This window comes from Sorex araneus, chromosome 2 (assembly GCF_027595985.1).
Source record: "Sorex araneus isolate mSorAra2 chromosome 2, mSorAra2.pri, whole genome shotgun sequence".
Taxonomy (NCBI): Eukaryota; Metazoa; Chordata; class Mammalia; order Eulipotyphla; family Soricidae; genus Sorex; species Sorex araneus.
In genome coordinates, this window is record NC_073303.1 from 294426317 (window position 1) to 294498405 (window position 72089).

General features: G+C 44.1%; 1 protein-coding gene across 2 annotated transcripts; it reads right to left on the bottom strand.

The window, feature by feature from the left end:
• Positions 1-4556: 4556 nt before the first annotated feature.
• KLHL24 (kelch like family member 24) lies at positions 4557-43710 on the bottom strand. Of its 2 annotated transcripts, none has more exons than XM_004603071.2 (7): positions 43584-43710; positions 27757-28733; positions 17336-17520; positions 14981-15099; positions 12939-13127; positions 11595-11783; positions 4557-7504 (listed from the first exon to the last, which is right to left on the bottom strand). In XM_004603071.2, the coding sequence occupies exons 2-7, from the start codon at positions 28674-28676 to the stop codon at positions 7304-7306; spliced, it is 1803 nt and encodes a 600-aa protein (XP_004603128.1). In that variant the 5' UTR covers positions 28677-28733; positions 43584-43710; the 3' UTR covers positions 4557-7303. The 2 variants fall into 2 exon arrangements, with proteins under 2 accessions (XP_004603128.1, XP_054982105.1); XM_055126130.1 differs by having other exon boundaries at positions 43551-43693.
• Between the last annotated feature and the right edge of the window lie 28379 nt (positions 43711-72089).

Here is a 72089-nt window from a genome sequence, read left to right on the forward strand (position 1 = left end):
AAACAATCTACACGTTGATTATTTAAGGCTTACTCAAACTTATTAAGAAATGATAGAGCTAACTATCCAAACCACGCAGTCAACAACACTGAAATCATGAGACCCGAACTTTAACACCCAAACTTAATAAGGTGTCTGTCAAGAGGGCAGGCTGGGGGTGGGAGGGCAGGAGAGGGAACCGGGAAACACTGGTGGAGGGACGTTGGTTGACCCTGGTGGGATCAATGTTGAAACATTGTACGTCTAAAAGCCCAACTATGAATAATTTTGTAAGTCACAGTGCTTTAATTAAAAAGATTTTATTTACTTGTTGAACTGGGCTGGAGCGATAGTGCAGCGGTAGAGCATTCGCCTTGCATGCGGTCGACCCGGGTTCAATTCCTCCGAGCCTCTTGGAGAGCCCGGCAAGCTACTGAGAGTATCTCACCTGCACGGCAGAGCCTGGCAAGCTCCTCGTGGTGTATTTAATATGCCAAAAACAGTAACAAGTCTCATAATGGAGATGTTACTGGTGCCCGCTCGAGCAAATTGATGAGCAATGGGATGACAGTGATATACAGTGATATTTATTGGACTGGAGCGATAGTACAGCCAAGAGGGCATTTGCCTTGCACATGGCTGACCCAGGTTCGATTCCTCCGCCCCTTTTGGAGAGCCCAGCAAGCTACCGAGAGTATCTCATCTGTATGGCAGAGCCTGGCAAGCTACCCATGGTGTATTTGATATGCCAAAAAAAAAAAAATAAAGGTAACAACAAGTCTCACAATGGAGATGTTACTGGTGCCCGTTCAAGCAAATCGATGAACAACAGGACAATAGTGCTACAGTGCTATGTATTTGCTGTTTAGGGGTCACACCCAATTATGCTCAGGGCTTAACTCCTGGTTCTGTGCACTGAGATCACTCCTGGTAGAGCTTGGGGAAACCACAACTTCTGGTGCTGGGAATCTAACCAGGCTGGGCTGCATGCAAGGCAAATGCCTGCATGTCATTATTATCTCTCTGGTCCTTGATATTTAACAATACAGTGGGTAAGGTGTCTGCCTCACATGTGGCTGACCTGAGTTCAATCCCCGGCATCTCATTTCGACCTCTGAGATGTGCCAGGAGTAATTCCCGAGTGCAGAGCCAGGAGTAAGCCCTGAGATTGTCAGTGGGACCTAAACATAGAACCAAAAAAACCCTAAACAAACCAAAAAATGAAACAAAGATAAGCACTGCATGTACTTCTGTGACCTTTTTTCTGTCTTCTCAAAATTCGACCTTTTGCTTTCTAACATGTAGGAAAACATGAGGGAGACCATAACATCTAGGAGACCCACTAGACGCTGAAAACAAAGGGAAGAAAGGCACCATGCGGGCTAACAACAGGTGGACAGAAGCAGAGGGGGAGTCTGGGAGCCAAAATCCATGAGGAAATAGAAATTTTTGTTTGGAGATCACACCTGGCAGTGCTTGGGGGTCACTCCTGTAGGTGCCCAGCAGACCTGGGGCTCTTGCACCATGCAAGGTGTGTGCACGAGCCCTCTGAGCGGTCTCTCGGGTCCTAAAATTAAACTTTGTTTTTGTTTCGGGGCCATATCTGCCTGTGCTCAGGGCTTATTTCTGGCCTTGTCACTCCTGAAGGGTGTGGGGGAACCATTCGGGATGCTGGGGATCAACCCAGGTTGGCTGTATGCAAGGTAAACAGCTACCCTACCGAGCAATCTCTCCAGCCCCCTGGGATAAAACTTAAGCCATATACCCTAATGTTACTACTGAGGTACATTTTAGAACTAAGTCAAAAGACACTAGGATATAAGTGCTATGGATTATTGGATTATTTCCTAGTAATTACATTTTTTTGGGGAATAGTAACATAACCATGTAGTTCAGATTAAAAAATATGTTATTTTTATATGTAATTACACAACAGTGGGCTGGAGCGATAGCACAGTGGTAGGGCATTCGCCTTGCACGAGGCCGACCTGTGTTCGATTCCTCTGCGCCTCTCAGAGATCCCAGCAAGCTACCGAGAGTATCCTGCCCGCACGGCAGAGCCTGGCAAGCTACCCATGGCGTATTCGATATGTCAAAAACAGTAACAATAAGTCTCTTAATGAGAGATGTTACTGGTGCCTGCTTGAACTAATCGATGAGCAACAGGATGACAGTGACAGTGAATTATACAACAGCACATGTAAGTTACGCCTCTAATTTATATGTGAGTATGCAGGGAGATTTCTTTTATACTTGTTCCTCAACCAACAGGGCTTTCCCTATATACCCCGTTATCTTCCATTTCTTATTTATCCTTGTAGTTAATTTATGGACACATTAGCATTTAAAAACAATTTTGAGCCACTCCTGGTGGTGATGCTCTAGGGTCACTCCTGGCTCTGCACTTATAAAGGACTCCAGGCCATGTTAGAGGGACCATATGGGATGCCAGAGGTCAAACCTGAGTCGGCCACATGCAAGGAAATGCCTTACCTGCTGTGAACTATCTCTCCATCCCTATCCCAGTATTGATTAATATGTGTCTTCCCCATCTCTCCTCCACACACTCGAATATACTGAAATGAAACAGGACATCAATTTTTTTGGTAAACAAAATTTAATACAACCAGGTAGCCAAGTATTAGGGGTAGACGACATTTTATTAGATACTGCTTTTTTTTACAAAATCCAGCTATGCACAAGGTATACTTAAAACATGTCACAACTCATGTGCTACACAACTGAACTGGGAACAAAGAAACACAAAGTTTTTTTCCTTTCTCCCCTGCAGACTTGGAGTCTTTAATTGAAAGCAAATGACACTCGGCTGCCGCAGGTCTGCACAAGTTGTAAAGGATACTGTGCTTTCATCCAACTCTGTAATTGTGTTATCGGAGCCTCAGAAATTCTCAAAGAATTTTAAACACAGAAGCCATGGGAGGAGTGCGAGGGAAGGAAGGGTGAGAACTTTTCTCAAGAGGGTTAGATTTGAAAATGCCTGTAGAGGGAAAAGGGTCATACACTAGAATAGAATAAAAGTAGATTTACTTTCTTGATGTTAGGTGGAGATCCGGCAGGTGAGCATTACAAGAGTTTAATCAATGCAAGGTAAATGTTTTTCTGAATATCTTAAATAAAGCACCATGGTATCAAAGACGAAACAAACCAAAATATATTAACGAAACTCCAAACACCCAATGACCTCTCTCAATAGTCTCATTCTGCCAAACAACCAGAGGCCTGGTGCTCATTAAAAAGTTTTTTGAAAGGAACTTTATTTCATAGGGACTACATAGGCAATTTATCTCAGGTAAGTTTTAATGAAAAAAAAAAAAAGAGCCAAATGGGAAACAGCACTAGAGAACTTAAGGCACATAAACTAATTCAGAGGCTGTTATTTTGAAGATAGGAAAACAAATTCTCCTTTGGAACAATATAGAAAATAAGTTAGGACAACTGCTGTTTCAAAAATGATAATCATCTTTAGCACTAAACAAATTTATTATCTAAGGCAATCACACACGTAAGAACATTCATATAAAACACTAAAAATGTCTGAAGTACGTTGAAATGTCTCTGGAATTATCAGACTCCTGGCTCAAGTGGTTTTTCTAAAGCCTACTGTGGGATGGGACAGGGAGTCTAGCTAGCCAGTCCAATTTACTGCCTGAAGGTAACCAAATTAACCTGTTCTGGATACTTGGCATGGTGAATTTATTTAACTAAAAAAGAAACATGGGGTAAGGGAGTGTAAACCCGGTTTTCAGTACAATGTACAATGCACAGTCAATTCTAGTAAGGCCAAAATTCTGTTGAGGTTCACTGGTGTCTTGAGTGTAGTAAAACAAAGGCTATCCACAGGAAGCCTTTAAGAGACCATCTTATCACCTGGCACCACATTAATGCAATCTCTTGTCTTTTCCACAAATAAATCTCAAGACACAAAAAGGCACACACAATCAACCCTCTCTTTTCATGTATGAGTTCTCACAGTGATTCTTAAAAAAAAAAATCTATATCTATATCCATATCATATCCATATCATATCCAGACAACAGAAAAAAAAAACACAAGTTTGCATATTGACAGAAGTAGTGTAGCTGAACCATTGTCTTTCCTGAGAATCAAAAGGGTAGTTGATGTAGAGATACAAACAAGTCATATTCACTAACAGAAAATGAATCAGTCCACAGAACATTTTCACCATTTTCAATATCAAAGAATGAATGTTAACCACTGTCACGTGTGAAGCCCCTTGATCGAATTTAATTTACTCTAGAATCATAGACTGCAAGTTCAATCATGGCACCATGAACACCCCAAGTGGGCAAAATGAAAAGCGAAATACCCTCCCTGAGTATTTTCATCATCATTTTTTTTTTAAACCCGAGGGAAAAAACAACAACTTGCATTTCAGTCATCTAGGAACGCTAAGTCACTGAAGAACTCAGAGGCTCTCATTTCATAGTTGCACAGTCAAGTCGGTGGGGAGATTAGAGGAGAAAAGGAAAGTTTTTTTGTTGTAAAATCCAGACTACGTTACAGGCCACTCACACAGAGAAAACACTGGCAAAGGATTAAAGTCCATAAAAAGTAAAATTGTATTTTTTCTGTTGATCCACAAGACATACCCTTGAATTCCCTGTCCTACTGAGGTATCACAGCTGGGTTTGGCAAACTCATCTCTACCTCCAATTTGCTTTCGAATTTTGTAAAACCAAATGTATGATATAGATTCTGTCTACAAATCATCCTACTAATAATAGTCATTATGTACTCTCAAATATAAAAACACATTTTAGAAATGCACAAGTGAAAGGACTTCTGGAACTTTGAAAATGGCAACTAAGTTTTACTTCATGTGCCTTTTCCTGATAATCACAAACTGATCAAATTTGGGGAGTTTGTATATATGCATACATAACCATACTATCTATATCTACATATCTACATATACATATACATACATACTAACCTAAAGGCTTACATGAGTATTACTTATCACAGAAAATTCTCCAACTATGGGATGACTACCTGAATATCATCAAATACAAACTTCACTGATATTTCACTTTTGACAGACTTTTAAAAATTCTCCATCAATGTTAATATCAGTACTTATTAAAAACCAATAAAAGAAGATAGAGGAAATTAAAGTATCAGTTTTGGCTTCAAAAATAGTTACTTTAATTTCCTAGGACTCAAGCTAAGTTCTTGGTAGTCAATTTAATTGATGTAGTTTTAAATTATGTAGGGAAAAAAATTAAACAATATTGGTATGACTCTTATGTTTAAACAAATTCTATTTTATAGGATTTCATTTCAAATTATTACAATAAACACATGGATATTAAAAATAACTGTATAATAAAATACAAGTAAAGAGTTAATGCTTTTACAATAAACAAAAGTACTAGAATACAAGTTATCTTGAGAAAGTCTTGTGATGTATCTGGATGATCTTTGAAATATACTACACAACACATATCATTTATATAATATTACCTCAGCTCAGACTCATACTGTTCTCAAACTCACTTATTGCAAAGGTTTTCTCCCTTATTGCAGAGATTTTTCTGTACTAAATAGGTTTTATTATCTAAAAAAAGGTCTAAGAAAGTTGACATTTACTTGAAGAAAAAAGTAATTACTAAAGTACTACTATTCTGACAGTAACTATCTTCAACTAAAATTAGAAAAAAATTGTTTCCTAAATTGTTGACAATGATCACAAAAGGTACATTGTTCAAATTATAATCTGAAAAATAAAAATTGCTTTAAAATGTCTAGGCTTTTCTTTGGAATTCAGAGTTCAACTAAGTGTTCGAGCTAATAAGCATTAAAGTTGATGCTTGATATTTCATTTGAAATCTGGATCATTCTAAGATGAGAAAATACACAGGTAATTTATATCGACATTAAATTACCTTAATTTTAAGAGAAATCTGTGACACCATAACCTCATATTTGTAACTTCTCACTTATACAATTATACATATACAATTACTATTATATATGTATTGATAGGAGCCTGTCATTGTAATGTTAGACAACAGTGCCTGGGACACTGCTATACAACAGGCTACCTGAAACACCCTTAAAATACTGTGAATTATTTCTGCCTATTCAGGAATAATAACAACTAAACAGTAGCTCCTGCAATCCCAGGTGCCTTAAAAGTCTTAATATTCCTCTCTAAAAACTAGTTAGCCTTAAATTTGAAGTTGAAAAATCTAGACCAAGGCAATTTCCAGAGGGCAAGGATGCTATCTACATAAGGGATACAAATGAGTGATTCATCTTAGATGCCTCAATTCTAGCTGTCAGTCTTTTAAAGACGGCATATTTTATAAGCCAAATGGACCCACTGAGGTAGGTGGTCCCCATTTTATCCTAGACAGGCAATTCAGGAGTAAAGACTCCCAGGACTTTTAGCCATTCTGAATGGGATCACCAGGGAGAAGACCCTCACCCACTGGACTATGGGGGTTAAGCCCTACAGTGCCAGGGAGAAAGTCTGTCCCGGTTTTTACATGATAAAGTTACAAAATGGATTTTGGCAACTTGAATCAGCCTAGAATTTTAGTGTCCATATTAAGGACTTGTGTTTTTGTATTTCTTACTATTCTCTTACTACTCTCTCTCTCTCTCTCTTTAAAGATTAACCTCTCTTTAAAAATAAACCTCTTTCTCAAAACATGAGACAGAAATTTTAACAGCTTAGATGATTCAGTATTTTATGATCTGAAAACACTGTCATGACATTTTTATCAAGTACAGAAACAATCTTCAATAAAACGAATCAGTATGGGTTTGTTTTTTTTTTCTGGGGAAATGATTTTAAAAACTACTGCTTTTAGAATTCGTTATAAGCATTCCGATATTCAAACTAAATGAAGCCCTATGTCATGTAATTTTTCTATCACAAAATAAGGAATACACAGTCTTGAAGATAACCATACATAAATGAAGAAATCATTCATACAGTCCTAAAAGTTATGTAGGTTGACACTATTTCCTACCACATAAGTTTCTTACAAATACTTGCAAAGGGAAGCTCTGAAAGGCCAAGCACAACCACCATTACTTTCAAACAAACAAAAGGATTTTTTTTCCCCTTCAGTCACGGGAAATGTGTTATTACAGGTTGAAACATCAGTGTTCGGGGGAGAAAGGCACCACAATGATTATCTTTACCCCTTTCTTTCAAAATGGCACAAAGGAGGAGATAGGTCAGTTCCCACTCGAGTTTTTGAATTTTGTTTTTTCTCAAACCTCTCGTATCTTGAATTGCTGTGGCTTCTTGGGTGAGGTATCCTTGGCTTCAGAGCTTAAAGCATTTCTCATTGTATCTGTGAATAGTCACACAGCCGTGGTAGGACACTGGCCGGGGCATCGCGGCCACCCCTGTGATGATACTCGTGGCAGGATCATAACAGAGAATAGTGTCTGTGGCTTCTCCATTTTCCCGTCTTCCACCCAGGATGTATATTTTACCATTACACACAGACATTCCGCAGTTTTCCTGTGGAAAATACATTAAAAATACATTAATTTTTTTGTATTAAAAATGCATACAGAAAAAAAAGAAGTCAACCGTTGAAAGGAAGGGATTTGGTAGCAAATGGAAAAATAAGGTAAGACAATTTAACACACTCAAAAAGGAAAAGACCTGTGAAATAACCTCTCTTCTGCTCAACTCCTACTCTGAGTGTTAGATGATTTTATATAGGTGAAGGAAGTTAATTTTGTTTTGCTTCCCTCTGTGGTGAAGGGGACTGACCCTAGGTCATCACACATGTACAGCATGTATTCAACGACTGAGTTACATCTCTGATCCTGAAATAGTATGTGTGCATTTGCATGTGTGTGTGTGTTTGTGTGTGTGTTAGATTTTGGGGATATCCCCTGGCTCCACAATCAGCAACCATTCCTGGGGGTGACTGAGAGATCATAAAAAGTGCAGAGAACTGAACCTAGGTCAGCCTTGTGCAAGACAAGTGCCTTACTCACTATATTATCACTCCAGCCCCACTGAAGTGTGTTTTAACATATATGTTGTCAATGTAAAACACGACAACAAAAAAAATCTTAGTAAACTGAATCCAACAATATATCAAAAGATTTATACATCATTATCTAATGGAAATCACTCCAGAAATGCAAGGCTGATTCAATATACACAAATTAATAATGTAATTCAGCACATCAACAAAAAGACAAAAATCATGACTGTATCAATAGATGCAGAGAAAGATTTTGACAAAACTCAACATCCATTCATGATTAGAAGGAATGCGCCTTAAGGCAGTAGGACAAACCCATAGCCAATGTCATATCCATTTTTATTCCATTTTATAGTTTTGGAAGTTGTCTCCACAACAATCAGGGAAGGGAAAAAAAATCAAAGGCATGTGTATTGAGAAAGAAGTTAAATTGCCACTATCTGCATATAATATTATAATATATATATAAGATCCTTAGGAATCCACTAAGAAAACTCTCAGAAGTAATACACTAATGTGGCAAGGTAGCAGGCTATAAAATCAATACACAAAAATCTGTTGCATTTCTTTTTTTTTTTTGGCTTTGTGGGTCACACCCAGTGATGCACAGGGGTTACTCCTGGCTCATGCACTCAGGAATTAACTCCTGGTGATGCTTAGGGCACCATATGGGATGCTGGGAATTGAACTGGGGTTGGCTGCATGCAAGGCAAATGCCCTACCTGCTGTGCTATCACTCCAGCCCATCTGTTGCATTTCTATATACAACCAATGAACTAGAAGAAAAAGAAATTTTAAAAAAGTCCCTTCATTTAGAACAAAGTCTAAAAATCTGTAGAATAATGATGGAGGGATCTTGAAACACTGGTGGGATCACTATCTCCGCAAATGTAAAATATTAACTTCAACAATATTATAAACTATGATATCTCATAAAGAAAAGAATTTAAAAAGTGAAAAAGGAGCGATAGTACAGCAGACAGGACACCTGCCTTGCATGTGTCTGATCTAGCACCCTATATGGTTCCCTGAGAAAAGTCAGAAATGATCCCTGAGCACAGGGCCATGAGGAAGCCCTGAATACAGCTAAGTATGGCCCAAAGACAAAACAAAACAGACAAAAAAAGTCAAGAAATTAAAGAAAAAAAAAGAAGTATCCAAAGCATCAGATACTTAGGAATCAAAATAACAAAGGATGTGAAAGATTTAACCATCAAAAACTCAAGTCATTATTGAAAAAAACATAAGAGGACATAGGAATGAAAAAATATTCCTTGTTCATGGACCCTATCCAAAGCATTGTACAGATTCAATGCTTTTTTTTTTTTTCCATCAAAACTCTGGAGACATCCTTTAAGCACTTAGAGGAAACAAGACTAAAATTTGTATGGAATCATAAAACCCCTGAAGAGCTACAGCCATTTTGAGAAAAAAGAAGACAGAAGGTATTTCATTTCCTGACTATAATTATAATACAAATCTCAGTCAAAACTTGGTAGGGGCTGGAAAGACAGGACAGTGGATAGAGTGTTTGCCTTGAAAGTGGCCAACTCGGGTTTGATCCCTGGTACCCCTTGCGGTCTCTCGAATCCAGCCAGAGAGTAATCCCTGAGTGCAATGCTAGGAGAGTAAGCCCTAGAACAAAGCCAGCCTTAGCACATCCAGGTCTGTCACAAAAGCAAACCAAACCAAAACAAAAAACTTTGTGGTACTGAAATAAAGGCAGACCCAGACCCATGGAGTAAAATTGAGAACCCAGAGATGAACTTTCACATCAATCGACAGTTAATCTATGACAAAGGAGCTGGGTGCCTGAAGTGGAGTCAGCAAAACCTGCTCAACAAATGACGCTGGGAAAACTACATAGCCCAGGCCAAAAAAAAAAAAAAAAAAATCAAACTGGATTCGTAGCTCACACAATACACAAAAGTTAAAAGTGTATTAAAGGCATCAAGATTAGACAATAATCCATCAAATATATTGAGGAAACAGGCAGAACTCTCCAGGTGATGGGCCGAAAAGGGATCTTCAATATTTGACTCTACTGGCAAAAAGGCAAGAACAAAAATAAATGGGAGTATATCAGACTAAAAAATTTTTGCATGACAAAAGAAACTAAAAAAAGTTACTCTACTGAATAAGAGAAAATACTTGCACATTCTACATTAAAGAACTAATATACAAGCTACAAAAGTATCTACAAAGCTCAACAATGCCAACAACAAAATCAATAACCTCAATAATCAAAATGATCAAAAAATGCAGAGAAGAGATAAACATCAAACTTAAGGACAACCAGCAGGTACATGACAAAATGTTCATCACCATTTATTATTAGGAAATTGCAAATCAAAATGGCAGGGAGGTATCCCACACCAGTGAGAATGGCACATATCAAAAGGACAGAAATAGTCAGTGTTGGTGGGAATGTGGCGAAAAAGGAACCATCAGCTGTTGGCTGAAACACTGTCTCGTTCAGTCTGGATGGAAAACAGGATGGTGACTTCTCAAAGAAAAGAGCTTTTCTAATGACCCAGCAATATTTCACTGTTTGGTACCTCCTCCAAGGTAAAAAAACATGAATTAAAAAAAAGGTATATGTACGCCTTTGTTCAATGGAGTATTAAGTACGACAGCTAGGATACAGAAACAACTGAACTTTCCAATGACAGATAGCAGATAAAGGAACATACATAATGTTCTACTAAGCAGTTAATGAGAAAAAAATGGGAATCTTGCAGCTTGCTGCAACTTGGGTGGAATTAGATGGCATTATGTCAGAGGTAGAAGGGCAAATACCAGATGATGCAATGCATCTGTGGATACAGAGAGACATAACAAGGGAACAAACAGTATTAAATGGTGACAAACCCTTGGCCTTGGCTTATAAAACTAAGAATACCAAACAGCAGGGGGTGTGACGGGGTGAGGGGAAAGAAAGTAACAGGACAATTGTGAGGGTCCTAAGTACTCTGGTCGTGGTGAAGGTGCAGTGACCTTTAAAAGCAAATTTTACAATAGAATTCTCTGTGAGATAAGAAACAGAGTTATTTCCACAAAACAACTCCTTGGAAGGAGTTAAAAACAGGTATTATGAGGAGTTTAAAATTTTATTAAGTCATCAAGCATATGTGAAATATTTTCATGGTGAATACAGTATAATCCTTTTTGTTGTTGTTTTTGGACCACACCTGGCGATGCTCAGGGGTTACTCCTGGCTCTGCACTCAGGAACTACACCTGGCGGTGCTCAGGGAACAATAGGGGATGCTGAGAATGGAACCAGGGTCAGCAGAGTGCAAGGCAAACACCCTCCCTGCTGTGCTATCACTCTGGCCCCTGTTCTTTTTTTTTTTTTTTCTTTTTGGGTCATACCCGGCGATGCTCAGGGGTTACTCCTGGCTCTGTACTCAGGAATCACCCCTGGCGGTGCTCAGGGGACCATATGGGATGCTGGGAATCGAGCCCGGGTCGACCTCGTGCAAGGCAAACGCCCTACTTGCTGTGCTATTGCTCCAGCCCCACTCTGGTCCCTATTCTTAACAGTCATGTACTTGACTAGTTCGAGGCCCCTCCTAGATTGGTTTCTTCTGGATGTTTGTGGTACTACCTGCCGGCTGAATGTGTTCTGTACGTGCATCCAGTAATCTTCCACTGGGTCATAACAGTATATTGCCTTGGTCAGCCCACCAGCAACATAGATCAGGTTGTTTAAGGAGACAGCTGTTATACACCTCTTGGCAATGGGGATGGCTGCACGAAGGAGCCAAGAGTTGGTTTCTGGATCATAGGATTGAACCTAAGAAAGGAAACACCTAATGAAAATTTTTTTTAAAAACGCCATTTTACTTAATGCAGTCTATCACATGATTAAAAAAAAAAACAAGTACCATTAATTCACAGAATTAGGGTGAGTTCAATTGTGAAATGTTTGAATTATAAAATTCTCAAAAGGTATGCAAATTTATTACTGTCAAGTGTATCAGAGCAACAAACACAAAATGAATACCTACCAGGCCTCCTCTGCCCATTTCCATTAGAATTAAGTCTGGGTTGAGAAAGGAAGCCACGTCGTACAGATGGCTATGCCTCAATCAGAACACAATTTCTTTTTATAATTTTTAGCTCATCTTTCTTCAAAAGAACACATGTAAGCCTCAATTCAATATACTCTGAACTATCATCAATTCTGAAATCTTAATATTTTGTAACATTTGACATCATGTGAAAATTGAATTAAGAACGAGAATTAACTGCCAAAATCCAGTGAGCTATTTCTAAACCAGACAAGCATGGAATGCTTGCTTCCAGAAAAAACGTTTTCTTTTTTTTTCTATTTTTTGTTTTTGGGCCACCCCTGGTGGTAGTCAGGGTTTACTCCTGGCTCTGCTCTTTGATCACTTCCTGGAGGGGTCAAGGGACTGGGGATTGAACCCCTGTCGGCTGTGTGCAAGGCAAGTGCCCTACCCTATGCACTATGTCCCAGCTATTTTGTCCCTGGGGTTTCATGAGTGGGATCAATTTTAATCAATCACTTGCTTACAATGCAGGGGGTCCGTTACCTCTTCTTTATTCCAAAAGACACATTTACACTACCTCTTATACTTTGCTAAATTCATTTCCCAACTATGTTTTATGCGAAATCATTTTTTTCAGTCCTTAGATTACAGTGATAATTTTTTTTTCAAAAAATGACTAAGTTCAAGGTGTCAACATTGAGATTAATAAGACTGGCTCATGCTTTTTTTTATAGCAATCGTTAGATATATTACAATCTCACATTAATAACTTGAAATTTAATGCCTTTTCTTTAAAGTACAAAGTACCAGGCAAATTTTAAAAGCCACCCCCCCCCCAACATCCATTCAAAGGAATCTAATACCCTCTGCATATCTATCTTATGGTATTCGCTTGGATATATCATTAGTAAATTCTATAGGAAAATACGGCTTACCTTATCAGAGCAAGTATTATCATCAGGTCCTCCACCAATGACAAATAATTTGTTTACACAGCTCGTCACGGCAGGAGAACTCACGGCTTCCTTCAGGGGAGCGACTTCTGTCCATCGATTGGAAAAGGAGTCATAGCACTCCACACTACTGAGTCTGTTTTGCCCATCATAGCCTCCAACAACATACACCTGGATGGGAAACAATGGAAAAAAATCTTAACTTCAAATGTCTGGATTTTGAATAAGTGGGCTGAAGAATTAAAGGCTCTCCCTGCATGGAAAAGGCCTTGAGGGACCAGAGAGAAAGGACAGGAGGCGTGGCACTTGTCTTGTGTGGATTAGCTCCCAATTTGATACCTGGCACTGCATGTGGTCCTTCAAGCAATGAGCACAGAGCCAGGAGGAAGCCCTGAGCACCATCCGGTGTGGCCACGAAATGAAAGCCCTTGACCAGGGATGTAGCTCAGTGGTAGAGCACAAGCACTGCATGTAGTCTGGATTACACACACACACACACACACACACACACACACACACACACACACACACACACACACTCAGGCGCGCGCGAGCATGCACACACACACACACACACACACACACACACACACACACTCAGGCGCGCGTGAGCGTGCAGGGATGATTCCTGAGCAGAGCCAGGAACCTAGAGCAGCACCAGGTGTGGCCCGAAAAGGGAAAACAAAATTTCCCCTCACCATCATGAAGGAGCCTTTATAGGCTTTTCAAAATAGTCCTGCCACTGAAATTGTAATACCACAGACACACTTTTAAGGAGCTAATATCTGTGCTTTATACACAGAACAGTGGACTGTTCATTCTGCCATGAACCAATCATTGGCTCTGTAGGGAATGCTATTGCTTGACCCTAACTACAGACGTCACTGACTGACGATGCTCTAATTTAGGATTGCTCTACTTCCTGGTAGAGATGAAGCCACATGCATTCAATAGAAACTTTTCTACGAGAGGATTGCAAGCCGCTTCATGCATGGAGTGAGTGGGCCAGCTGTTGGGCCCTTCTCTGCTTCAGCCGGAACAGCGGTTTTCGCACTGATGGCTCTGAAATCCCTCCACACGTAAACCCGAGGGCAGGCATCTCTTTTTCAAAAGGAGTCAAAAATACATGTTCAGGGATCTTTGTTGGAACATTTAATACTGGGAACATCTGTATTATGAACAACCTGGTAGACTACGATGTTATATGAGGATATTGGGAAAATAATATATGTGCAAACAATAATTCTGCTTTTACTTAAAATTTTTTTTTTTTTAATGATTTGGGGTCGATTTATAGGAACTGACAGAGAAGGGACAGGGAGAGATGACAGAGTCCAAGTCAGGCTTCTATACCACTGTTTTTATCTACCTTATGGTAAAGGCCTTTGTATTAGATTTAACTTTTAAAAAAGGGTTCAGTTGGTTCTTTTATAAAAAGTTTTGAAGCCAGTCTGCAAGTGATTCTCAAGCTTCTAAGGAAAACAAATGGTTCAGAACCATATTACATGTTTTTATGTGCCTTATATATGTATATATGTATTCATGTATATATACAACTATAGATACATAAATTCTCAATCCATTTTCTTTAAAAGATATTATTGAGTTTACGTTAAGAGGACTGTCCCCAGTTTCACAAATCAAACGGAATAAAATAACGCTGATAAATGTATTTCTAAGTGCCAAAGTCAATAAAAGGAAAAGACCATGTGGATTAGACACTGGCCAATTTTTATGCCCATAGAACTGCTTTATTGCCCTAAATGTCGTAGGCGTTTAGACACTGGCGGTGCAAGAGAGGAGAAATGTGCTAAAATGCTCCAAACTCCAACTTGGGAGAACAAAATCCCCATTCAACAGTATAGTGTCAGATTGTTTATATTTTCAGTTTATTTAATGAGGTTAGGAATGGAAGGAAATACAACTTGAATCCAAAATACCCAAAGGGTAAGTAAAAGAAAGAATTCAACTGTGGTATTTATTTTGGAAATGTACCAGCGAGAGTAAAAAGCGGTTTCTCTTACTTTACCAAGGAGGACAGCCATTTTGTGACGCCATCTGCCTTTATTTAGGGAAGCAACTCTGATCCAAATATTTAACTGTGAGTTATAAATCCAGACATCGCGGCCATTGATTCTTCCACCTTTAAATGCAAAATAGGACACATACAGTCATATGTAATTGTTTATAATGCTGAGGATTTTCAGGCCACCAAGGCACAGCAGATGAAAGCACGGGTTTGTCTCCCCAGTCTTCGAGCCAGCAGTGAAACAAGAACCCCAGTGGAAATAATTCCACACAGCAAGTTCAAACTCACAAGTGCTATTTGGAGAAATGATAATTATAGGCCCAAATAATAAAAGGCGGAATGTGAACTTTGTACATACATGAATTGTTAATTTAGGAGTCAGACATTGAAAGCACTCCATCAATAGAATTACTCTAAAAGGAGCTTTTTTTTTTAATAATTTATTTTTAAGAAAGTATATCATAGGATAAATATGTGTTTTTCATGTTGGTCAAGAAAGTAATAATCTTTTTTTTTTTTTTGCTTTTTGGGTCACACCTGGCGATGCACAGGCGTTACTCCTGGCTCTGCACTCAGGAATTACCCCTGGCTGTGCTCAGGGGACCATAAGAAAGTAATAATCTTTAAAGCTAGGAAAATAACTGAATAAAAAGACTTCAGGGGGCCAGAGTGATAGTATAATGGGTAGGGCACTTGGCTGACCTGGGTTCTATCCTTAGTACCCCAAATGGTCCTCAAGACCCACCCAGAGTAAAAGTACACAGAGCCAAGAGTAAGCCCCAAGCCCTGGCAGTACGGCCCCAACACCAAAAGCGTAAGGAAAAAAAAAAAAAACTTCAGATCAAAGACACATCAGTTATACTTTATATACAAGTCTGTCTCTTTATTTTTGATACCTCGTATCACAAATGAAGTTCAAATTAAGAATTTTTTGGAGGAGGAGGAGAGGCATACCCAAGAGTGTTCAGGAGCTACTTGGTTCAGTGCCTGGAGACCACAAGATAGTAAAAATTGAACCCAGGCACATATGGTGCCCCAGCCCATGTGCTGCTTGTGCCCAAGTGGCCGAGCACATGAGGTGCCTGAGCACATGTGTCGCCCACATCTCCCCTCTTGAGATGTGTACTCTCATGCTTTCCTATCTAATGCTGGAATGTGTATAGGGCTCTCTCCGCCCTTGGAGAAGCCCGAATTCTCTCTTGAGTGCGTTACTCTCTCTCTGTCTTTCTCTCCCCCCCACATCTTTTCCCCTCCACATCTTTTCCTCTCCACACCTTCAAAACCTACAAATAAAATCAGTTTTATTTCAAAAAAAAAAAAAAAATTGAACCCAGGCCTCCTGCAGGCCAAAGACTGCAGCTCTGGGGCTGGAGCAATAGACAAAGGGTATTTGCCTTGCAGGTGGCTGATGTGGGTTCGGTCCCCAGCATCCCACATAATCCCCAGAGCACTTCCAGGAGTAATTCCTGAATGCAGAGCTAGGAGTAACCCCTGAGCACTGCTGGGTGTGTCCTCCCCCATCCCCCCCACAACCAAAAATAAATAAATAAATAAAAAGATTGCAATCCAATCCATGGAGCTATCTAACATAAGTTAAGAATAAAAGAAAAACTCTATTGTATAAAATTTGGAAAGACTTTCAGAAGACATGGATGGATTAGATTAGAGATGGTTAATTCTCAAAGTATGCCTGACTTTATATATATATATATATATATATATATTGCATTTGTTTTATTTTTTATTTATCTATTGAGCTTTTTGGGGTCACCTGGCGATGCTCAGGGGTTACTCCTGGCGGTGCTCAGGGGACCATCTGGGATGCCAAGGATTGTAGCTGGGTCGGATGTGTGCAGGCAAATGCCCTATCCACTGTACTATCGCTCCGGCCCCATGACTTTATACACTTTACTCCTTAAATAGGTAAAAGCTTAGAACACCATACTTTTTTTTTTTTTCAGAGAACATACAAAACATACAATTAAAGGCGTTTTGAGGCATCAAAATGCATCATCAAAATGTAAAAAGGCATCATCTATTAAGTCATTCTCACCACCTCAAGTTTGTTTTTAAGAGCAAAAAGTCATTCTGTATTATTTCCTATATAAACTCATCTGCCTAAAATAAGCACATCTGTTTTCACTATTTCCTTTTGAGACATTATCATTCAAAATAGCTGTGTTCAAATTAAAAGCTGGGGGCGGGAGGGGCTGGGAAATCGCTCAGGTGGTAGGGTACCTGCCTAGCATGTGTGAGGGCCCTTATGAGCCCCTGAACACCACTGTTTGTGGTCTGTGGCCTTTGCCCTGGCTCCTACAAGTCAAATGTAGGTACTGCAATAATCATTTACCTGAGACAAGAATGTCATTCCTGAGTGCACAGACTGCGTACTCTGACTTGGTAAATTCTGGAAGCTTCGCCAAAGACTTCCATTCTCCTGTCACGGGATCATAGCACTCAGTGTATGGGAGATTAAATCCCCCAACTCGTTCACAGCCTCCAACAACAACGATCACCTCAGAATAGCCGGTTGACCTAAAATGTTTATTATGAGAATGCAAAATAATAAATTAAAATCTACTTAATTGTTTTAAACCCTGAAAACATTCCATTATCAGAAATAAATCAGACACTAGTATGCAAGAAACAGCTTTTATTTCCTTTCTACGTACCAAATAATACGGTCAGCCAAGGACTTTGAGGACATGGATAAGGAATTTAGTGATACTACTTTTCATGGAAAATTCCTAGGGTTGTTTTTTTTTTTTCATTAAGTTTGCCTTAAAATTTATAAAGTACTATTAATGATCTTGTTGGGATGCTGGTAATGTTAAGGATAATTTGAATACAATTCTTTAGTAACTTAGATATATATACTTAGATATATATAGCCACAAAGTAACATACTTTTTCTAATCATTGTAAATGGCCTGTTTTCATTGGATTGTTAGTTTGATAGCACCAAATTCCAGATAAAATTTAATAACTATGTTAAAGGAGCACATCTGTATTTGCTCAGGTTCTATTTTTAATAATAAAAAAATTAAGGTAATCCAATACAAAACGTTGGGCACTCACTGAAAAATGTTAACAGAGTTTATAACAATGTTAAAAAAAAAAAAAACAGGGGCTGCAGTGATAGCAGAGTGGGTAGGGTGCCTTGCCTTGTACGTGGCTGACCTGGGTTTGATTTCTGGCATCCCATAAGGTGCCCTGAGCACCACCAGGAGTAATTTCTGAGTGTAGAGACAGGAGTAACCCCTGTACATCATTGGGTATTCACACCCCCACTCCCACCCCCAAAAAACCAAAGAGAAAAAGCAAAATAAAAAATTGTACCTAGGACTAGAGCAAACTCAATGGGCCAGGCACATGCTTTGTATGCAGCTGACCCAGGCTCAATCCCTGGCACCAACATGGTCCCTGAGCCCCACCAGAACTAATCTCTGAGTGCAGAGCCAGTAGTAAGCCCTGGGCAGTGCAGGTGTAGCCCCAAAACAAAACAAAACAGAAAAGAATAAAAAAAGAATAATGTCAATGCCTACCGAAACGTGTATTTATTGAAAGTGATTAGCAACTAGGAGTTTTGCCTACACTAAAAGTTAACAAAATGTCTACTAAATTAAGAATTCTAGTGCTCTCATTAGAATAGTTAGCCTGATAAAACATGCTTGTTATTCCTGGAGCTAAGAAAAATAGTCATATCAGATAGAGAGCTAATTGCTTTAAATACGTTACTCCAACCAATAATGGAAATTAGAACAAAAGGACTGTCAAGGTGATAGTATAGGATGAATAAAAATTCTAGCAATTTTTATCTAAGCCATCTGTATTCAGAGATAAAATTACTTTATTGACACCTTAAAGTAAATATTTTGATTTTCTGATTTTCTTAAGTATCTGCTGCTTTAGTGTTAGGTCTCACTATCTTCCTAGGAAAGTATGAGAAACAAATGCACCCTTTTCTATAGTAGAGCTTTTGGTAGTATCTGGGATTGAGCCCAGGACTCATGCATGTAAGGCCTGTGCTTTGCCACTGAGCTATATCCCCAGTCCCCATGACAGTACTTTTTCTTTGGGGGGAGAGGGTGTTTGGGTCACACCTGGAAGTGTTCAGTGGCTACTCCTGGCTCAGTGCTCAGGGGTCACTCTTGGCAGTTCTCCAGGGACCACGCTAGAGCTCAAACTGGGGTTGGCTGCATGAAAGAAAAGTGCCTTATCCCTTATCTCTCTCTCCAGCCCTATACTAGTACATTTTAAGGGACCCGAGGGATTGGCTCAAAAGGTCTGGAGCACATACTCTGCATGCAGGAACCCCGAGTTTAATCCTGGCATTGCCTGGTGCCCCAAACCCCATTGGAAGCACCCCCAGCATCAAGCTGGCAAACGGCCCTTGAGGACCACTGGGTATGGCCCAAAAGCTGGAAAAAAAACAACAACCAAAAACCTTTATCATTTTTTTTCCTCCATAAATTTGAGTAAACATGAATTCAAAAGATCCTGTTGGGCTGGGGATGTAGTTCAGCGATAAAAAATAAGACTCCACACGTGAGGTCTTGGGTTTAATCCTAAGCATTGTGAAAAAGCAAAACCAAACCAAACAAATAGTATTCTTTGATTTATTGGAGGATTAAATAATGATTAACCAGTAGAGTGTTTTGAACCAGGGGCCAGAGAGACAGTATGGTGAGTAAGGTGCTTGCCTTGGCCAGGTTCGATCCCCAGTATCCCACATACTTCCCTGAGCCTGCCAGGAGTGATTCCTGATTGCAGAGCTAGGAATAACCCCTCAGCACCACCATGGATAGCCTAAGGGGCCAAAAAAAAGAAGATGGAAAACCTATGAAGTCAAATCAACAAAATTATGTCAATAATTACCAGGAAGTTACAGTTACAGTTAAGAAAGTCAAATAAACAGGACTTATTGGCTTAACTAACAGAGCTGCTATTTCCCCCTATTCCTCTCCTAACTTTGTGTCTGTGTGTTCAAAGTCTTATACATGAGAAACACATGCTCTACCATGCATCTCCATCCCTGGCCCAGACATACTTATAATCAATGCTAAAGATGCCAGACAAGGGCGAACTGCCAAACCAAACTGGTCGAGGTCAACACAAAGAATTCAAAAGGCAACTCTGCTGAGTGGGAAGAAAAATTATTCCTTAGAAGGCTAATGAGGTAGTTCAAGGGTCAAGGCACTGACCTTGCACCTCACAGTGCTTTCCTGAAAGGGAGAAGTCGGGAGAGGTGCGAGTGATGGAAACTACCGACCGCCCTGAAGATGCAGGTACACCTGGACACCAAGTCCACAGAAAGAGGCTAAAATGAGACACACATATTTTTACGCCTGGGAGAGGCTATCTCTTTAGCCTGTAAGGTACGACAGGTAGTAATCGCAGTGTAATGATTCAAGGAGGGGCTAAGTCAGGGGAGGAAAGGGATCAGTTCTGGAGGCAGGAAGTGAACAGATAAGCAAAAGAGTAAATGGAAACAGAGGCAAACATCTCCCTGAGTGCAGAGCCAGGAACTGGCCCTGAGCACTGTTCGGGAGGATGTGGGCCCAAGCTCTCCAGCCCCATCTTTTCGTTTTTTGTTTAAAGTTTTGGGGGTCATACCCAGCGGTATGCAAGGGTCACTACTGTTTATTCCTAAGCTCCTGCTGTGTTTACACTAGCAATTGGGACCTACGGTGGGACCCAGGGTCCCTACACGCAAAGCCTCAGCACTCGCCCTGTGAATTCTCTCTCCGCCCCCCAGAAGAAGATGACCCCGGTGTGTTGCCGGGTGTGACCCAAAAAAGCAAATAAATAAATAAATAAATAAATTTTAAAAAAGCAGTATTATCTATCTTATCTCTCAGCACAGTTAAGGCTGTATAACTATACTCATAAAACAAACAAACAAACAAACAAACAAACATTGTTCCAGTGCTTCACTCTGACTGTGACTAGTCCACTCCCCCCACAGCCCTTCTTCGGATCCATCCACAGGTTTACAACTGGCCAAGGAGAATATCAAGGCTTTTGTGCTCTTCAACTTTCTTTTTCTAAGGAAACTGCCACAATGTTCTGCTTTGACTATAACACATCTTGGGGCTTTCCTCTGCCACTAATGTGGGTATGATCGCGTGCACTACCCAGAGAGCCTTGATGTCTGGGTGAACACTAAATCAACAGTGGCTGACGTGAGGGTCAAGTTACGAATGCCACACCCTGACCCAGGGTTCATCCTGACATCACTGACTCTGAGAAAACCAGAGCCGCTCTGTCTCCTTGTGTGCCTACCACCCACGATACATTCTAGCCAAAAAATGTCAGTTTCTCTCCAGCAAGGCAAAGGGTGGAGGCAACTTTCCGTTTCCAGGAAATGCTGCTAAATGCAGCTCAGTGGCACTGCAAGAGAACATTCGACTAATGCAGAGTGGAATGTTTTTCCAAAGAGCTTTGTCCATCAACACACTGGAACCATGAAAGACACTATCGGGAACGAAAGAGAATTCCTGGAAATAATCAGATGCAGTGAGTGGCCCAAGTCTAGATCAGGCTTCCAAAGAGCAGTTTGAAAATGATTGGGGAAGTTTTAAAATGAAGTGGGTAATCGTATAGAGTTTTAAGTGTCATGCTATGTTTTTATAGCATCCTCATATATGACACAATTTAAGAAATACATTTTAAGAAATACACCATATTTGCTATTTAAAAATATGCCATATTTTAAAAGATGCATCCTCAATTAAAAAATGAAATACATACATAATGTATGTAATTATAGTTATGTAATTTTACTATAAAAAATTGGGGGCTATACCTCTAGCTCTGTGCTCAAGGATCACTTCTGGAGCCCAGGGGACCATGGGTGGTGTCAGGGATCAAACCTGGGCTGGCCATGTGCAACAAGGCATGTGTCTTCCCTGTAGTACTATTTCTCTTGGCACAGGCGTATTTTTTACAGGTAGGTAATTTTAAGAAAGAAATGCTGAATGAATGAAAGAATGAGAAAAGTCTAAGTGGAGATACAGGTTTGACAGCCACAGCAGACATGATAATTAACACCATAACGGATGAGATCCTCTTATTCGCATGGGAAAGTATGCAAGACTTTCCCAAGACAAAGGGATATGAAGCAAGGGGACGATCAACATCTCAGAGACTAGATGTAGCGTCAGAGATAACACAGAGGTTAAAGCACTTCCTCGCACGCATCCGGCCCTTGTGCAATCCCGAACACTGTCAGGTGTGGCCCACACTGCACTCCCCACCTTCCCTTTGTCCCAAAGACGAGTTACAGAATCCTGACACGGGACACCAGCAGCCCCCCCGCCCCCCAAGAGAAACGAATGGTGAGAGGGATCAAATCAATGTGATGCTCACCAGGAAAAATGAAGTCATGCTAACACCCAAGAATAGTAGAAATAAGTACCAGGAGGTTGTCTCCATATCTTGGAGGCTGGTCTCTCATTCTGGACAACTCAGAGAAGGGACCACCAAGTAAAATGTGGTTGGAGATCATGTGGGGGAAAGATGATGCGGGCCGAATATAGACTAGAGACTGAACACAATGGCCACTCAACACCTTTATTGCAAACCACAACACCTAATCAGAGAGAGAGAACAAAAGGGAATACCCTGCCATAGTGTCAGTGTGGGGTGGGGGGAGACGAGACTGGGGAGGGTGGGAGGGATGTTGGGTTTACTGGTGGTGGAGAATGGGCACTGGTGAAGGGATGGGCTATCGAACTTTGTATGGGAGAAACATGAGCACAAAAATGTATAAATCTGTAACTGTAAAAAAAAAAAGTAAAGGTCGTGACAAGGTTTCCTTAAAAAAAAAAAAAGAAAAATGAAGTCATGAAATTTGCTTATAACTGGATGGCCATGGAGAGTATCATGCTGAGTGAACAAAGAATGATTGCACTCATTTGTTGGGATATGAAAAAACATAGTATGAGACTAATACCCAAAGACAGCAGAAATTGGTCATGGTTGGAAGTTTACCTCAAATGGTGGTGGGGGAGGGGAATTAGGATTGAGAAGGGACCACTACAATGATAGTTGGAAATGATCATTCTGGATAAGAAGTGTCTGCTGAAAGAAGGTAAGGAAACTAACATAACAACCTCTCAGCACCTGTAATGCAAACCATAATGTCCAAAAGGAAAGGGAGAGAGGAGAGAGAGACAGAGACAGAGACAGAGAGACAGAGAGTCTGCCATAGAGGCAGGCTATGTGGGGTGGGTGGTGGCAAGAGGAAAATGGGACACTGGTGGTGAAAAAAAAAAAGAAGTATGATATCAAATCCTCAAGAAGAGCAGCTAAAGATGGAAAGGGTGGCGGGAGGAGGGGGATGCAGCTCAGGGGTAGAGCACTTGCCTTGCATGTATGAGGCCCGGGGTTGGATCACTGGCACCACCAAAAGACAAAACAAAAGCAACTGAAAAGAGGCTCAGGCTCCTAGCAAACAGAAGGTGAGTGACAGGCTGAGAAGATTCGGTAGGGGGACTGGATCAGTCAGGGAGTGAAGAGCAGGTGAGGAAGCAGACAGCACTCTTCTATCAAAGAAGTCTGGAGTTTCTCAGAAGATGAGAACCTGCACAGATAATGCATAGGGTTCAGTGAAACACCTGGTCATCACTACAAGCCTGCAGCAACGGGGATGGGCAAGACAGCCTCTAAGGGACACGGGTATGGAATGACCAGTGAGTCAGCACGAGGATTCGATGGGCTGTACCACATGGACCCCTGAGCGCTGCTGGGAGCAACTTCTGAGCATAAGCCAGGAGTGAATGAACCAGAGTACCACCAGGCGTGGCTCAAATACCACCCTTGGGGGCAAAGGAAATGACAGAGTTGTAAAATAAAAGGTTCTTTCTTACAGTCCTCACATAGTCTCTCATAAAATAAGTACTTGCTGTTAAGTATATAATAGCCTATTGCCTACAAATGCAATAAAACTAATAGTTTTTTAAGGTTTCTTTTTCCTCCAAAGGAAGGTGGACATATGACTGTCTCCCTGTATAAACACAGTCACAAAGTTGTTCATGATTGGGTTTCAGCCATACAGTGTTTCAACACCTCTCCCTTCAAAATCAGGTTTCTCTCAAAAGAGTTGGGGGGTCAGGGTTGGAGAATTGACACATCAAGGTAAAGGTGCTTGCCTTGCACATGGCTGGCCTGGGTTGGATCCCTGGCATCCATATGGTTGGTTCCCTGAGCACCACTGTGAGTGATTCCTGAGTGCAGAGCCAGGAGCAAGCCCTGAGTATCACTGGGTGTGGCCCCAAAACCAATAAAATAAAACAAAATTTTAAAAAAAAAGGACCAGGGACAGGATGGACCTCTGGGGTGGAGCATCTGCCTTGTACATGTTAGTCCCTGGGTTTGATCAAACAAACAAAAACCAACTCAGACTATTTCAGGACCTTGTGTTCAATTCTTGATGCCACAATGGTCCCCAATCACTGCTGGGAGCACCCCTGAGCACTAATCTGAGAGTACTTCCCTGAGCATTGCTAGGTATGGCTCCGAAACAAACAAAAAGATCAAATAAAAGTCAGACCTAGAAGCCAGGGAGATAGCACAGGGGCCAGGTATAATCTTTGTGCCCTGTACCAAGATGGATGGAAAATACAGTGTTGCAAATTAATTGCGTGGATTAAGTGATCTATTAATGATCTAAGACTAATTACCTTTAGGCTGCAACTGATTTCACTGGGCTATACCTCTATAATATTACTAACAAAGGACTGATTTTGGTTCTACAACATATACCATTCAGTTCCTATTTTAATCCAAGGAGACATGTGGGAGAGGTAATTACTAGCCCTAATGGACCCCAGAGCACAAAGCCAGTTAGATGGAGACTCCAGGAAAAAGTGATTTTCCCTTTTAGGGGGGTTGGGGAGATACTGTACATCTAGAAAATGTGGGGCAGCTCCAAAGCAGTTTAGCTTATCTTCATTTTTACATTTAGGACCTCTAGGCTTTTAGTTTTTGTGGTGTGGGGGCAGGGAGAAAACCTTCCAAGCAGTGCTCAGGAGTCCAGGAGCCACACCCCCACAACACTGGACCCACCAGGTTCAATTCAAGGCCTGGGGCTTACTGAGCTGCTCAGGCCCTGTGACGTTAGGGGCCACCCGGGCCGCCCATCAGAGCCCAGGAGTCCAGGTGATGCTGGAGTCTGAACCAGGGGCTGGCACATGCCAGGACCACCACCTTTCTCCTCAGTTGTCTTTCCATAGTATTATTTTTTAATTTCGTTTTTGGGCCACACCCAGCAGTGCTCAGGGGTCACTCCCAGCAGTGCTCGGGTGTGATGCCCAGATTCAAACCCAGGCCTCCTACATGCAAGGCATGTGCCCCAGTCCATTGAGTATCTCTCCAGTCCTTCCACATTTGTAAGCCCAGTCCATGTCTCTTAAAGGAAAACAAAGTCTTAAAAAAGTTATCCATAAACTTTGTGTTTTTTTTTTTTTGCCTGGGGCACACCCAGCAATGCTCAGGGGTTACTCCTGGTTCTGCACTCAGGAATTATTCCTGCCGGTGCTTGGGGGACCATATAGGATGCTGGGGATCAAACCTGGGTTGGCCGTGTGCAAGGCAAATGCCCTATCCACTGTAATATCTCTCTGGCCCCTATCCATTAACTTATAAAATAAACTTAAATTCTGTCCTTTAAAAAATTAGGGCTAAAATACTTCTTCTTGGGCTGGAGCCATAACACAGCAGGTAGGACGTTTGCCTTGCACATGGCCAACACGGGTTTAATTTCCCAGTATCCCATATGGTCCCCCGAGCACCGCCAGGAGTAATTCCTGAGTGCATGAGCCAGGAGTAATCCTGGTGCATTGCCGGTGTGACCCAAAAAGCAAAAAAAAAAAAAAAAATTCTTATAAACAATTGAATCAGATCTTTAAAGAAAAACTTAAACCTCAATAAAACATTACATTTATATACAAATATTTATGTACATATATATGTATATATATATAATTTTTTGATTTTGGGTCCCATGTAGTGGTGCTACTCCAGAATTTGTGCTCAGGGTTTGCTTCTTGTGGTGCTTGGGGGACCCTAAGGGGTACTGGAGATAGAGCTGAAGTTGACTGTGTGCAAGGCAAGTGCTTTACCCCTGCACTATCTCTTCAGCTCTACATAAATATTTGTTTTGTTTTGTTTTGTTTACTTTTTGGGTCACACCTGGCGATACTCAGGGGTTACTCTTGGCTCTGCACTCAGGAATTACTCTCGGAGGTGCTGGGGGACCATATGGGATGCTGGGAATAGAACCCAGGTAGGCCACGTGCAAGGCAAATGCCCTACCCGCTTTGCTATTGCTCCAGCCCCAATATTTGTAATGAGTTACCCAATATTGGTTCTTATTACTAAAAAGTTCATACTGTAAGGAGTGGGTCAGATCTACATATATCATATAAATAAATGCTAAAATTTAAGCACTTTCTATGTATCACTTTCACTCAAAGTACCCTTAAGTATAATTGCATTCAGCTATTTCAAAGGCAAAATCCGGGAAATAAGCTCTATTATCATCATTCATTTTATATGAGGAAATGTTAAGTCCTGTTTCAAACTACTGTAAATTCTCCAGACATTAACTCTGAATTTTAATTACTTTCCAAGTCAAAACAAAAAATACCATTTGAGATATACTATTGTAAACTTATAGAAACATGGAGATGGTATGGGAAAATAAAAAGATACTAGTTTTACAACAATGTGAATATTCTCTGAACTACTGAAGAGTATACTAAAAAAAAATGGCTAAGATGCTACATTTAGGGGCAGGAGCACTAGTACAGTGGGAGGGCGCTTGCCTTGCACACAGTCGACCTGGGTTTGATCCCCTGCATTCCACATGGTCTCCTGAGCATCACCAGGAGTGATCCCTGAGCACAGAGCCGGGAGCAACCCCTGAGTACATCTGGGTATGGCCCAAAACAAAACTGAAAAAGACCACAGGTGGGGCTGGGGAGATGGATCAAAGGCTATAGTGCTCACATTATATGGAAGGGAGGTCTGAGTCAGTGCCCACCACATGGTCACTGCTGGGAGTAGCCTTCAAGCACTGTGACAGGAAAAGTCCCTGAGCTCCACCAAACAGGACCCCCAGACAAAAAGAAAATTAGCTTTGCTAAAAAAAAAATACTGCAAATATTCTCTAGGGGACCAGGGAGGTAGTACTTGGGGGACAATACGGGATGGCATGGATTGAACCTGGGTGGGTCTCATGTAAGGCAAATGCCCTATTGGTTGTGCTGTCTCTCCAGCCTCAACCAGAAGACATTTTAGGGTTGCGACTGACAAAACCTGAGGGCTGGACATTGCACCTGAGAATTCACTCAAGTATCCCAGCTTACTTCCTTCAGCCTTACTTCATCTTACCTGCTAGGAAAGGTTAGTCTGTGAATGTACAATTTAAAAAAAAAAAATAAGAAAAGGCAGGCTATAAAAGTAAAGGTCTACAAAAATCTTGGTTAGTGTATATCCAAAGACAAGAAAAGTGGAATATTCTGGAACCCTAAAAAAATCAAGAGAAATTTGTAGAAACACATTGGGTCATGCAAAGACTCTGCCACAGCTACCGCTGTAAGCTATTATTGAACTCAGTCTTCACTACAAGAGTCATTTTAAGAGATAACAATCCGATATAAATCTTAAATCGTACAAAATTGACTACACTATTATATTCAGTTTCTTTTTAAAAAAAAAAAAAAACTTCTGTGAATGACACTACAACCAATTTGTCAGTCTCACCTCCGAGGCCGCGTCCGTGGAGACATCATTTCATTCCCGAGGATGTGGTATCGCCGTGCCTCATGCAACAGCTGATAGCACTCGGGAGAATTCTGGATCAGTTGGTCCACCTCAACGGTCTGAACAAAGTAGTTGGGATGCAGCAGCGGGAGCCTGACGTGCGTCAGCAGCTCGTGCAACAGGGGCCGCCTCAGGTCCACGGAGCGGTAGACCCAGCGCATGACGGCCTCGAAGACCATCTCCTCTTTGCCAATCACCAGTTCGTCGCTGCAGATGTAATCGATGAGCTCGTCCTTGTCGAGCTCCAGGAACTCCTCATGCTGGGACACGTCCTCGAAAGTCTGCAAGGCGAACGTCTTGCACTTGGTGAAGAGGGTTTTGAGCGAATGGGTATCCGCAAAGCGCTGGATTCCTAAGCAATTGCACGGGTCAAGCTGCTCCTCCAAAAACTTGGCACAGGCGTCGCGGAGAACGCTGATCTGAAAGAGGCTCGACGTCTCGAAGAGATACTGGACATTTTCCGTCGTGATCTTCACCTTGCCCGTGTAGACGTACTGTAAGAAACACTCCATGGCTTCGGCCAAAATGCCGTTGATCTCCACCAACATCTCCCGGCTTTCCCGGTGGTCGTTGCAGAACATTGCCCTGAAGTAGCTGCTACAGGCCGAGAGAACGGCGCGGTGGCACGGGAATTCTTTCCCTTCCACACAAATGATAACATCTGTGAAGAGGCGGCTATCTCGGAATTCATTAAAGATCTGGAGGATATTTTCGGCATGGGATGATCCTGAGGAGAAGTCAAAAAACTCATGACCTGTCAGAGATTTCGGGTCCATTTCAAACACTTTTCGCTTCGTTGCTGGGGAATCACGCACCCCAAGATCCTCTCTGTTTAGTCTTCGTCCCAATATTAGTACCATTGTTACATCGGTTGGCTATATGATTGTTGAGAAATGACTGGGATCTTCTTTATGAGGCTAAAGTTAAAAAGAAATCAACAGGTGAAAAATTCAGTATGCAAAGTATAGGATTTAGCCATCCATGTAATGCTACAACGAAATAGAATGATACACTTTATGAAGGACAGAGAAGGTTCACTTTAATAAAAATGCAGAAGAATTTGCATAATTAGAATATCTGGGGAACTTTCCAATAGCCCTCCCTTCAGCTCCACCCCCAACTGCAAAACTCCTCTGTGCTCTGTGAATTACACAGAGCTCTGCACACCAGGATTTCCTCCACGGACACTGAAGACAGAACGCCGGGAGACAGTATCTAGACACCACGGATATGACGAAGCCATGAGGGAAGATGAACTCATGCAGTCTGCTGCAATCTGGAGAGAACTGGAGGGCGTCATACTAAGCAAAGTCAGTCAGATGGAGGAGGAAAAGTTACTGGGTGTTCTCACTTAGCTGTGGTATACAGAGTAACAAGACAAAGGAATCAGAAAGTATCAAATGGCAGCAAACTCTTGGCCCTGGGTTATAGAAATGAGATTGCCAAGGAAGGAGACATGTGGCGGTGAGGTGGTGACGGTGAGGAGGGGACTGGAAATAGCATGAAGATATTGGGCATGGAAATTCTCGTGGGACATTGGCCATGGAAATTCTAGTGGTGCAGCCATAAGGAAATACGTATATCAAAACTAAAGGAATCTAGAGTAAGTAGGTGCCCCAAACTATAACAAGTAAATTTACTCTGTGTGTGTGTGTGTGTGTGTGTGTGTGTGTGTGTGTGTGTGTGTGTGTTTGGGCCACACCTAGCAATGCTCAGGGGGTTACTCCTGGCTCTGCACTCAGGAATTATTCCTGGTGGTCAGGGAACCATATGGGTTTCTGGGGATTGAACCAACATCAGCTGCGTGCAAAGCAAGCGCCCTAACCACTGTACTATCCCTTCAGTGCCCACATAATAAGTAAATTTAAATAAAAAGGAGTTTGATGAGGAGGAGGCAGTTGACACTGGTGGTAGGTTTACAGTTAGAACACTGCCTGACTCGGGATAAGCTTCATTCATGAGTGAATCTGTTGAAAAACTCAGATATGTTGGTTTTGTGACTGAAATCTCCAGGCTCTCTTGGAGTTGGGAATGGCTGACCTTCCCCATCTCCCTGTTCTTCTGGGAGCCTGGCAGTCATGCCAATGAACTATTTCTGATGCCATATATAAGCTCATTAATGGCTATGATCCAAAAATTCACAAATAAATCTTAGAAGAGATCAACAAGCTGCAGAGATGCCTCTGGATCCCAAAGTCACCATCCAATTAAAAATTTAACTCCAGCTGTATCACCCTATTTAAAATTTTAGAATTCCTGGAGTAGCCATGCGACATTTCATAATCTACACCAGTGATGTACCATGAGTAGTACACCACATTGGATGGGGTGTATAGCAGAAGGAAACTGATCTCAATCAATACATATATGTATATAGATACACACACACATCATCATCATCATCATCATCATCATCATCATCATCATCATCATCATCCCGTTGATCGTCGAATTTCTCGAGTGGTCTCAGTAACACCTCCATTTGTCCAAGCCCTGAGATTTTAGAAGCCTCTCTCCACTCGTCCTTCCAACAATGCCGTACTGGAGGCTTGTTCAGGGTCAGAGGAATGAGACCCAGCTTGTTACTGTTTTTGGCATATGAATACACCATGAGGACCTTGCGAGGCTCTCCCATGTGGGCAGGAAACTCCCAGTAGTTTGCCAGGTTCTCTCAGAGGGAGAAGTAGGCTATAAGATATAGCCAGCTTCCGGGAGCTGGCTTTTAAGTCTCTGGACTTTAAATATACACACATATATACATAGTACATTTATATACATATATACACACATATACACACACACACACACATATAGAGAGCCCAGCAAGCTATCAAGAGTATCCTGCCCACATGTCAGAGCCTGGCAAGCTACCTGTGGCATATTCGATATGCCAAAAACAGTAACAAGTCTCACAATGGAGACGTTACTGGTGCCCATTCAAGCAAATCAATGAGCAACTGTTGGATGACAGTGATACAGTGATATAGTAGCACAGAATGCTCAACATGTGACAACATGCTAGTAATCTCTTATACAAGGGTTTAATGGCTCCAGGGTAAGGATACAACAATCTTCACACACTTTCTTCTAAGGAAACATTTTTTGACCATTTTTAGCGAATTATTCATAACAAGCAATACAAAATAAATTATTTAGGGCCTGCTATTGGGGTAGGCATGATTGGTGGTTGGAAAAAGTTGAAATAATGGTGGTGGGAAGGTGTAATGGTGGTGGGGTTGGTGTTGGAATATTGAATGTAATAAATTATTATGAACAACTAATAAAAATTAAATTGAAAAAGAAAAAAAAAACACGACCTTAAACTCTGTAATCAATGGCATTGTAAACCAAGGTGCCCAAGTTAAAATAAAAAAAGTTGTAAGACAAAGAATTTAACTACATTTAAAATTCTTATAGAAGTGGTTACTACCTTAAGATGATGTTTCTAGAGAGAAATTCAGCTCTATCAATAGTCCTTAAAGATGTTTATTGTTTTAAAGATGTTTGGAGTCCCTGTCTGCAACCTACCCTAAGGACATAACACAGATAAGGGGAGAAGATGTATCTACAGAGACGCTCAATGCTGTAAACAGAAAACAGTTCCAAGTGTGCAGCCCCCACAGCTGGCAACTGCAGGGAGGGAAAAATAAAAAACAAAACTTTTTAACATTAGGTAGACAATTTAATGTGACACAGGCATATGAACCAGATAGTAAGTGAAAAATCAGATCACGAAAAACAAATACTTTAGGCATTTTGTTTATTCATTTATGTGTGTGTGTGTGTGTGTGTGTGTGTGTTTGCCATACCCAGCAGAACTTGGAGACTACTCCTGGTTCAGTGCTCAGGGCTGCTATTGTGTGTGCTCGGGAAACTGTGTTGCCAGGGACTGAGCCAGGGTAAGCTATGTGCAAGGCAAGCAACTAACCCTGCACTCTCTCTCCAATTGGAATAGAGTTCAAACACCTTTAACTTGTGGTTCAGGTAACATGATTGCAACAGAGTTAAAGGTTTATGGTACTGATGTGCAAAGTTAGTGCACCAAAGTGACCATGACACTCCATCACTGTCCTTTTATCACCTCCGGTCAGATCGTCATCTCCCTGCCTTCCATGTCTACATCTGGTAATTGGTTTTGTAATCTGAGAACCAGCGTTAGTCACTGTCCAATTCCGTCTATTGCCTTGTCTTGGAGAATAGATATTTTACATGTGAGACCTTCTATAGGCAGAAAAAAGGGAAGTGTGTATGTCAGGGTTTTTCTCTATTTGCCTCCAAATTTTCCACTGTAAGTATGTCATAATTTGCTTTTATAGCTTTTAAACACATATTATCTAAGTCCTGCTTCCTTCTGCCAGTAAGAAAAGTTCTCAAACATTCCTCGGAAATATTCCTACAAATAAGGAATAGACAGAAACACCTGTCGATAGACAACTTTGAAATTGAGTTTTTAAGGGGATTCCTTGGCTCCTACTCTCAGTTCATATTTACCTAATTTGATGTGATCCAAAATGTATTTGCAATTGGTGCTGGAGAACTCGGAGAAACACACCCTTAAAATCTTACACATAATCCTTTTCTCATGTCCTCAGCTTCTCCTTAGAATATTTCCACAGTCAGACATTTCAGCCTAACTCCAGCAACAAAAGAAAGCTTAAGAGGGGGGCAGAGCAATAGTTCAGCGAGTAGAGAGTTTGCCTTGCACAAGGTGGACCCAGGTTCCATCCTGGCATTCTGTATGGTCAGGAGTAACCCCTGAGCATTGCTGGAAATGGCCCCCAAGGAAAAAAATAGAGAGAAGGCTTAAGAACACCAGAAACAAAAACAAAAGCAAGACAACGCAGTATGCCATTCTATTCACCAGCCAAAAATGAAACTAAGATTTGAGAGTTAGCCCTCTTAATTTAAGATTCTATTTCGTATATCCTATTACATATGAATCACCCTGTTTTATTTTATTTTTTGTTTTTTTGGAGGGGACCACACCTGGTCATGCTCACGGCTTACTGCTTGCCCTGCACTCAGGGATTAGTCATGGTGGGCTTAGGGGGACCATATAGGGTGCTGGGGATTGAACCCAAGTTGGCCACATGCAAGGCAAGCATCCTACTCGCTGTACTGTATATCTGATTCCAAATCACCCTATTTTAAAATGTTTTTATTTTGTGTGTGTCTCTCTGTGTGTGATATAATTAGCAAAAACGAAAACAAAATACTCAATCATTCTATGTTCAAATATTCACTAGGTACTTCCACCTAGGGTCAGCTTCCCCAATGAACTCACTGAGCTATCTCACCCCCTCACTCTCAGCAGCAGCAGACAGTCAATGCTAGCTCACCACCGTCTGGATAGTCACCAAGCCTGTATTTCACAGAGATGTAAGACATTGCTGCTGAGATATTTTTGTTTTGTTTTTTGAATATAGTTAGGAAAGTCGTTTGTGGGCTGGAAAGATAGTACATGGTGTAAGTTGTTTGCCTTAACATGGCCAAACCTGGGTCCACTGCCCAGTATCCCATATGGGCCCCCAGCCCCTCAAGGAGTGATCCCTGAGCACAGAGCCAGGAGTAAGCTGAGCTCAGCTGAGTGTGGCCCCGCAAACAAAGGAACAATAAAGCTATTCACTTACAACGCGTCGCTTCCAAATTCTAACTCTGATACATGGATAGTAGCCATATATCAAATATACTTTTAATTAGAAATTGTCTCAATAATAGCTCAACACACAGCAACCCATTCATTCTCCCAAGAAGAGAGATTACTACTGTTGACTTTTTCTTGTTGAAACAGCAAAAAGTTCAAAGGATACAATGTTACAAATAACATTCAACTTTTTTTTTCTTTTTGGGTCACACCCAGCGAAGCTCAGGGGTTACTCCTGGCTTTGCACTCAGGAATCACTCCTGGCGGTGCGTGGGGGACCATATGGCATGCTGGGAATCGAACCCGGGTTGGCAGCGTGCAAGGCAAATGCCCTACCTGCTGTGCTATTGCTCCAGCCCTAACATTCAACTTTAAGAACTGTTTTTGTTATAAAGATAACTAGTGCTATGGAGTATATAACTCCGTTTAATCTTAATCTTTTACTAGTCTAAATTTAAATTCTGGTTGAAATTGCCACAAGTCAACTTTTTTTTTTTTCATTTCACAAGTCAACTTCTTAAATCAAGAAGTTATTTTCCTAATCAGCTTGATTTAAATCCTTATTGCATTTCAGGTTCAACAAATTCAAGAGAGTGTGACTGGTGATAAAATTACTGGCATCAGCAGTAGAAATCATGAGTCTTCTGATGCCACACATTTTAAATTTTCTCAATGTTTAAATAAAAACGTGTTCAGAAGACAAAATGAAATAGCATACTGAAGAGCTAAGATTTTCACTTTCAATTGAAATGGGCAGATAGGAAAGCTTAAATTAAAAGATACTCTTGCATTCGGGGCTGGAGCAATAGCACAGCGGGTAGGGCGTTTGCCTTGCACGCAGTCAACCCGGGTTCGATTCCCAGCATATCCCATATGGTCCCCTGAGCACCTCGAAGAATAATTCCTGAGTGCAGAGCCAGAAGTAACCCCTGTGCATCGCCAGGTGTGACCCAAAAAGAAAAAAAAAAAAAAGATACTCTTGCTTTCTTTAATGAACTGTACTGCTGTTACAGAAATTTGTATAGAGCATATTGAGTGAACTCAGATAAAACTTCACATGAGTTTGGAGTCTGTCTTTTTTGGGTCTCCCCTCCAATCCCTTATTCTCATAACTGGTTACCTGATAGCTGACTAAAGAGACCTCCACTGCTCTACCCCACATCAAATCGAAAATCCTGGACTAGAACAAGTACAGAATTACTGAGTATGAAGGATGCAATAACAATAGGTTACTTGCTCACTGCCCCATGTCCCACTGTCCCACTGATCTAGGCTATATCCTTTCCAACAGTGTCTATCTGACTTTTAGGCTGCCCCCCCCCCCCCCCGTCTTCTCTGGACTGTCTAAGAACTCTCCCATGAGCCAGTCCTCACAACAGCACCAACAGATATTCTTCCTCCTGGTGACGGGGTCAATGATTAGCACAGGAGGGTTCTGGAAGAGAAATGCATTGCATTTCAAATTATTATTATTATTATTATTTTCCTTTTGGGGTCATACCTGGCAATGCAAAGGGGTTATTCCTGGCTCATACACTCATGAATTATTCCTGGCGGAGTTTGGGGGACCATATGGGATGCGGGGAATCAAACCTAGGTCGGCCACATGCAAGGCAAAAAGCCCTACCTGCTGTGCTATTGCTCCAGCCCCAAAGTGTTATCTTTTGACCTTTGATGTCATTTATGAGCCTTTTACTTTCCAGTGTTACACAAAGTATTTCGATTCATTTTTAACTAGCCATGGTTAAAAATGTAAAGAAAAGCTGAATCACATCTCCTACGTAATGTCTAATATATAGGTTCATGACTGATCTCACATAAACCCACATGCAAATGAAACATAAAATTACAGGTTGAACTGTTCTAAAAATTGGCAGGATATCTAAGAATGTTGTTCCTAGCCTGAGAGTGGGTGGGGTGGTAAATAAGTAGGTATTTCTGGCTAAAATAAGGGGGAATTGCTTGTGCCAAAAAAATACACTGACTGAACATTCTATATAGGTGAGTGGAAGCAAGTTATCAGACGGCCATGTCAAGACTAGCTGCTGTCACATGATCTGACTCGAAAAGCTAGGGTCCCCCACTTCTACCTCTCCACCATTACTTTGGGTGACTTACTCTAACAGCTGCACTTTCACCTGAAAAGCTGTTCTTAACCAAGACTTTTTGGTTAAGGTTAATCTAGGGCTTATTTCTAGCTTGCTAAATTTGTAATTGTGCAGACAACTACCTACTAAGCAGATTAAAATGTTTTGAGGGCCAGGGATGTGGCTAGCCTTGCACATGTTACGCCCTGGGTTTGATTCCTGACACGGTCAAGAATAAAATAAAATGGCATGTTTGAGGTATACCTCACAGAAAGGAGTAAATATTTCTAATGGAAATGATGGAGACGATGCCTTCCTTTATGACCATGAGAACACATCTGTTCTCCTTCAGACTTGCTTAAGAGAAAACTGATTAAATGAAAATGAAAAAAATTAAAAAGAAGATTACAACAAATTAATAAAGGAAGGAAAACGGCTTAGGTAATCGAATAACAATGCTTAGAGGATTTTTGTCTGTTTTGGGACCACACCTGGTGCTGCTCAGGGATTACTCCTGGCTCTGCATTCAGGGGTTGATGATTGCAGAACTATATATGGTGCTGGGGACAGAATCTGGGTTGACTGTATTTAAGACAAGCACCTTATTTTCTGTACTATCTCTCTGGACTCTGCTTAGATAATTCTCAGCTATTATAATAACTATATCCCCATTTTAGTTAGCACTTGCTTAATCAAAGCTCTAGTCAAAATATTTGTGTTAGCGGCTGGAACTATAGTACAGCAAGAAAGGTGTCAGCCTGTATAAGGCTGACCCAGGTTCTATCGCCCGCACCCCATATGGTTCCCCCAGACTCCACCCGAAGTGATCCTTGACCACAGACCCAGAAGTAAGCTCTGGGCACAGCCAGGTGTGCACACCCCTGCCAATTTTGTGCTGTTTTAACTTCACCGAAAATAAATGGTGAAAAACAGCATATATATCAGATACAATGCATTTTGTATTTAATTGCCATTATTCACTAATATGATTTACATTTATTTTAGGAGATTCCAGTTTCTGACTAGTTTGCTTCTGCACAGAAGAACTATCACTACCACTATCACTATCATCCCGTTGATCATCAATTTGCTTGAGCGGGCGCCAGTAACGTCTCCATTCGTCCTAGCCCTGAGATTTTAGCAGCCTCTCTTCACTCGTTCTTCCCAGCACAGAAGAACAGTACAGTATAATTCCTTAAAGCAAATTCCTTTGATATTTGATATGTAAGGGGGATTCCTAATTTTAGTCAATCTCCTCACTCGATGATTTTATCCTGCATTAAGGTTTCTTTTGGGAGCTGGAGAGGGGGGACACTGGGAAGGGCACTTGTTTAATATGCAGCCAACCTGGGTTCAACCCTGGCATCCACATAGTCCCTGAGTGACTCCTTAGTGCAGAGCCAGGAGTAGCCCCTGAGCATCACGAGGTGTGGCCTCAAAACAAAACAAAACAAAACACAAACAAATGATTTCTTTCTTTCGGGGGAGGTATAGTATACCATACCTGGAGTTCTGTGGGGACTATGTGGTGCCAGGGATCAAACCTGGAGCTCCCTCATTCACAGCATATACTCCAGCCCTTTGAACTATCTCCCTGGTTCTGCTTTAAGGTTTCTTGAGGGAAAGGTATGTAAACAAATATTTGTGTCAACATTATGGGGGTAATGAGAAGTTACACATATTCTGCAATAGCTCTTACCGAATGTCTAAAGAGAAAAATTCATCTTGTAATCTTACTTATGCTGATATATATATATATATATATATATATAGAGAGAGAGAGAGAGAGAGAGAGAGACTCTCCAAACCTATTAATCACACACACTCACACCTTGGTTTGTAGGTGATGCTTAGGGATCCCTCCTGGTAGTCCACAGGGGATCAAACTGGGGTTGGCAGCATGCCAGGCATATATTTTAACCCCTGATACTATTTGCTCCAGCCCCGCCCCATATATACTTTAAATATAGGGCCACACCAAGAATTGTACAGACTAGGAAAAAAAACACAAAGTGGTTGTAGTTCCTGGTCTATCGCTCCTGGAAGTGCTAAAGGGACTGTACGTGGTGCTGGGATCAAACTGGGGTCAGTCTTGTGCAAGGCAAGCGCCTTGACTCCCCTCTGCCTCCCCAGCCCAGAAAGCCAATCATTTTTCATTTGTTGGCAGAGCGAATCCCGGACTTCATAGCCCAGAGGTATGTGCTCCGTCACCGAGACAACAGTGTGATCTACACAACTTGCAGCAAAGTCTGAGCACAGCTCCGCTCCACACGAGGACTTTTTAAGCGTTTCCTGCTTGTGTTCAATATTCACCTGAGAAATGTTTACAGGACACCGGTCATGTAGACACTTAAAAGCTAACATCTGCTGGAGTGATACAGCGGGTAGGGTGTCTGCCTTGCACACGGCCAACCTGGGTTTGATTCCCAGCATCCCATATGGTCCCCCGAGCACCGCCAAGAGTAATTCCTGAGTGCATGAGCCAGGAATATCTCCTGTTCATAGCCAGGTGTGACCCAAAAAGAAAAACAAAAAGAGAGAAGAAGAAAAATAAGCTAACATCTACTAGTAAGTAATCCTAAATTTATTGTAAAGATTTTTCACAACTCCTTCACCCCACATTCAGTTCATATGTGGTGCTCAGGACCTGACTAGTGTCAATCAAGGCTGCTGTGCAAGGCAAGTGCCTCACCACCAAACTATCTTCCCAGCCCTAACAAATGTTTTTCCCCTTCGAAACATAGAAATTCCATCTAAGTAAGCTTTACTCCTAAGAGCAGTTGTTCCTGACCCAATTTCATAAGTTTGAACCTACTGAAGCTCAGTCTTAAGCTGATATTCCCAACATTTCTATGGGTGGGGCCTCCCAAGCAGTGTTCACAAGGCCTGGGGGCCTCTGGCAGTGATTCTCAGCCAGCCAGGTGGCTGGCAGGTGAAAGCAAGGTCTGAGGATGTGGCGTTGCTTAGGGACAACCAGGGGTACCCTGGCACAGTAGTCCAGGGGTTTCCAGATTTGCACCCCAGTCATGCTCGAGGGATCATGTAATGAGAGGGAATAAACCAAGGCACGCAACCTAACTTCTACATGATCATTCTGGTCCCACTAATTCTAATTTCTTAATGGACCCACTAAGAACATATTGACCTACCATAACTATGCCTTTACATTTATCTATAGAATTACAGCAACTGTTCCTTGCTTACCAGAACTGCAAATGTTTATTAATGCATCAGGACATTAATGAAAGAGAAATAAAAGGCATCTGACAAAATATTTAGAGGTATTTAAACAGTGTGTGAAAGAGAGTCTTGAGCGACAGTACAGTGGGTAAGGTGTTTGCCTTGCACATGACTGACCTGGGTTCAATTCCTGGCATCCCATACAGTCCCCCAAGCCCCACCAGGAGTGATCCCTGAATGCAGAACCAGGAGTAAGCCCTGAGCACTTCCCAGTGTGCCACCCCACCCACCCACACAAACCCCAAACAGTGTGTCAAAGAAAACACTATGATTCTATAACTGGGAACTACCTTCTCCCAAAAGGTTCTTCAGTCAGCATTTCTTTCCCTTGCTTTAATCCATTTTAGCATTTCTTTCCTTCGCCTTAAACTTTAGGCAAAGAGTATTACTTAAGCTCTGAAGGAAGAAAAAGTTGCTAATCACCAGACATCACACTCATATCAAGCTGAATGAGCTGACCTGCTCCTCAGGAGACTTGTCATGGAAATTTACTGACAATTGATGTCATCCTTTTTCTTGGCGAGGGGGGGAGGGGCACACCCATCTGTGCTCAGTGCTATCTTCTGGCTCTGTGCTTAGGGGTCACTCCTGGAGGGGTTCAGAGGATCATATAGGGTATAATAAGGCAAATGCCTCACCCACTGTACTCTGGTCCCATTTTTTGATAATTTCTTGCACAAAAATGCTTCTAAGTCAAAGATTTTTATCGACCTTAGGAGTGACCCATCTTTTTTACAGAAATAAAAACTTTTTTTTGGGGGGGGCGTGGAACTGGGGATTGAATGCAATGCTCACACGTAAAAGTCATGAGCTCTATTGCTGAGTTATAGCCCAGTCCCGGATTTTTTTTTTGTCTCTCAAAGTATGTATTTTATTATGATTCTTATTCTCTCATAACACAACTCACAAATGATCCCTTTTTAAGGATAAACCAAGTAGGACTAGTCAGTGTTATATGTCAATTTGCGTATCTAATATTATATCATGTGACATCACCCCTCTGTACTCATCCTATTAGTTTTGCTTTGATGTCAGTGCCTGTATCACCTATGTTTTATAGTATATGTGACTCCATGTTCCTTTTGAACATCAGAGTAACATGATTACACAAGCACAGACCTTAGCCGGCCAGTCCCAGATTTTTTGATAAGTGAAGTCTATTAACTTTTATTATTTACTTTTTGTTGTTTTGGGACCACACTTGGCAATGCTCAGGGTTATACCAGGCTTTGCATTCTTGGTGGTACTTGGGGACCCATATCGGATGCCGGGGGTCAAAACCCAGTCAACCGTGTGCACGGTAAGCACCTTATCCGCCTGCACATCTCTTTGGCCCTGAATCATATTAACTTTTAAACATCAGTTTAGTATATAATTATTAAAAATGTCAAACACTGAAAAACTATAGCCCTTGAGTAATGGCTTGAGGCAGAATGACAATCTCATCATCAATTAACAAAAATTAGAGTGCTGGATTATTAATAGGAGCCAGAATAAAGATTATCTTGGGAGAGGAACCAGTATCAAACCCAGGGCCTTATATATGCAAGGCAAGAGTTCTTACTGGCCAAGAATAAGAATTTTACAAGCCATCAAGTGGCCACATACTCTTTGCTACAGTCCCAATAAAAATAGGGAGCATTTTTCATGTGTATACTACTTCTGAGGATATTTTACGTTTTAATTATTTACATTAAAAATTCACTTTCAGTCCACACCTAAAATTTTTATTGAAAAAGGATGTCCTAGGGCCAGAGAAATAGTACAGTGGGAAAGGCACTTGACTTGCAGGTGGCCGACACAGGTCTAATCTTCACACTGCATACGGTCCCGTGAGCATTGCCAGGCATGTCCATGAGCACAGAGCCAAGAGTAAGCCCTGAGCACAGGAAGGTGTCAGCACCTCCTACCCCATTTAAAAAAAAAAAAAAGATGTTCTAAATTTCTATGAAACAGATTAAGTACTACAAAAATAAATTTTGTCACTTATTTAATAAATAGCATTTTTCATAGGTTTGGTTTTAAGGAAATGGTAGAAAAACAAGGAACTTAAAGGTTTTTGAAAAAGCATTTAGGGTTTTAGCAAGTTGGAGAAAAGCCAGGAAAGTTTAAAGTTGTAAAGTTGACAACCTTAACTCTGAATAATATTTATTCCTCCTATTATTGGCGCAGTTGCCAACTTTGGATAAGCAGACTTTGGAGATTTTATTTAATTATTTTTTAAAATGTTAGGGGTTCTATGTTGTACTTATTTGGACATATTAAAGTGCCTTTGATGTGTAAATGATGAGGCAGTTCCAGATCCCAGAAACTGCTCCCTGAGGTGGTCACTTCTGTGACATTTTAAAAAGATCTAAGAATGCATAACCAAAGAGAGCAGTTCTTACTCAATTTCTGCTTCATGCAGAAAGCTTAATCGACCTCCTACAGAAATATGTTGGGTGAATTCCTACGATTTATAGCAAAAGAGGACCGGGCTAAAGGGGTGGGGGGTGTAGATCAGGGGTTCAGGGCTTGCTTTGGGGCTAAGGGGTGGGGGATGTAGATCAGTGGCTCAGGGCTTGCTTTGTATGTAAAGTCCTGGGTTCAAAAACACACCTACAGAGGACTCATGCAAATATGGAAACTGCACTTTCAAGTCTAATGATTGCTGCTGTAGATTTTGCTACCCATCTTCATCACTGACATACAATATTCTCACAATATAATTGCAATTCACTCACATATTGTGAGTTCACTCATGGGAAATTAACTCACTCAAGACGACACAACAATTCCCCCAAAGTAGAAAAACAAGTCATCTAAGCCGAAGCACACAAGCAGCTTTAACTTTTATTTATTTATTTTGCTTTTTGGGTCACACCCGGCAATGCACAGGGGTCACTCCTGGCTCTGAACTCAGGAATTAACCCTGGCGGTGCTCAGGGGACCATATGGGATGCTGGGAATCGAACCCGGGTTGGCCGCGTGCAAGGCAAACACTTCTCCCTGCTGTGCTATTACTCCAGCACCCGCAGCTTTAACTTTTAAAGATAGCCTCAAACAGTCTTTCCCCCCTAAAATGGAACTCATAATTCTATATCTTAGAAAATAGGTCGATTAAAAATCCACTTGCAGGGGCTGGAGAGATAGCACAGCGGGTAGGGCGTTTGCCTTGCACGCGGCCGACCCGGGTTCAAATCCCAGCACCCCATATGGTCCCCTGAGCACGGCCAGGGGTAATTCCTGAGTGCAGAGCCAGGAGTAACCCCTGTGCATCGCCAGGTGTGACCCAAAAAAAAAAAAGCAAAAAAAAAAAAAATCCACTTGCATCTCCTAAAAGAAAAAAAAAATCAACCTCAGCTGCACGTAAGCAATCCGCTATAGGTAGCTTCAAGATCTAAAACTCCTCGAGAGCAAGCGATGAATCCTTAAAAATTCGCTCAAGAGTCACTGTCTCAGTGGTGTCCGCGAGGCGCCTTAAAAAATAGGGTACTACGGCTCATACTGAGCCCTTTAAACACTGTTTACCGAGACTGCAAGTACAAATTCGCAGGGTGACTTCCTGTCCACCCTCTCGACAGATAAGGCGACACCGGTCAAGGGGCGGGGCGGGGGCTCATTTTCCAGTGCAGGGAGGAGGGCGGGCCGCAGCTGCCGCCCCGCGCGTCCAACGAGTGCCCTCCAGGCTCGGGTGGACAGAGCTGCGGGGGTCGCCGAGGGGTCGCGGGGCCGGCGCAGCAGCCGGGGCCGCAGCCAGGGCGCGGCGGGAGCGCGCACAGCCGCGCGTCCTCCAGCTCACCTTCAAGGGGGCGGGGAAGAGCCGCCGGGGCCGGGCCGTCTAGCGACGGGGCGCCGCCAATCAGCGCACGCCTCGCCCCGTGGCCCCGCCCACGGCCGCCGGCGGCGCCCAATCCCGGCGGCCCGAGCCGTCTGCGTTTCCTGGAGGGACCCGAGCTCGGAGGCGGGGACGGCAGGAACTAAATTCAGCCAAAGCGAGCGGCCGAGTGGGGAGAAGGTGGGGAGGTTGGGGCCCGGGCCGGCGCGACGCCCGCTCCCTCGCCTGCCCGCCCCGCCTCCCCCGGGGACGCTCGCTCCGGGGCCGGCTTCCCGGCGCGGCCGCCGCGGCCCGCCGTGGTAAACAAAGGCTCGCGGGGGGTGGAGGCGGGGATAACGGTCAGGTGACAGCGCCGAGGACATTTCGCAATCGCTTAAATGGGGCTTCTCTGGCCGGTGGCCCTGGCACCCCACCTTGAGCCCGGCGGTCCTCCCCGACGGGACCGGCGGGCCTCCCGCCTGCGCCTCCATCCCCGGAGCGCGAAGGCCGGAGCCGGCGAGACCTCCGTCCGCGCGGGGGGGCGTCCTGCCTGCAAGCGGAGAGCAGCGCCCGGGGGTCCCGAGCCCATCGCCAACACGCGGGGCCCAGCTCGCCCGTCGCGTCTGCCCCGCACCTGCTACCCCATTCCCCGCGGCAACTCCGCGTCCCAAGCCGGCCCCAGATGGGCGCGCCGGCCAGCACCGCGGTTCCGGGGCGGTATGCTCGGAACCGGGTGGCTGTCCTCCACCCGCCGGCACTTACTTGCAAGCACCGGGGCTGCAGGACCGCTAGGAGAGCCCTGGACGGCCCCCTCGGCTCAAGGCCACGGGTCTGCAGCCCCCGCGATCTCTCCACGGAGCCCCCCGCCCTGTACCCCGGGCGGCGGAGGCTGCCGCCGGCTTCCCCCCCGCCCCGGTGCCGGGGAGCTAGGCCGCCCCTCCGCCCCCGGCTCCGGCCGGCTGCTCGCCTTTCCGCTCCGGGAGCTGTCATCCCTGGGTACCTCTCGGCGGCGTCTGCAAGCGGCCAGGCGCGGCCGTCCCCGCGCTCCGGCAGCGGCCCGCAGCGCGCTCCCCGGCGCCCGCGTCTCCGGCAGCCTCCGAGCCCCGCTTGCAGCCGCTCACAACAAAGGAAACATGTGACCGTCGGGGCCAAAACACTGAGCGTCAGCGACCCGGGGCCAATCCGAGTGTGCGGGGCCCCCTCGGGGCCGAGGCACCCTGGGAAATGTAGTTCCCCGTCCCGGGCTGCGGCGGGGGGGGTTTCCCCCCGCACCCCGCGGCCGAGGGTGTCCACGCTGCAGGGCGGGTGTCGGGCGCCGGGACGCAGGGAGGGCCAGCCCCGGAGCTGATGCTTCGGAAACGCTCTCCGTGTTGGGTCCAGACGGGCGTTAGGGAAACGCAGCCTGAGTTAGGAGCCGGGAGAGAGCTCGCCCGAGTCGAATGTTTGTTGCCATGTTCCACGGCACTTTCCATCAATTCCGCAAAACCTTTCGAGCGGGCGAGGAGGCTTCAAGGGCTATTTCGAGGGCGTCACAGGAATTAGAAACCCGTCTCGCAAAGGAAGGAATTTTGTCTATAAATCTGTCACCTTTACCAAATCCTAGATTGCTTTAATTTTTAACGTACTTGCAAATAAAAAGAGAGCTGTCGGAAATCCATCCCCAAGGAATTTTATTTATTTATTTATTTATTTTCGCAGTTTGTTTTCTATAGCTTTTTTAAAGGTAAGGTTACACCACCTGATTCTGAAATATTTATTTTCAATTTCGGATAGCAGAAGTTATCCTTTCCCTACCGTATGAAAACACACTTGCCTTTATTGTATGAGGTGTGATCCAATGATCAGAGGTAGAAATAATATAGAAGGCTGGTGTCCAGGTTTTCAAAGCATAATTTTCAGTTCTCTTTTCTTTCTCATTAAAAATGAAAATTACCGACGCCGGGCAAATAGCTCTGCACATGTTGCTCTAGAGTTCAATCCCTGAAACCCCATATGGTCCCCCTAGGCCCCCAGAAGTGATCCGTGGGTGTCACTGGGTGTGGTCTTCCCCCATCCCCTAAAGAGAAATCTGTTACTTATCGGGTTCCTGTGAATCTACACTTTACATATCTTCCTAGGACAGAGTTGGGTCACACCCTGCCAGTGCTCAGGTTTGCTCCTGACTTGGTGCTCAGGGTTTACTCCTGGTGGTGCTCAAGGAACCATAAATGGTGTGGGGGGGATCCAATCAGCTGGGGTCTACTACATGCAAGCCAAGTGCCTTAAGCCAAGTTCCAGTCTGAAACCCAGTACCTCAAGCTGAGTACTAAAATCTAGTACTGAAACCCAGCACCTCACTCTGAGTACTGAAACCAAGTACCTCACTCCCAGTCTGAAACCCAGTATGTCACTCTAGCACTTGATCCTCCCCTATGCAGGTTACTTGAGGAGCGCCCCCCCTTTACTAGCTCTCCATCCCCTTATAATACAAGCAAGATGGGGAATACGGGGAATACCACCTCATTTGACGGTGAAGAAACAGCCTCTGGGCTTGCTTTTCCCTTCTGATTTACAGTACAGCTCATCCTTTTCTTTCCAGTAATCACCCGACTAATTGTTCACAAATAACTCCTGAAGCCAGAGGCGAAGTTTAATTTTATCAGCCGAGATAAAATTAACACCTACTAGATATTCACATGTGTTTGTTAACTGATAGAATGATCTCACCAGGCCTGGTGGTGTGGGGCTGCTTGGGGCCCAGCGGTGCTGGGGACCACCAAGGCGGGCAGTGATGGTTGGAGGCACTAGGGCTACACCTGACCTTACTCAAGGGCCTCCTGGGATACATCACAAGTGCTCAACAGGGTGGTAGACCAGAGTTTTGAGAATGGGGGAGCCACGGAACAGGTAGGCTAGCACCCTGTGGGAAGCAGGGGGGGGGGGGTTCTTCAAGCAACCTGCATAGGGAAGGATCAAGTGCTGGGAGTGACATACTGGGTTTCAGACTGGGAGTGAGGTACTTGGTTTCAGTGCTGGGAGTGAGGTCCTGGGTCTTAGTTCTGGGACTGAGGTGGTGAGTTTCAGTACTACTGGGGGTGCTAGATTTTAGTACTCAGCTTGAGGTATTGGGTTTCAGACTGGAACTGAGCTTTCAGTAGTGGAAGGTGTACTGGGTTCATACTGGCAGGAAGATACTGGATTTCAGTATCTAGTTTTCAGTACCGGGTTTCTCTACTGGGAGAGTAGATACCTACTGGGAGGGAGGTATCTGGTTTCAGTACTTAGTCTCAGGAGGGTCCTGGGACTAGACTAGAATTCCGTGCTTTTCTCAAGTCCAGGGCAAACCTGCTAGATGGAGTGAGAATAAGCAGAAACATGCTTTATTTCAGGCAGCTCCCAGTGTAACTCCAGGCTGCCCAGAGCTCGGCAGGGGTTAGGCAGGTGGGGTGGCAGAGCAGAGAGCATGCGGAGCCTCTCTTTAGGGGATCTAATTTGGGGCCTACATTTTGTCTTTCTGCAGACATCACAGCACCCACGAGAGCTTTTAAAGCTGAAAAACCTTAAAACACCCATAATCTTTCCAGCCATTGCCCAGGTCCTCACCTCTAACACACAAAACACACAGGACTTACTCCTGGCTCTGCACTCGACAATTACTCCTTTATTGTGGTACTCAGGGGTCCATACAGGATCCTGGGAATCAAACCCAGGTCAGCCACATGCCAGTTAAGCATCTTATCCGCCACGCTGTCACTCCGGTCCCAAACACACCCAGCAGTTTCAACCTCTCTGCTTCTGGACCTCACACACTGGAAATTCTTTCTCCCCAGGGGTTGTAGAAATGATGATCATGCATCAAGGTCTGCCTCAGGTGCCTCCTGTCTGTGGGGCCTTCTATGGTTCTCACCTCCTCCCTCATCTAACTGACGTCATGCTCACCTCCTGGGCCCTTTATCTAGTATGTAATTACACTCACACACTCACACTATATTTAGCTTTTTTCCTTTTTGTGTGTGTCTGTGTGTGTGTGTGTGTGTGTGTGGACCATACCTGGTAGTGGTCTGGGTCACTCCTGGTGGTGCTCGGAGGAGCATGCCGTGCCAGCATCAAACCTGGGCTACCTGTATACAGAGCCCCTTGCATTGATTACCTCTGATGTCAGCTGAGTTCTCTGACCAGCAGTAAGCTCAGCTCCTTTGAAGTATTATTCCACAGTAAGTCTCAATGGCAAAACCCCCATGAATGGAGGATTCTGGAAGGTTTCACATCACTGTCCACCAAAGACTCCCTAACAATTACCTTCTTACTCCTCAGGCCCTCCTTTGGTACCAACTACTCCCCCGCTCCCCTGCCCCCACCTCTCTCCAGGCACCCAGAGAGTGACTTTGTCCCCTTTCCCTGATCTCCACCACCTTTCTCCCTAGACACCCCACTTCCATTCTTTTCCCCCTGTCACTTGTGTTTTCACTCATCACCTTTTAAGCTGCATTCTTCTGAAGGCAGACTGTCCTCAGTGACAAGTAATCTCTGCCTGTGCGCCTTCTCCCTGCTCCCCTCCCCCGCACTCCGCAATGCTCCCTTCTCAGCAAGCCTGTTGCCCAGCCTGGCCCAGTGCTCCCTCCCTCGGGTGTTGAGTGAAGGTGAGAGTAAACACAACACAGTTTGCTCAGGGCACCCCGGCCCCTTCAGGCTGCAGGCCCACCCCGCCCTCCTTTTTACAGCTGAACAGAGACATGACTCACCCCTGAAGCTCTGCCGGAGGTAACGGCCACACTCCCTGGCTGCGGCAGTTGCCCAGACGGAGCTCCATGTTGGCACAGCCAGAGAGCTGTGGGCCACCCCCGCGAGCCCAGTGGAAGCTTGGACTCAAACCCTTGCCTTTGACTTCTGCAGGGAGCCACAGAGCTGGAGAATGTTCCAGTTTGAGAGCTGGGAGAAGAGGTGAGTCTTATGGCTCCCACTGCCCCCCAAAGTCTCCCCTCCCCTCTCAGACTCCCCCCAGCCCCCAACTTGTGCCTCCAGCCCCAGTGTGTCTGTCCTCACAACTGAAACGAGAGGGGAGCTTTCCACGGGGGGTAGAACCTGCGACTGTCCCCGTAATTTTATGTTTATGATAGTTTCCATCATGAAACTTACACTTATAGACACACATCACATGTTACATCCAGTTTACAAAGTATTTTTTAAAAAAACAGAACCTCTCTGAGCCACACAGTTGCATGATTGAGTTTCAGTCATGCAATGTTCTCAGGTGAAGGCGACGAGTGGCCCAGAGCTGGCACCTGGTGGCGTCAGGATCCTTGTCCCTGCAGATACAGATGCGGGTGCCTGAGTGTCTCTGAGCTCTGGACTCTGACTTGCGGGGCCCTGACCTCTCCCTACTCTGTGAGGGCTCCCCTGACCCCTCCTCCTCTGCCTCTGCCTCCCTCACTGCTTCTCTCATTGGGACGTCCCATGTCGTGAGAATTTCTGAAGAAGAAACTGGGTGTTCTGGAAAGGTTTGGTGAGTCATTGTCCTGCTCTAGCTTCCCCAGTAGATGTAAATATCCCAGACTCCTTTATCACGTGTCTTTTTTCTTTTGATGGATCGTTTATTCGGGCTGGAGCGATAGCACACCGGGTAGGGCGTTTGTCTTGCACATGGCCGGCCTGGGTTTGAATCCTCTGTCCCTCTTGGAGAGCCTGGCAAGCTACCGAGAGCATCCCGCCCACACGGCAGAGCCTGGCAAGCTACCCGTGGCGTATTCGATATGCCAAAAAACAGTAACAACAAGTCTCACAATGGAGACATTAACTGGTGCCCGCTCGAACAAATCGATGACCAACAGGACGACAGTGCTACAGTTCTTTTATTCATCATGTTTATGAACTATTTTCAATAGAGTAATAGGACGACTCTACTTAGTAGAAAGGGTACGAAAAAAAATATTTGATGAGAAAATCAGAGTGAACCCTGGTGTAAGAATCCAGACTTTCGGTCCAATTTCCCCTCTCTTCAAACTACAGGTTAGGTGGCCAGGACACGCATGCATTTAAAGGAGACGCGCTCATGTCTTATCTTCGTAGTGTGTGCTTTTCATCTTTGAAAACTCCTAACCAAAATCAGACCTTGCACATAAATACTAAATCCAAAATACCTTAAAAGCTGGTGACTGCTTGCCCCATAGTTTTATGTTTATGATAGTTTCCATCAAGAAACTTACACTTATAGACACACACCACATGTTATGTCCAGTTTACAAAGTCTTTTTTAAAAAAAAAAACGGAATCTCCCTGAGCCGCACAATTGCATGATTGAGTTTCAGTCATACAATATTCTACCACCCATCCCTTCAGTGTTCATTTCCTGCCAACCTCTTCACATGTCTTGCTGCAAAACCCTGGCCCATCTGGACAGATGCAAAGTGTGTCCTGGTGTGAGGGGGCTCATTTCAAGCAGGACCAGCTCCTTGGCCTTCACGCCACTCTGCAGCCTGGCCTCAGAGTCCAGGCAGTGGCTGACTCTGACCTCATGCCTGGTTTCTTGCAGTTCGGTGACCTTCAGAGGCAGGTGCTGACTCTGCCTGCCGTCCCTGGCACTGCCCCCCTCCCTGCTGCCTGCATTTTCTCTGAGCCCCTCTCCATCCCGTCCCCTCGCCTAGCAGAGTGACAGGCAGCCTTCCTGCAGCCCTTTCCAGGGAGGAGAGGGCTGGACAGGGCCAAGAAGGTCTGCGGCAGCCCACTCCCGTTCTCTAAAGACCTCTGCCAGTAGCTTATGAAATCATGTCTGATGCTGAGAGATAGTACAGGGGTTAATGAGCTTGCTTTGTATGAGGCAAATGCCTGTTGGGCCTCCATCCCCAGCACCCCGGCCCCCATCAGGAATGATCCCTGAGCACAAAGCCAGGAGTAAGCCCCAAGGACCACTGTGTGTGGCCCTGAGGAAAAGCAACCAACCAAGCAAACACCTACTTGGTGTCAGGCATGTGGTTCCATGGTGCAGTGGTACCTCCTTGGTGTGAGGCCCTGGATTTCATTCCCAGGACCACACACAGAACAACACCTGCCGGCGATGAAATGAGGAGAACATATTTGCAGAGCCGGGGATATGCAGCTGGTAAGTGTTAAATAGCAGGAAAAAAGGGGTTGGCTACTGTCCCTGTGTTCTGCTTTGCCCTTTGCACTCTTTCTTTCTTTCTTTCTTTCTTTCTTTCTTTCTTTCTTTCTTTCTTTCTTTCTTTCTTTCTTTCTTTCTTTCTTTCTTTCTTTCTTTCTTTCTTTCTTTCTTTCTTTCTCTGTCTCTGTCTCTCTCTGTCTCTCTGTCTCTCTCTCTCTCTTTCTCCTGGAGCCAGCCTTCCTGAACTCTCAGACTCTTGGTCAGTGTCCTGTCTGTCTTCATTTGTCTTTCCTGACTGAGATGTAGGGAAGGGCACTCTGGTGCTAGGATTGGTGTTGGAACATTGAATGCCCATATCAACTGTATTATGAACAACTTTGCAAACCATGGTGTTTAAATAAAGTTTTTTTTAAAAAAAAGAAAAATTGGGAAAGGAGAGAGGCCACCAGATAGAGAAAAGAACTTTCCTTTGCCCTTTAAGTGACCGTTCACAAAGGCCACAGAACTGAGCTTCTGTGTGCTGCGGGCGCCTCTGGGTTGCAGATGGAAGGACTCTAATATGGGAGCACTGTTGGGCTACCCCCAGAGGAGCTCTTCCTGGCTCTGTGCTCAGGAGTGATCCTTGAAGGACCCTCTATGGTGCCCAGGACTCCAACCAAGTCAAGTATGCAAGGCAAGAGCCTTAGCCTCTGTACTATCTATCTCTCCAGCCCAACGTCCAACATTTAAAATAAAAAAGGACCATAATACTTGTCATAGTTTTTATGTGTCTTCAGAATCCCTTGCCTGTGTAATGTGCTGAAAATTAGTACCTGTATTCCCCGAGCGGCAATTTCCTTGCAGCCTCTGTGACTGGCCTAGAAAACAGGCATCCTGGGTCACCAGCACACGAGGACGGAGGCTGCCGGCGACAACCTCACAAACACATGCCTGACATACTTCGGGAAGCCTGCCGAGTTCTATTACTGGTACATGGAAGTTTTGCTCCTGCAGCAAATCTCTAAATTTAGATGCTTTTCAGGATGAACTCTGAATGATCTTTGTCCCAAGGCTAATGTAGCATTGGAGGGCACCTTGCTTTTAAATATATACATATTTTAAATAGAATCAGTGTGAAACACACAGTTTCAAAATTGTTCATGATTCGGTCTCAGTCATACAATATTCCAACACCCATCCCTTCACCAAAGAACATTTTCCACCACTAATGTCCCCAGTTTCTGCCTCCTGCCCCCAGCCTGCCTCTATGCAGACACTTCTCTCTCTCTCTCTCTCTGTCTCTCTGTCTCTCTGTCTCTCTGTCTCTCTCTCTCTCTCTCTTTCCGTGGTTTAGGCACCGTGGTTTGCAATAACATTATTGAGAGGTTATCATGTATATCACTTTACCTTCTTTGGCCACCTTGCTTTTTATTGTTCATTCAAATTTGAAGATTGCCATGATCATGGAACAGAGAATAAATGCTGGGACACCTGAGATTTCTCCCTGATGATTCTCATCAAAACATTGCCAGGGAGGCCTGGGGTACGGTGCAGTGGCAGGCAGCAGTTTTGGACTGGGTTCCATCCCAGGCGCTGAAGAAAATAGCTTCTTCCCTCCCCCACTTGAGTTTGCAGAGAATTATTATATTACAGTCACTTGTCATAGTAATACTTTGCAAACTGAAGTAAGATGAAACAAATCCACAGCAGGCACCCTTTCTCTTTGTTCTGGTTTGGCGACCATACCTAGCACTGCTCCAGGACTATGCCTGGCTGAGTGCGTGGGGCCCACTCTCAGAGGTGCTTGGGGTGGGGGCGGGGTCATGTGCTCAGCCAGTTGGGCAATCTCTTTGGCTCCAGGGTAGAAATTCTTACTCTGGCAACTCGATGGAGGTGTTCAATCTAAGTTTTAGGAGTTGAGTTCTCATATAGTGTCCTTTTAATTGACATTTTTCATGTTAATTAAAAAAAAGGCAGTTTCACAGGAGAGACTTTAGGGAATGCTGAATTTACTTTTATAGAGAACTAGTTCCTCTCAAGTTCAGCCTCCACAGTGTATCTTATTTTTCTCTTTTGCTACCATCAAGATATTTTAATTTATTTTTAAAATATTGCCAGGACCGTGGCCAGGAAGAAAGCTCAAAGCACAGAGTACACGCTTTGCCCGAGGAGTCCCGAGTTTGATCCTGGGCACGGCAACGTTCTCCCAGCACTTCTAGAAATAGCCCCCAAGAACCATGCCAGGAGTAGCTCCAAGGCCCCCAAATAAACAAACAAAACACAATGTTACTGGGATACAAAATTGTATATATAATTAAGGTGCACAATAGGATGGTTTGATAATATGCATAACCATTACAAAATCATTCCACAATCAAGGTTAGTAACATCTATCATCTCAGAGAGCATTTTCTAATTTTCTTTTTCATAGACCCCAAGTTAGGGAATAACCAAGTTAACTTACACAGCACAAAGGCCTGGATATTCTACTTTGTCATCATGTGTCTTTTTTTTTTTTCCCCTGGAAAAGGGAGTGCACCCTTCACTGAAGAGATTTATTTCTGCTTTTAGGAGGAACGGCTCCTGCCTTCTCCCTTATTTATTGTCTTTTTCTTGTGGAGGGAGTAGTGGTTTGCAAACAACCCTCTCTCTCCTGAAGGGACCCCTTAGCCAATCTCTTCTCAGCTGGGTCTGTGTAGGACACTTCCTGCCTCCACCCCCAGGGAGCCAGTCCTCCGCCCCCAAGGAGAGTCAGTCTCCTTCTGCACTTAGCCTGGGTTTGCTTGAGCTAAGTACTCATGGGGTGTGTTGCTGCCCCAAATGCAGGCCCCCAGCTCTTTCTATTTTCAGCTCCCAACTCAAGGACATGTTGAAATGAACAATGGCATACTCAAGGAAATGTATGGCATTTCTGTCCCGGCCTCTTCCTTTTACATTCTCATGAATAATTTCTTGCTTTAAAAAGAATAAAGATTGTGTTTGAAATTTCCTTCCTCCAAATTTAAAACCATTGCATGTCAGTTGTAGACAACTTTGGGTTATTTATTTTTTTGGGGGGTTATTTGTTTCATTTTTGTTTGCTATGTCGAACAGTGCTCTGGGCTATTCCTGGCTCTGTCTCAGGGATCACTCCTGGCAGGGATCAGGGGACCACATGGGGTGCTGGGGCTTGAATCTGGGTTGGCTGCATGCAAGGCAGGCACCTTACCCCCACTGTAAGCCTCTGTAGACAACTTTGGAAAGGATAATCAAGAAATTTGACATACATATGTAAATATATATATGTATATGTATCTTATCTTCTTTTTATTTTGGTTTTGGGGTCATACCCAGCAATGCTCAGGGCTTACTCCTGACTCTGTGCTCAGCCATCACTCCTGGAGGCTTGAGAGCCATATGGGGTGCTAGGGATTGAACCTTGTGTGTCACGTGCAAGACAAGAGCCTTACCCACTGTACTGTCACCCCAAACCCCATCCCTGATCTTCTAATCTCAAATAATGACTATTAGCACCCATTCCCACTCCTTTATATCTATCTATCTGTCTATCTATCTATCTATCTATCTATCTATCTATCTATCAATCTATCTATCTATAAATATTTTGCATTTTGGGTTCATGCCACATTTGCAAAAAAAACTCTTACAGCCTCAATTATTTAGTGCTTTTCTATCCTCTTCTCTCTGATGCTTCTTCATGTTCTGCCTCTTCATAGTGACAGTGACCATGACTGCTCAGTCTTTCCCTAAGTTTATGGTAATTTGAGGCTCAGAACTTTGCAGACGTGAATACCAGACAAGTGACAAATTGTTTTTTATGTTTTTCCAATTTTTTTTTTTGGCAGGGATTGAGGGCCTGGGTCTCAGAGTTGAGGGCCCAGTGATACTCAGAGACTACCCCTAGCCCTGAACTCAGGAATTGCTTCTGGTGGTGCTCAGGGCGACCAACCATCTGGGACGCCAGGGATTGAACCTGGGTCTGTTGTGTGCAAGCAAACTCCCTGCTTGCTGTACTATCTCTCCAGTCCCTGTTTACCCAACTTCTTAGCATACAGTAATTCCCCTTAAATCCATACTGCCATTATGCTATCAATATGACAATTTTTAAACACTTTTATATTGAATCACTGTGAGATAGACCCTTACACGGCTATTCATGATTAGGTTTCAGTCACACAGAGTTCCAACACCCACCCCTCCAACACAGTACATTTCCCAGCACCAGTGTCCCTAGGTTCCCTCCCATATCCCACCCCTCCCTCTGCCTGGCTCTTGGCAGGGGATTTTCTTCTCTGTCTCTGTCTCTCTGTCTCTGTCTCTCTCTCTCTCTCCTTTTGGGCATTGTGGTTTGCAATTCAACAGGACAATTTTAGCTCAGAATTTGTTCACAGGCTACTTTATATATTTGTATGTACTTATTTAAAAATGTATTCTTGGGGCTGGAGAGATAGCACAGCGGGTAGGGCGTTTGCCTTGCACGCGGCCGACCCGGGTTCAAATCCCAGCATCCCATATGGTCCCCTGAGCACGGCCAGGGGTGATTCCTGAGTGCATAGCCAGGAGTAACCCCTGTGCATCGCCAGGTGTGACCCAAAAAGCAAAAAAAAAAAAAAATGTATTCTTTACCAAAGATTTTGCTAGGAATTTTTTCAAGTTTTAAGCCCACCTGATTCTCATTTATTTCACATTAATAATGTATAATGGCTAATATTTACTAAGTGATATTCCAGGTTTTTTGTTCTTGGTCACACCCACTGGTGCTCACGGGCTACTCCTGGCTCTGTGCACTGGCGAGGAGGGGGTGGGGCGGGTCACTCGTGGGGCTGGGGATCCAACTGGGTTGGCTGTGTATGGCAAGCACTTTAACTGTGCTCTCTCTCTAGCAAGTAAAGTGAAAGGCTTTCCTTGCATTAATCCTATTAGAAGGACACGCTGGTTAAGAGCCAGGGAGAGGACATGAGAATTACTATAATTAGTAGCAATGGTGATCTCATTGCAGGAACACTTTGATCATCTCATGGCTTTATAGAGCACTTTCATACCTTATCTGTGTTGATATAAATGATCTCATTTGCTTCTCCACAACACCCACCTTGAGATAACGGTGTTATCCTGTCTGATTACAGAGTGGATTAGGCCTCTGATAAGCTCATCATCATCATCATCATCATCATCATCATCATCATCATCATCATCATCATCATTATCATCATCATCATCATCCCTTGATCGTAGAATTTCTCGAGCGGTCTCAGTAACGTCTCCATTCGTCCTAGCCCTGAGATTTTAGAAGCCTCTCTTTACTTGTCCTTTCCAATGGTGCCACATTGGAGACTCTTTCAGGGTCAGGGGAATGAGACCCATCATTGTTACTGGTTTGGGCATATGAATATGCCACGGGGAGCTTGCCAGGCTCTTCCAGGTGGGTAGGAAACTCTCACTCTCGGTAGCTTGCCAGGTTCTCCTAGAGAGAGAGCTAGGCTATAAGTTCTTCCCGAGCTTCGATTTATAGTCTCTGGATGTTGGCCCTTGGTGGGATTACATGGCGCCAGGGACCATCCCTGGGTGTGACCGCCTAGCTACTGGAAAAATGGGGAATCTGGGCAGAAGAAGCCCAGTCCCCATCCGAGCAGGCGTGAAGGTCTCAGCCCCGGGTCCCACACACCTGGGTTCCTCTGCTGGTTCCTTCATGTGTGAGGCTTATTCAAACGTGTGGAGAGGGGCCTTGGCTCTGGCTGGGCTCCAGAGATCTTCGGCTGCAGAAGTTCTGCTTGGGGCGGGGAGGGAAACTGAAGCCCACCCCCTCTGAGGGGCCCCAGGAAAGACAGCCAGGCGAGTGGGCAAGAGACTCTCTGCACAAAGGACCAGAAATAAAATGGGAGATAACCAGATCCGGTCTCCTCATTGCAGAACTAAGGTAACTGAGGCTCGTGTGTGTGTGTGTGTTTATGTGTATTGGGAGGGTGCAATGGCTAATTTGATCTCAACTTAATTGGGCCATGAACAAATACTTTCTGGGCATGTTTGTGAAGATGATTGGGTGGTATTAGCAAATGAATTACTCCTGGTAGTATTCCGGGGACCATATGGGATGCTTGTGATAGATCCTGGGTTAGCCATGCTCAAGGCAAGCTCCCTGCTCGCCGTATTATCACTCTAGCCTGGGCTGTCACTTCTTTACCACCACAGGCCACTGGCTCTGGCTCTGGCCTCAGGCTGGGTTCCTCTCCCTCTGCTCAGAGCATTTGCAGACAGAGCCTGAGAAGGACTCGGCCCCTGTGGGTAACTCGCCATCATGCTCCTGGGATGCCAGGCCGTCCTGGCCAGGGGAGCCCAAGCTGGGATCAAGGTCATCTGAGGTTTCAGTCAAGCCTGGGCTTGATTCCATTAGTACATTCAGAGCGGAACTGGCCAGAAGTCTAGCACAGAGACCTGAGTTACGGGTCTTGGCACCTCAGACGATACCAGAATGAAATTGCCCAAGAGCCAGAGTTGGGCTGAACTTGCAGTCTCGGGGGAAAGCTTGCCACTACGGGGGCTTCTGTGGATTCCGCATGATGCCAACATGTGGGAACCCAGGCACTCAAGGTGCAGTGGATATGCCACTCAGAACCAGAAAACTTCTATTCTGGCTAAAATGGGACAGTTTGATGGGACAGGGGGGGCAGAGGCCGGCACAGATGAGACAGGCAGAGTAAAACTAGAGCTTGGGGGCTGGAGATGTGGCTCAGCAGGAGACCACTGACTCAGCCTACGGAAGGCCCTGGGCTAGACCCCTCAAGCCACCAAAAAAATCCCCTCCCAAACCAGAGCACTGGCAGGATCTGCACTGACTCTGGGCTGGAGACAGTAGCCAGGAGCCATTTAGTCTCCTGATGTCACCTCTGGAAATAAATCTGGCCTCCTCTGGAGCACTATCTTCACTAGCAAATACCTTTTTGTGTCTGCTATGGGAGGAGCCTGGAGCTGGTGGTGGTGAGACGGGGGTGGGGAGGTGGGGAAGAGGGGCTGGGGGAGGGGCAGGTGGGCGATGGATGGTCCCACGGGGTCAAGGAATCGAGTGCAGTGCAGCCAAATGCTGGGTCATCAGCCAGCTAGGATAGGGTCAGGGAGTGGGGAATACAGAAGAGACAGCAGTAAATGCAGAGGGAACCGGGGCTCTCTGCGCCACAGAGAGATCCTGGACCACAGGAGGAATCAGCTCAGGGGGAGATGGGGCTCGGGGACTGAGGAAGGGCCAAATTTCTTATTTTCCTTTTTGGTTTTTGAGCCACGCTTACTCCTGGCTCTGTGCTCAGGGAATCACTCCCGGTGGGTTTGGGGATCATATGAGGTGCCTGGGAGGGGTGGAAACTGTGTTGGCCGTTGTGTGAAAGGTAATTGCCCTACCTACTCCCACCCAGTTCCGAATCTCTGTGAGATGAGGTCATAGTCTTATAAACTTGAATCATCTTTGTTGTTTTGGCTTGAGCTGGGGACCAGACTCAGCAGTCAGGGCTTACTCCCGGCTCTGCACTCAGGGCTCACTCCTGGTGGGACTCGAGGGACCCTATGGGGAGCCGGGGATCAGAACAGGCTCAGCAGCACGCAAGGCAAGCACCTTAACCCCTGTACTAGCTCTCTGACCTCTGGATTGTTTTTACTTCATTTACTTATTTGTTTGTTTGGCTTTGGGGTCACTCTGGGAGCTTCAGGATCACTCCAGGTGTGGGTTTCAGGGTTCCCAGATAAAAAATAATCCTTTGAGCCTTTAAGGTGTCTTCCTAGTCCATGCATCTTTGCTTATCTTGTGGTGCCAGGGATGAAACAGCACCTGCCACAAGTGAGGTATGTCCTCTGCCATGGAGCCATGTTCCTGGATCAGAGGTTTAAAATGAAATGGAAATTACCCATTTTTTGCAAGGTTAGGGATCAACCCTGGGTCTCAAGCATCCAAGATATGCACTGAATTGTCCAGCCACAGCCTTGGCCCTTGAACTTATTTTAACTTGTCAAGGATGACTCAGGTGTTTCAATTCTCACTTAAATCATCACACTGAAATTTATTTTCACTGTCACTGTCACTGTCATCCCGTTGCTCGTTGATTTGCTTGAGCAGGCACCAGTTACGTCTCCATTGTGAGGCTTGTTGTTACTGCTTTTGGCATATCGAATACGCCACGGGGAGCTTGCCAGGAGTGGGAGCGTGGTCAGAGCAGGGTGGCTCCGTCTGTACAGGACAGAAGCTTCGGAAACATTTGCATAGTTCTTTCTAGTAGTTCTGGTTTTTTCTCTCTCTTTGCTTTTGTTCACAGATCAGATTTTTTTTTTTTATAATTAAAGTATTTGAAACGTACTTTGTTTTTGTTTTGGGGACACATTGGCAGTGCTCAGGCCTCACTCCTGGTTCTGCACTTAGGGATCACTCCTGATGGGTCTCAGGGAACCATGTGGAGTCCCGGGGGTTGAATCTGAGTTGTCCGCATACAAAGCAGATACCTTACCTGCTGTTCTATCTCTCTGGTCCGCCCACCCCCCTTTTGGGGTAAGTAAGCCCTGGAAGTACTCAGAGGATCACCTGCAGAGCCAAGAGTTGAACTGGGGCTGGTTGGTGAGGATTGGCAAAGGCTATCAATCATGTTGGGCCTCAGTTTTCATATCTGTGAAGTGGGCATAATATAGTTAGGGTAAGATAAAAGAAAAAATTGAAGCACAGGGCCTGTGTATGTACCCCTTGTTCTTTCTCTGCCTTGCAGAGTTTGACATAGACCATTTCAGATGGGTCACTGGGGGTCGTCATTTTCATAACTGAAATGTCACTTGGGGGAGAAGGAGGACACATTTCTTCTTCACAAAGTCATCCTCAACACTTCCCTACTCTTCAAGCGAGACACCCATCCTCTGCACCTTCAAAGCACACAGGACTTCCTCAGTCAAATGTCCTGTCATTGCTTTGCTATTTCTCTGTATCCTCTCCGAGATTGCAAATACTTTTGAAAAGGTATTACATCTACCCAGTACCTGGCTGCACATAATAGGTGCTTAATAAATGCCTGCTGACTGAATGAAGGAGCCAAGTCCTGGGTATCTAGAACCAGAGTCTTGGGACTCATAAAGGAAAGGTATAGCAAGTAAATATATAGCAGTCAGCAGTTCAGTCTAGGAATTCAGAGCCAGGGAGATGAGCATAAAATCACACGGGCTATAGGAATAGGTTCTCAGTAAGATTTCTCATCCTGGTTGATCTAATGTCCCTCAGATTTGAGAGAGCTCTGGAATTTTTTGGCTAGTGACTACTCATAATCATTTCCCAGGATATATTGTGAGGATTACATTATATTATGCATATAAAGCATGCCTCAGTGCGTTGTGACCAGAACAAATACATAAGGGGTCTCTTGTGTGCTGTAAATAGGCATGTTTGGTTTAAGGCCACACCCAGCACTACCCAGGGGCTATTCCTGGGTCTGTGATAGGAATGATTACTGGCGTTGCTTGGGGGACCATTTGTGGTCCTGGGGTGTCCAACCAGGATCAACTGCATGCAAGACAACTGCTGGACTCTCTGGCTCTGGAGACTTATTTTTTTTTTTTTACTAAAATGATAACTACAGCGTGTTACTTTATAACTATTTGCTAAACTAACATAGTCTCTCTATATATACAATAAAATTTAACGAAGCACATAGGGCTGGAGAGACAGTGCAGTGGGTAGGGCATTTGCCTTGCATGTAGTTGACCCAATTTTGATCCCTGACACTGCATATGGTCCCCCCAAACACTCCTAGAGGTGATCCCGAGTACAGAGCCAGGAGAAAGCCTTGAACTCAGCCAGGAATGCTCCTAATCCCCCCAAAAAAAGAATAGTGAGAAGATGACAGAGAGCAGATATTTAATAACTAGCAGCTGACCTGATTAAATGAGATGATGTATGTGAAGTGCCTGGCATAGAATTGTAAACATATAGGGGCCTCAGGATGAATTTTTGCAAATAAACATTTTATGCAAACACATTCTACAAGGTGAGGTACATAATCCATAAGCACACAGCTCAACAAATTCGTCCCAATGTGAAGATTTTAATTAATCAGTAACTACGTTAGAAATAGTATTGAATTTTTCTGGGTCCTCCCTGGCACTACTTGATGCTTAAAAGTATGTGGAATGTGACTGGGAAGATCACTCAAGTAGTGAACTCATGGTTAGTATGTAGTGAGTTTGATTCCTGGCCCCATTAAAAAAACCTCTCAAAGCCTAAATTTCTCTCTATGTAAATATCTACCAAAGAAAGAGACTAATGAGCAATTAAACAAAAAAGCATAACAGGATATTTAGTATACTCAGCAAAGTACCTGACTCCAAGCAAGTGCTCAATAAAGGGTTAAATTTATTTAATAATTCATGACAAATATTTCATGAAATAATAATTCATGAAATAGTAATTTATGACAAATTATTATTGTCATGAATAATATTTCAACATGTTACAATATCTCTGCTTCAATGTTTTCTGTAACTGGAGTTTCTACACTTTCAAAATCGTATTTGTCCAGACTATTAAAAACAGTGCTACCAGAAAAACTTGCCTCGAAGACAAATTTCCGTAATTCCTATTCCTAGAAGTGAACTGACTAGGTCAAAGGTAAATACAGTGTTTTAGCCTGACACTACTGAAAAAAAATTGGATCAGTTTTAAAGACAAACACAATTGTGTGACTGAAATGTAATCATGCAAGTTTGTAATTGTATCTCATGGTGATCCAATAAAACTTCTTTAAAAAAATTAAAAATTAAAAATTTTTAAAAAGACAAACACATTATCTGGAATTATTTCCAAACTTTCCTGGTTAGTAAAAACAGTTCTTAAACTGAAACCTTCTCTTCCTCCTCTTCCTCCTCTTCCTCCTCATTCTTCTCCTCCTCCTCTTTATTTTCCTTCTCCTCCTCCTCCTTTTCTTTCTCCTTTTCCTCCTTCTCCTTCTTCATCTCACTGGTGCTCAGGTATTACTCTTGGCCCTGTGCTCAGGGATCACTCATGGTGGTACTTGGGGGATTTAATTCAAGTTGGCTACATGCAAGGCAATGAGCCTGCCCACTCTGCTATATCTTTGGCCCCCAAATCCTCATACTTTTGAATGAACTCTTTCAGTCACATTCATCTTGAATACATGTACTTTGTCTACTGTATTTGTGGTAGAGTTCTATTCCAATTCATTGTGCTGACATTTTTGCTTACTTCAGAATATATTATTATAGAAAATACACTAGAATTTTCATTAATGATTATGAATTTTGGGTCAGGGAGATAGTAGAGTGGTTAGGGTTTGTGACCAGGGTTCAATTCTCCATACTGCATGGTTCTTCAAATGCCAGTGTGTATGGGCTGCATGGCCCGGCTATCCCTGGAACCCGGGGCCAGAGCAGCATCATGTCCTTCCTCCCTGGCACTTCATAGGAAGGGGTTGGCTAAAAATCCCCAGGGGACACCCAGACATCCTGAGCACTTCTTGGAAGCCACCTCCCTTCACAAATCTTAGATGTATCTGTTACATTTAAAGAAAAGTTTAAAATATTTTCATCTTTCAACAATCTGTGGTTTAAATGGTCGACAGTGGGTGTTTGTTTTTGCTTGTTTTGTTTTGTTTGTTTGTTTTTTAAATTTTTTTTATTGAATCACCATGTGAAAGTTACACAGCTTTCAGGCTTAAGTCTCAGTCATACAATAATCAAACACCTATCCCTTCACCAGTGCACATGTTCCACCACCAAGAACCCCAGTATACCTCCCATCCTACCCCCCCAGCCCCTGCCTGTGTGGCTGATGATTTTCAGTTTATTCTCTCTTTACTTTGATTACGTTCAATATTTCAACAGAAAACTCACTATTATTATTTGGAATTTCCCCCCAACAATCAGACCTGCCGAAAAAGCATCATTTGATAATTTGTTTTCCATTGCTGAGAATGAAGAAGAGCATATGACGTTGAGGCTGCGTGCTTTTTGATTTCTGGTATTTTAGTAATTAAGTCCAGAGAAATTTCTGCCAGAAGTTGCATCATTGCAAGCTTGGACCTCTGTTTAGTGGGCCTTATAAAATGGCGGTTGCCCCGCTGCCGCTGGGGAAAGGAAAGGCCGAGAGAGAAAAACCTTTCCCCTCCCGGGGTGGCATGGGGCCGTAGCTTAATTCACAGTCTAGAGGCATTTCTGAAAGAAGCTGCTGGGTGCTGGAAATGCTTGTTAGTTTTTTGAAAGTAGCAAAGTTTATTGGAAAGTAGAGAGAAAAGAAAAGAATTTCCCATGTAGGGAAGAGCTAAGCATAGGACTGAGTTAAGTGGGAGTTTTGTGTGTGCTCTTTTATTTATTTATTTTTTTTCTTTTTGAGTCTCACCTGGAGATGCACAGGGGTTACTCCTGGCTTTGCACTCAGGAGTTACCCCTGGCGGTGCTCAGGGGACCATATGGGATGCTGGGGATCGAACCCAGGTCGGCCGCGTGTAAGGCGCGTGTAAGGCAAATGCCCTACCCACTGTGCTATCGCTCCAGCCCCTGTGTGTGCTCTTTTAAAGGCTCCTTGCTTTCCTTATCAGTTGACAAGGATTTATAAATTATTCTAAAGTGTGAGGCAGAGAGGAGAGAGATGGTCACTTTCTCCTGACCCACCTCTGCCACCCTGGGACTGGCTGAGAAGGTTAGGACTGATAAAGTCTGAGATGAGCCCCAACGCAGCGCGAGCCAGAGCCCAGAAGGCTCCACCAGGTGACCATCAAGCCACATCTGATGTCTGTTTGGAGTTGATCCTCCCACCTGATTTCTCGGGGAGCCATGGATTCGGGGAGCAGGGGTCAGGCTGGAGTGAGGAACTACTCTTTGCAGGAAAGGGAAGCCAGTCCTAGCCTTATCCAGGGTTTCTGTGTCCTTGTCTTTCTCACAGAAAGGAATTTCAGGAGTAGATGAGCAGTGAAGTAAAAACAGTTTTCATTTGGGGGTTTTAGGAAGGGGAAGGAGGGAGAGAATGAGAGAGAGGGGGGAGGGAGGAAGAGAGAGAGAGGGATGGAGAGAGGGAGTGAGAGAGTGAGAGAGAAAGGGAAGGAGGAAGGGAGAGAGGAAGGGAGGGAAGGAGGGATTGTTGAGCACATGCTTAGATGAAAGAGACTGAGTTCAACCTCCAGGCACCTCATGGCCTCCCGGACAGAGTTGGGAGTGACCCCTGAGCACCAAGCTGGATGTGACCCATAAACAAACAAACAAAGATGTTATGAATCCATTACTACTATTTGGAATTTGTGACCACTATATGGGAGTTCATCTGTGTCACACATGTGGTAAGTGCTTATAGTTTGGAGTTTGGGTGCATTTGGGGAATCTTGATTTAATTTTATTTGCCTTTTTAAAAAATTGATTAAATCTATGTTGAACTGTAAAGTAAGGGGCTGGAGAGGTGAGAAAGATGCAGCAGTTAAGATCCTTGTCTTGCACATGGCCGGGTTTGATTCCTGGCAGCCTGTATGGTCCCCAGAGCTCTGCCAGGAGTGATCCCGGAGCACAGAGCCAGAAGGAAGCCTTAAGCCCTGCTGGGTGTGGCTCACAAACCAAACTGAATGGAAAAAAAAACAAAAAACCTAAAAAGTAAGACTTCATGCTTATGCTTATGTTTATCCAGATTCATATTCTTGTTGGATTATATTAAAACTTGTTGGATTATATTAAAGAAGTTTCAGACTTTAGAAATATCTCATGGCATTTAGTCTTCTATAATCACTATCTAAACTTTGTGTCAGTGCTTGAATTATTTGGGCTTATCTCTGTTCTATATTTTATTTTATTCATTTGTAGTTATTTTTTGGTGTTGGAGCCGCACCCAGTGGTTCTCAGGGGCTGTTCCTTGCTCTGTGCTCAGGAGTAACCATTGGCAGTGCTGGGGGTGGAGGGGGGAACATGCATATGTGGTGCTGGGGATTCAAGCCAGGGTCTGCTGGGAGGACGCAAGACAAAGGCCTTAACCTCTGTACTAGACCTCTGGCCTGTGTGTGATTTCTTTTCTTTTCTTTTCTTTTTTTTTTTTTTTTTTTGCTTTTTGGGTCACACCTGGCAATGCACAGGGATTCCTCCTGGCTCATGCACTCAGAAATTACTCCTGGCGGTGCTCGGGGGACCATATGGGATGCTGGGAATCAAACCCAGGTTGGCCACATGCAAGGCAAATGCTCTACCAGCTGTGCTATTGCCCCAGTCCCTGTGTGTGATTTCTATAGGAAACGTATAGAAGCCATAGACATATACAAATTTTTAAATGATGTAAAAGCTGCTTACCGGTAATACGAAGACACAAATAAAAATAAAAAGAGAACAGGACAGCTTAGGGACCGAGGATGTGGCTCACAGTAGGGCATGTGTCTTGTATGATGAGGTTCCCAGGCCAATCCCTGGCTGCAAAAAGAAAAGAAAAAGATGATTGTAATGTTATGACTGAGCACTGACTACAAGGGGCTGAGAAGTTAACAGATCAGCTGTTTCTGTGCATGAGTTTACCACACTCTCCTGGTAGTGGAGGACTTGGAACATTTTACTCTTCTTGGCTCCAGCACGCAGAGAGCCGCTGTTAAGACTTGCATGACTAAGAATAGTTCTGGCACAATGCAGTGAGTTTGTCTGGATTTGCTAAATACATAAGGGTGTCACCTTGATGTTTTTTCTTTTCTTTTTCTCTCTAACGAATAGCAATCATCATTATTTTTTTTCAATTTACAGTATCAACTTTTTAAAATTAAATTATTATTTTATTGCAATCAACATTATTATTATTGGTATTTTAAATAAAAGGGTGATTGCTGTCTGATTACTGTTTATTTTTAAAATTTTTAATTATTATTTTTTTGGGGGGGCCATTACCTTGTGCTGCTCAGGGCTTACTCCTGGCTCTGCATTCAGGGGTCATTCCTGGTATTATTTATTTATTTGTTTGTTTGTTTTTGCCATTACCTTGTGCTGCTCAGGGCTTACTCCTGGCTCTGCATTCAGAAATTACTCCTGGCAGTGCTGGGAGACCATATCTCTCTGACCCAGATTCTTTTTTAAACTTAATATTATTGTTTTTATTGAATCACCATAAATTACAAAGTTATTCATGCTTGAGTCTTAGGCATGCAACGTTCCAATACTTATCCCTTCACAAGTGCCTGGTTCCCTCTACCAGTGTCCCCAGTTTCCCTCCCCAGACCTCTATGGTGGGTAATTTTTTTCTTTCTCCTTTTTCCCCCTTTTAGACCCTATGGTTTGCAATATGTTACTGATGAAGTGTCATGCATGTCACTTCACCTCCTTTCAGCACCAATCCTTCCCCATTTCCCTCCACCATTGCCATAGTGTTCTCTTCCCTCATCCCCCGGATTTCTGTTTATTATTTTTATTATTATTTTTGGGTCACACCCGGCAATGCACAGGGGTTACTCCTGGCTCTGCACTCAGGAATTACTCCTGGCAGTGCTCAGGGGACCATATGGGATGCTGGGAATCAAACCCAAGTCAGCCGTGTGCAAGGCAACCCACTGTGCTATTGCTCCAGCCCCAGGATTTCTGTTTATTATTGAAATGAGTTAACATTCTTTATAGAAATGACAGAATAATCGGAAACTAGGTTCCCTCTGCCAGCCTTAACTAGCTAAAACTCTGGACAAGATATACAACACAGATCCTTCAAGATTCCTGTGAGAACGAAAACTGTTGGGTCTGACAATAAATTTTGTACCTTGATGGTCTCCAGACAGCGAGAAGCCCTGAGGGCAAATGTAAACTGGACTTGAGGAAGGTCCGTCTGACTGGAGTTGATGGGCAGAATATAAAAGAGGAGGACACTGTACGGCGAGCTCTGGGTCCTGTCACAGGACCCCCCTACACCTTGACTGAGTGGTCTCCACAGGAGTGAGGTGAAACTGCTAGGGACGTGAGAGAATCTCCACCCAGTGAAACATCAGTTTCTGGAGCTCACACAGAATTACAATCGCTTGTGCTCCAGCAGCCAGAGAAGAAAGGGCCCATAATTTACAAGGCCTCAGGGAACGTTCTGAGAGGGATTTCCGTTATAGTAAGGCTAAATTTGTCTTAGACTAAAGTAAAGGCTGCTTTGTCTTCGGAGGAAGCATTGAGAGAAACATTGATGCGAAACAACTCAACTGAAATACTGGAACAGAGTCTAGTTGAGGAAATTCAACAGAATCTAGCATCTGACAGCACAAAATTTATAATGTCCATCTCCAAAACACAAAACCAAATCCCTCAAATCCCCAGGAATACCAGAAAGCGGGGAGTAGGATTCATAAGCATGAGAAAACCCAATCCATAGAAACAGACCCAGAAATGACAGAAGTGATGGAAATCGAAGACAAGGAATTGAATAGTTTTTAGGTTTTGTTATGTTTGGGGGCTACACCTGGTTGTATTCAGGGGTACCCCTGCTCTGCACTCAGGAATCACTCAGGGCAGGGCTTGGTGACCATTTCAGATGCTGGGGATCAAAACTGGATCAGCCACGTGCACGGCAAGTGCCCTACCTGCTGTACTATTGCTCAGGCCTCAAGGTGAACAGCTTTTATTAACACACTCTGTATGTTCAAAAAGATAGACAAGCATCTATGATAGAAATTGAAGAAGAAAACGGATGCCAATGAAACCCACAGAGGGGAAAACTATGAGATGAAAAATATAGTGGATGACATTAACAGCATACGATACACCCCTGAAGGAAATAAAGTGAACCTAAATTTAATTGAGAAGCCAAAGAAATCACAGAGAAATATAAAAACATATGAATGGGGGCCAGAATGATAGTATGTAGTGGGTAGGACACTCACTTGCCTTGCATATGACCTACCTGGTTTCAATCTGCAGCATTCCACGTGGTCCTTCAGCACTACTAATAGTAACCCCTGAGCACTGGATTTAATTGCTTACGAATATATAATCAGAAGTATGATTACTGCATCATATGGTAGTTCTGTTTTCAATTAAAAAAATTTAAGGCCTACCTGCAATGCTCAGAGGCTACTCCTCTCTCTGTGCTCAGGAAAATGAAAGCATGTCCCCAGCCTGTTCAGCTATCTCCCTGGCCCAGTTTTTCATATTTTTGAGGAACCTCTCTACTATTATTTTTCATACTTCCACAACTTACATTTTCACCATGAGTGATCCTAGAGTCCAGAGTCCAGAGTAAGCCCTAGGCACCGCCTGATGTAGCCATAACAAAACAGAACAAAAATAGGGCCTTCGGGATTGGGGAGAGAGTACAGAGGACAAGGCACTTGCCTTTCCTTGCGCCAGGGTTCAGTCCCTTATAGCCCATCAGGAGTGACCTGAGTGCAGAGCCAGAAATAAACCCTGAGCAATGCTGAGTGTGGGTCCCCCCCTGCCAAAAAGAGAAAGAGAGAGAGAGAGAGAGAGAGAGAGAGAGAGAGATATGAGGGAATGCTTTCTCTAATTATACTCTAGAGAAAGGGAGTGATAGCCCAGCGGGTAGGGCATTTGCCTTGCACACAGCTGATCCGGGTTCAATTCCTCCGCCCCTCTCAGAAAGCCCGGCAAGCTACTGAGAGTATCTTGCCCGCACAGCAGAGCCTGGCAAGCTACTCATGGCATATTTGATATGCCAAAAACAGTAACAGGTCTCACAATGGAGACGTTACTGGTGCCCGCTCGAGCAAATTGATGAGCAATGGGATGACAGTGATGACAGTGATGACATTTTCACCTACAGTATACCAGAGATCCCTTTTCTATGTCTTCATATTAGAAACTAGCAGTTTTTTGTCTCAACATTTCTTATAAGGCCGTTCCAGTGGTTATGAACTCCTTCAGTGTTCGCTTGTGTGGGAAAATCTCTCTCCTTTGTTTTTTATTTGCAGGGGCCTGGGTCACACTCGGTGGTGTTCAGAACTGTTCCTGGGTCTGTGCTCAGGGATCACTCCTGGTGGTGCTCGACAGATTGTACGGGTTTCCAGGATCGAACTAGGGCCGGCTGCATGCAAGGCAAGCTCCTTAGTCCTGTCCTATCTCTCTGCCCCCTTTATCTCTCCTCTATTATTGAAGGGTAACCATGACATGTGAGGTATTCTTAGTTGAAGCAGTTTTTCCTTTCAGCAGTCTGAATATACCCCACTCTCCTCATCTGCAGAATTTCTGCTGAGAAATTCTCTGATAGCCTTGTGGGAATTCCCCTGTATGTGAGAATATTTTTTTCTCATGCTATTTATAACTTCCCCTTTTTTTTGGGTCCAGGAATGTTTCTCTGCTGTAGAGTACATGCCATTTGCATGCAGGATCTAGTTCAATCCCTGACATCACAAGTACAATACTTTCCTTGTCTCTGAAGTAAGACAACTTTTATTGTGTCTTTATATAATCATTATTAGTCAAAATATTTTTCTTAACCTATAACCTTTATATAACCTATAACATTTTTGTTTGTTTGTTTGCTTTTGAGCCACACCTGGCGGTGCTTAGGGCCCACTGCTGCCTTTGTAGGAGGTAGGCACCTCCTTCAGGGTTTGCTCCTGACTCTGCCGTGCTCAGAGATCACTCCTGACTCTGCACTCAGGGATCACTCCTGGCGGGCCTTGGAGGACCAAACTCAGGGCGGTTGCATGCAAAGCAAATGCCCTCCCGGCATTGTGCCTTCTTTTCGGCCTTCCTTAGATCACCTCTATGGACTTGCCTGCTGCACTTGCACTCCCAGTTGTGGGAGGGTGGGGCGCTGAAGCTGCTGCAAAGCCTGGCTGGAGGCCCAGGGCCACCTGTCTGCTGTCCCTAGGGTACTGCTGAATGATCTTTTGTTTGCGTGTTTTCCAGCCTGCAAAGCCAGGCTTGCGTGCTCTGGGTACTCACTAGCCTACTGCACAGGTTTCTTCTCACCACCCTCAGAGGGACCAGGTAGGGGGACAGCCCAGGGGTGGGGGTGTGGGATAGAGCTTGTGGAGCAACTGCCCAGGGGCCTGTTGGGAGTGAGGCCCTAGAACGTGTGTTCCTTTGTGACAGCATCTCGCGTCACTAGGAAAGCTGGGCTCTCGCTTGGCCTGTGGGAAGAATCACGGGCCAGCTTGCGGGAGGGAGTGTGAGATGGACGGTCCCCGCGGCCTCTCCCTGTGGGGTTGCAAGTGCCTTGTCCTCTGTACTCTCTCCCCAGTCCCGAAGGCCCTATTTTTGTTCTGTTTTGTTATGGCTACATCAGGCGGTGCCTAGGGCTTACTCTGGACTCTGGATAACTCATGGTGAAAATGTAAATTGTGAAAATATGGAAAATAATAGTACTAGGGGTTCATGGCTTCTGCTCTCACCTAACGACCTGGTGCTACCTGGGACTCTGGGCCCAGCGGTTGTAGCACCCAAAGGAGCCGTGTGGAATTTAATAGTCCTCTGCGGAGCTGCGTGTGCTTTAGCTGCCTCCTCCTATAGTCTCTTTGCTCTTAACCTCACAGTCTGGCCTGCTCGCTCAGGGGCGGGGGAAGCCCGTCACCCCCAGGGCTCCCCCTTGCTCTGCATGCGTCCTGCTCTGTCCAATGGCCTCGCGGTCTCAGAGCTCAGTCCCGCTTGCTGGTCACGACTCTCCGAGCCGCCTCTCTCTGGTGGCTATGGCAGCTCGCTGCTCGGCTGCCCTGCTCACTCACTCAATTAACCCTGCTCTCCCAGGCCCTCCCCCTCAGTTTCTCCCAGGGGGCATCTTCTCGCCTCTGCAGCACCAGAGAACTTCTAGTCAGTTCCTCCCAGTCTAGAGCGGTCCCTCTGGCTCAGGGAACGTAAGTCTCCAAGGTTCTCCTGCCAGATCTCATTCCCAAGGTTCTGTTTCCAAGATGCCACTATTTTTCCTGGGTCACATCAAAACACATGTGGGGCATCAGGTATACTCCCTGACTCAGTCCCATCCTGGGCTTCCAAAACGTGCAATTGTGCGGACTGCCTGACTCTTCTTCTTAGAGTGGGAGAAATCCTAATTCTTTGGAGCTGGGGAGATAGCACGGTGGATAAGGTCCTTGCTTTGCCCACAGCCGACCCACTTGATCCCTGGCTTTCCATATGTCCTCATGAGCCCTGTCAGGAATGATGCTGACAGAGCCAGGAATAAGTTCTGAACCCTGCCAGGATGGCCCCCAAAAGACAAACAAACCAATTCTTTGACTGAAAGTCTTACAGGGGAAAATACCACTTCCAGGAATATACCCCGGGGGTCCAAAAAGACACAACAGAAACACCAACTGCACTTCTATAATTCATTGTAGCCCTATTCACAACAACTGGAACAGCCTGAGTGCCTGAGAACAGACAAATGGATAAAGAAACTATGGTACATCTGCACAATAAAATATTATGCAGCTGTTAGGAAAAATGAGGTCATGAAATTTGCCTATAAATGGATGGACTTGGAAAGTATCCTGCTGAGTGAAATGAGTCAGAAGGAGAGGGACAGATATAGAATGACTGCATATTTGTGGGATATTAAAAACCCAGTATGAAACTAATATCCAAGATCAGAGAAAACAGGCCAGGAGGACTGGTCAATGGTTGGAAATTGTCATAAAGGTGTGGCAGGTAGTAAAGATAGAGAAGGGCCCTTCATGACAGCATTCACTGGAAATGATCACTCTGGACAAGAACTCAGTGCTGAAAGTGTGGACACAGAGCGGGCCAGGAGCGACTCCATCCTGCCTGGTTCCTGCTTCACGTTTTGTTTTACTTAAACCTTTTTTTTTTTTTTCTAAAAACCCTGCTTCTCCCCTCTGGCCATCTGCAAGGGAAGGACAACTGGGCTGAAAACTCGGCCTTGGCAAATAGTTTCATAACTGCTATTCACTGTCCGTAGAAGCCACCCAGATGCAAGCAGGGTGAGCAGCCACCAGAGTGTTCTGAAAACATGTCTAGATCACCTATCTGTAACTGCTTGTTTGTACTACATGAAATTATTATGTTTTCTTCTGAATCATGAATGAATCATGAAACTTGCACTTTCACTTCACATTTTTGTTAAAATTTGTCCGTGCGGGTTAGGATGTAAGCAGATGTAAACATCAACTATAAAACTTGCAGCTTTTCCCTTGTTCAGGGTCTTGCTTGGGCCTGCGTGCCTAGGAGCTTGACCCCAGCTAGCTGGCTTAATAAACTCTGCTTGTGTGTTGCGTTACTGGCTGGGCTCTTTGTACGGATTTGGAGGGGGAAATTATCAACACCGGACCCTAACAAAAGCAGGTAAAGGGATATACATGAACCTTTCGGTATCTGTGTTGCAAACCATACGGCAGAGCCTGGCAGGCTACCCATGCGTATCGGATATGCCAAAAACAGTAACAACAAGTCTCTCAATGAGAGACGTTACTGATGCCCGCTCGAACAAATTGATGAGCAACGGGAGGACAGTGACAGTTGCAAACCATAATGCGTACAATAAGAAAGAGAGAGAGAGAGAGAGAGAGAGAGAGAGAGAGAGAGAGAGAGAGAGAGAGAGAGAGAGGTGCCTGCTACAGAGGCAGGCGATGGTTGTGGGTGGCTTAAAGGGTGGGAGGAGGGAAACTGGGAACACTGGTGCTGGGAATTTTCACTGGTGGAGAGAAGAGTGTAGAACACTGTATGACTGAAGCCCAATCACGAACAGCTTTGTAATGCTCTATCTCATGGTGATTCAATGAAAACAAAACAAAACAAAGACAAAACCCAAACAAACCTGTTTCCCCTTTTCGGCTTCAGTGTGTCTAGTCTCAAGCCAAAGGCATTCTGACCTACAGGAGATTGGTGAGACCCATGCTCTTTTGGGGGTAAGATGGATGACAATTTTTTTGTTTTGTTCGGGGACCACATCTAGTGGTATTCAGGGATCATTTCTTGTAGTGGTGCTGGGGTTGGCGGCTTTCAAGGCAAGCACCTGAACTCTTGGACTATCTTTCCAGCTCCAATATGGAAGTAAATTCTTATCTTGCTATTTTGGTGACGTCACTGTGTTGTGGTCCAAAACATTTTTTAAGTATTATTCAGATGTTGGCATCAAGGAAACAGTGAGTGAGCCCCATTGCGGTGCAAGCATGGAGTGTGAGAATTAGTGATGCTGCCAGTTCTCCAAACTTTAAGCAGCCCTCAGAGGGCCTGTACAGCGGGTAGGGCTCTTGCCTTGCACGTGGCCAGCCTGGGTTTGATCCCCAGCATCCCATATGGTCACCTGAGCACGACCAGGAGTGCTTTCTGAGTGCAATGTCAGGAGTAGCCCCTGAGCATCACAGAGTGTGGCCCCAGAACCAAAACAAACTAACAAAAACCAATAAAGCCCCCCACCCCCAGGCCTTGAAGGTGGATGTCATTATTATTGACTCCTGAGCACTGACCCTGGAGTAGCTTCTAAGCATCATCAGGTATGGCCTTCATGCCCAAAGCACCTCTGAATGAAAACAAGAAATTAGCAGAGAAACCTAGCTATAAAGGCTATCTCCAACAAGACTTTTCCACGAG

Excerpts from the sequence above, each read along its gene's own strand:
- KLHL24 (XM_004603071.2), bottom strand. The coding sequence starts at position 28,676 with ATGGTACTAATATTGGGACGAAGACTAAACAGAGAGGATCTTGGGGTG. Across the intron at positions 15,100-17,335 it reads GAATGACATTCTTGTCTCAG|GTGGAAGAATCAATGGCCGC; the intron begins GTAAATGATTAT and ends TTGCATTTAAAG. Across the intron at positions 11,784-12,938 it reads ATAATACTTGCTCTGATAAG|GTTCAATCCTATGATCCAGA; the intron begins GTAAGCCGTATT and ends TTCCTTTCTTAG.